At 37.7% G+C, this 72,089-nt stretch overlaps 4 protein-coding genes across 6 annotated transcripts in view; 3 read left to right on the forward strand and 1 right to left on the reverse strand.

The window, feature by feature from the left end:
- spire1a (spire-type actin nucleation factor 1a) overlaps positions 1-8,188 on the forward strand; it is a 47,142-nt gene extending 38,954 nt beyond the window's left edge. For 2 of the 3 annotated variants that reach the window (XM_084130927.1, XM_084130929.1), the window contains 10 exons: positions 643-812; positions 925-1,018; positions 1,130-1,272; positions 2,110-2,127; positions 3,350-3,376; positions 4,598-4,735; positions 4,897-4,967; positions 5,060-5,087; positions 6,144-6,298; positions 6,381-8,188. In XM_084130927.1, the coding sequence (XP_083987053.1) occupies positions 643-812; positions 925-1,018; positions 1,130-1,272; positions 2,110-2,127; positions 3,350-3,376; positions 4,598-4,735; positions 4,897-4,967; positions 5,060-5,087; positions 6,144-6,298; positions 6,381-6,630 (1,094 nt within the window). In that variant the 3' untranslated portion in view covers positions 6,631-8,188. The remainder of the gene's footprint in view (positions 1-642; positions 813-924; positions 1,019-1,129; positions 1,273-2,109; positions 2,128-3,349; positions 3,377-4,597; positions 4,736-4,896; positions 4,968-5,059; positions 5,088-6,143; positions 6,299-6,380) is intronic. The other variant, XM_084130928.1, reaches the window with a different exon arrangement.
- Positions 8,189-11,799: 3,611 nt separating this feature from the next.
- klhl38a (kelch-like family member 38a) lies at positions 11,800-18,121 on the reverse strand. The gene is made up of 4 exons (XM_084130079.1): positions 16,142-18,121; positions 13,978-15,334; positions 13,794-13,899; positions 11,800-12,654 (listed from the first exon to the last, which is right to left on the reverse strand). Exons 2-4 carry the CDS (start codon positions 15,331-15,333, stop codon positions 12,365-12,367), a joined length of 1,752 nt encoding a protein of 583 aa, XP_083986205.1. The 5' UTR covers position 15,334; positions 16,142-18,121; the 3' UTR covers positions 11,800-12,364.
- Positions 18,122-18,148: 27 nt separating this feature from the next.
- fam91a1 (family with sequence similarity 91 member A1) lies at positions 18,149-36,563 on the forward strand. Its single transcript, XM_084130078.1, has 24 exons — positions 18,149-18,436; positions 19,496-19,580; positions 19,770-19,921; positions 21,585-21,642; positions 22,896-22,963; positions 23,185-23,298; positions 23,450-23,540; positions 24,348-24,410; positions 24,628-24,734; positions 24,842-24,880; positions 26,244-26,356; positions 27,458-27,567; positions 27,719-27,828; positions 28,808-28,894; positions 29,197-29,326; positions 30,062-30,210; positions 30,610-30,744; positions 31,028-31,141; positions 31,246-31,318; positions 31,532-31,669; positions 31,982-32,089; positions 32,262-32,385; positions 34,474-34,543; positions 35,071-36,563. The coding sequence occupies exons 1-24, from the start codon at positions 18,365-18,367 to the stop codon at positions 35,254-35,256; spliced, it is 2,496 nt and encodes an 831-aa protein (XP_083986204.1). The 5' UTR covers positions 18,149-18,364; the 3' UTR covers positions 35,257-36,563.
- A 2,639-nt stretch (positions 36,564-39,202) lies between these two features.
- On the forward strand, positions 39,203-40,308 carry lratd2a (LRAT domain containing 2a). The gene has a single exon (XM_084130080.1). The coding sequence runs from the start codon at positions 39,351-39,353 to the stop codon at positions 40,158-40,160; it is 810 nt and encodes a 269-aa protein (XP_083986206.1). The 5' UTR covers positions 39,203-39,350; the 3' UTR covers positions 40,161-40,308.
- The last annotated feature ends 31,781 nt before the right edge of the window (positions 40,309-72,089 follow it).

Genomic DNA, 72,089 nt, shown 5'->3' on the forward strand with positions numbered 1-72,089 from the left:
ACACTATTTTAATTTGCTATGGACATCAACGCTATGCAAATTCATCACTATATTCTACTGTGCATAACCTTTCACCCTGATACCACCTAGGCCATTTGTTGCAGAGTGCAAAAAAATTTTTTTTTAATAATTCAATGTACATTAGATATATGATTAGATTTGAAATCTAATTATTTATTTTTTACCTCTAAATTGTCATATTGGATTTCAAATGTTTGAGACATGTATTACTAGCTGTGTCTGAATGCACTAATTTTCCCTTATAGTGAAATTGTAGTAAAAGAGTGAACAAGTGAGTGAACCGCTTCTTTCACAGTATATCCATGAACGTGTAAATACAGTAACTCATGCGCCTTACACAGCGAGATGCCTTGATGGACAACATTTCCAGTTTTCCTTCCTCACTTTCCACTTACTGTTTGGAAACTTCCCAGTATCTTAGCATCAGGCTAATGCTTAAGACATGGCTACCAGACAGATGCAATTTCAGTGCAAACAATCTGAATGCGAACAATTTCAATGTGAACTGTTAGTGCTCAAGATCAGATAAACTATTTGTAGTTGGATGCAGTGTAAACAAAGTCTACTTTTTCCTGTTCTGATTGGTGCCTGATTATGTCCATAATGTCCATCCACACACAGACATCCCTGACGGACCCCGAAAGTTGGCCGTCAGCACACTGTCCCTGGCCAATGGCACGACGCCGGCTCGGAGCCCTGTAAACGGTGTAGCCGGAGGTCAGCCGCTGTCCCAGAGGAAGAGGTTGCTCAAAGCACCTACGCTGGCCGAGCTCGACAGCTCAGACTCTGACGTGAGTGTGTTTTATATTTTCTATATCGCAATAACCCTGCCAAAATGTTGAACCAGACTTCTAGGTGAAGCCCGTGGGAGTCAATTGCATTAGCCTCTTTTTCTTACTCCAGGAGGACCAAAACACTCGAAAATCCGACAGCAGCTCCAGCATATCCACCTCACTGGTTGAGGACACATCTCCAGAGTCCGTCATGGGCAAAAAGAGTAAGAACCATCATGAAATATACAGAACTTTGTATTTGCAGTCCAACAATGTCATTGACTCTCTGGTTCATCTTCAACTGAATTTTTGCACTCCATTTTGTCTTTTCCCAGTTCCCCCAAAGTTCCTGCCCATATCTTCCACTCCTCAACCCGACAAACGCTTCGCTCCGCAGAGGAGGCACTCCATAGAGAAGGAAGCTCCCACCAGCCTACAGTCTTTCCTGCCTCCATCTCGCCAGAACTCCAAATCTCTGGTAACTGCAACAAAACCTTTCTTTAGCTCCATGTTTTTGACATGTTCCTGCCTGCAAAGTTGTTTTCCTTGTTGAGTGGATCCCAGGACAGTAAATGAGAATAACTTGGTGTAGATCAGTCAGTTGGCTGCAGGCTGTGGTCACACTTAACTGTCCTGAGTCTTGTGAAAGTATAATTAGATTCTCAGGAGTCTGTCCATTGCCGCAGCATTGTGGAGAAGAGAGAGAGTTAAAGGAGAACTTGTGCTTTCATTTTCAATTCAGAAGACCAATTAAAGGCTACTCTATGCCATACAGCTGCTTAGGGGGCTTGGACGTATTGTTAGGGGAACGGTCTGGGACTGCTCTAGTTTCTCGTCTCATTCTCGTTCACACGTTGAAAGCAGCTACGCTGACGATACACATCCCAAAAGGGAAAGATTTTCAGTGAATAATGTCTTGCACTACCATTCAAAAGTTTGGGGTCTTTTTTATTGTATTTTTGATCAGATATCTTCTTTCAAAAAGAAAAGTACCCTAAACATTGAACGTTAGTGCATCATATAATCTATCCGCCTTGATAGATTTACTACATGAAGCTTAATTTATGAAAAATGGACTGGTTCAGATTTAGCCATGCTGACTGTGTTAGGTCCTGCCTAAAGGACCGTAACTGATCAGTGCTGATTGCGAAACCTCTGAGGTCTTTGAACAGTTGTAAATTTGACAATCACAGACCTTTTACATGAAAATGATTATTAAACCATTGTAGATAGTGAGTGATACTGTAGTTTTATTGCAGTACACTAGATAGAGAGCTGTAACTGCTCTACTTTCCTTTCTTGCCTTACATTGAAGCTGTCTTCGGACAACAAGGTAAAGCACACATCTTCCACATTCTCATGCCCACAGATTATGTTGCATTATGTTGGAGGAGTCATTTCATCACTATTTCATCTGCAGTGAGATCGCTTTATAGTCTTTCAGCTGGGTTGTTGCTTCATGTGTGCATGTTGCACAATGTTGCATGGCCAGTAGGGAAAACTGCAAAAGGAAGTGGGCCGACACTAAAATCACTTCAGTTACCCGTCATCAAGATGATTTTATGATCATAATGGAAGACAACATTGCTCAACGATCTTCCTCCTTTTGAATAATGCCTAAGTTATGTGCATCATTCAAAGAGTGTTAGATTTTGATAAGTTCTAAGTAAGGGATAATTTAGAGATAACCAGCCATATTTGCAAAGTAATAATTATTATATTATACTAATAATATAATATAACATATAACATAACATAACATAACATAACATAACAGAATAGAATAGAATAGAATAGAATAGAATACAATAATTATATTTAGTGCTGTCAAATCGATTAATTGCGATTAATCACATCTAACATAAAAGTTTGTTTACATAATATATGTGTGTGTATATATTTTATATTTATATATACGTATATCTCTGTGTGTGCGTGTCTATACTGTATATACACACACATATTTATACATGCATATGAGTGTTTATGTATATATACACAGACACACACACACACACACACACATATATATATATATATATATATATATATATATATATATATATATACACACATACATATACACATACATATACACACATATATTATATAAACAGACTTTTATGTTAGATGCAATATTAATCACAATTAATCGATTTGACAGCACTAATTATATATTATATTATATTATATTATATTATATTATATTATATTATATTATATTATATTATATTATATTATATTATATTATATTATATTATATACCAGTGGATAGATAGGCCTCATTTTCTTTTTTCCCCATAATTTATTATTTAACAACAATTTAACAGTGTGCTTTTAAAATAGGTTTGTCTTTGCTTTCTTTCTTACAGTGGCTTAGTGTTTCTTAGACTTTCTGCCCATTTAAAATATACTTTAATTTACTTTAATTTAACATTTACTTGTTTTATAACATTTAGGGAGTATCAGTGACACTTTGTTTTTGTACATGAAACTATACTCCAGTCAGTTTTCAACAAATATCAAATAATAGCCATGTTGTTTTCTTTGGTCAGGCTCACGCATTAGGCAGCGGTCGTGTGGTACGTCCTATTAAACTACATATTAATGATACTACACTAACACTGGGTGACAAAGGGCATAAAAGCCAATATGAGTCCATTTTGTAGTGATGATTTGTCTTGTCGAGTGGTAGTTAAGGTGATTGAATGTGAGTATTAGAGATGTCTATTGGCTTTTATGTGTGCTTAAAACAGTGTTCCTTATTAAATTGGGTAAGGACTAGTCTTGGGGCGCCGTGCATTATTTATTTTTTTTAGATTCCCACTCATCTTCATATGCAAATTTTGCATACAAGGCTTGACCTATAGAGGTGAATCTTGCATAGCAACATGAACAGAGTGTTTAACATTCCTTTAAAGGGTTAGTTCACCCAAAAATCAAAATTCTGCCAGTAATTACTCTCCCTCATGTTGATCCAACCCCGTAAGACTTTCGTTCATCTTCGGAACACAAATTAAGATATTTTTGATTAAATCTGAGAGCTGTCTCACTACTCCATAGGCTTCTATGTAATTGAAACTTGCCGGGCCAGAAAGTTAGTAAAGACAATGTTTAGAATAGTCCAAGTGACTACAGTGGCTCAACCACTGAGACGAGCAACAAGAATACTTTTTCACACTTTTTCACCAGCATCACACACATGACCAGCGTCGACCAATAGTGAGCTTACGTTCTGACGTACAACCCAGAAGCACTGCGCTGTTACACTACGTGAACTCACTCAGAGGCCCACACAGAAGAAAATTAATAGTTGAATAAAGTCGGTATTTTTGTTTTGTTTTTTGCGCACAAAAAGTATTCTCGACGCTTGATAAACTTATGGTTGAGCCACTGTAGTCACTTGGACTATTCTAAACATTGTCTTTACTAACTTTCTGGGCTGGCAAGTTTCAATTACATAGAAGCCTATGGAGAAGTGATCAGCTCTCAGATTTCATCAAAAATATCTTAATTTGTGTTCCGAAGATGAACGAAAGTCTTACGGGGTTGGAACAACATGAGGGTGAGTAATCACTGACAGAATTCTTTGGGTGAACTAACCCTTTAACATTGCTTAGCCGCCATCTCCATTGTGTTGTTGGTTTTGTTTCGTGTTGTGTTTGGCAGAGGGTGAAACCCTGCAGACTCGTGGTCTAGCATGTAATAGTTTTTCCATCCCTCATTCTTGGGTGTGATAGCATGGCATGTTTAAATAAGCAACGTATCCTTCGGCATGTTTGTGAAAGTGATGTTTGTTTCAGGAGGAGTTCTGCTACCCTGTCGAGTGCCTGACTTTGACCGTCGAGGAAGTGATGCATATCAGACAGGTTCTTGTTAAAGCAGAGCTGGAGAAGTTCCAGCAGTATAAAGAGGTTTATAATGCGCTGAAGAAAGGAAAGGTACATTTTCTCTACTCTTGTACATTCACTGCCCACTGTAAATGTACAGCCCAAGCTTTATTGAAATACTCTTCTATTTTTGGAGCACACCTACTGTATGATACTTAAAATACTGGCAGCTCACTACAGTAAGTGTTTAATTGTGCAATCTATTCCGTTAGCTTTGCTTCTCGTGTCGGACGAAGAAGTTCTCGTTCTTCACCTGGTCCTACACCTGCCAGTTCTGTAAGAGGTGGGTGGAGCTTTTCATTCAGAAATTTAAATGATGAAAACAAAGTAGCGATGTGCAGTGGAATCATATTTCTTCTCCTTTTACTCTCACAGGCCTGTTTGTTCACAGTGTTGTAAGAAGGTAAATGTAACATCTTTAACTCATTGCTACTTTTGCATTAATATATATGTAAAGAGGACCTATTATGGTTTTTGCACATTTTCAACTTTCTTTAGTGTGTAATGTTGCTGTTTGCAATGTCTGCAAAGTTACAATGTCCACTCCAAAGGGAGTTTTTCTCTATATCAGTGCGCTCTGTTTCTGAACTCCCTGAAACGCCTCCATTGTAATCTTGAGTTTTCTCCCAGGAATGATCATCACAATATTCAAAATATTCATGTCCAAGCCATACGCAAACAAAAAAAAACAAAAAAAACATGGGGCAAGACCTGGTTTGGTTGTGCTAGTAGTGTGTCAAAACTCGCAGATAGGATCGTGCCGAAGCGGTTGACCAATCACAACACACTGACCAATCAGAGAACAGTGTGCTTATTGGAAGGAGGAGCTTCATAGAGACAGGAACTAAACAGAGCATTACTGAGAAGAGAGGTGCTGTAACAATGTAAAATATGTGTAAAATAATGTATATTTTGAACAGTCAAGCATGAAAATTCTAGTTGACCCCAAAGACAAAATCAAGCCTTTGTAAAAAGGGCATAATAGGTCATCTTTAATGTTTTTAAAAAAAGTCTCTTTTGTTCAAAAAGGCTGCATTTATTTGATCAAAATACAGTAAAAACAGTAATATTGTTCAGTATTAACTGTTTTCTATATTCATATATTTTAAAATGCAATTTATTCCTGTAATGGCAAAGCTGAATTTTCAGCAGCCATTACTCTAGTTTTCTGTGTCACATGATCCTTTGGAAATAAATCAATCATCAATATGCTAATTTGGTGCTTAAGAAACCTTATTTTTATTATCAGTGTTGAAAACAGTTACTTGAAAACAAAAGAACAGCATTTATTGTTAATATAAATATTTTGTGACATTAATGTTTTACTGTCACTTTTGGTCAATTTGTTGCATCCTTGCTGAATAAAGGTATTAAAGGTATTAATCTGACTGACCTCAAACATTTGAACGGTTGTGTGCATTTTTCAATTTGCTAATGACCTCATATCCTCTCATCTCAGATGAAGTTGCCCTCCAAGCCCCATGCCAGCCTGCCCATCTCCTCTCTGGGCCCCAGCATTCTGCCCAAAAAGGAGTCTGGAGCATCAGCCCCGGCAGAGAAGACCTCCTCCGCATCCAGCCACAAGCGCAACAGCCTTCAGCGATCCTTGTCCAGGTGAGCTTCAGAAATCACGAGTATCATCTGTGCCACAGTAAGAGCTTCCAGTAAGAGTATTTCTTCTCACGATCCCTCTCAGATCATCAAAGCACGGCGAGCGTTCGTCCTCCAAAGACGAGCTGGAGCTTCCCGAGCAGTTCACGGAGGACTGGAGCACCATGGAGGTCTGCGTGGACTGCAAGAAGTTCATCAACGACATCATCAGCAACAGCAGGCGTAACCTGACCACCAAACGTGCCCGTCTGCACCGCAGGACCCATTCAGTCTACATGTCCAGCACCAGTTCTTCCCACTTCAGACCTTCTGAACGGACTATCAAAGAGGTTTAGGATCCCAAGCGCTTGGAACTTTCACGGCGTGGTCCTTCCTATTAAAGCGTTCCTGTTTAAACTGTTCTCGCCTGTTGTGAACGTGCCAGACAGAAACGAGCTTGCTATGTAAAAGGTGTTTTGTTACGTGTGACAGTACGGCCACTTTTATTAGCTTTGTAACGTACCTTCGATACCTCTTCTTTTCCATTTTAAAAAGTGCCAGAGGTGAAGGAATAAAGCCGTCCCTCTTCCAGCATGAGTCCTTAAGCACCAGCCTTCTCAGGAAATGGTTTGATTCTGTGATTGGAGCTTTGGAATGTAGTTTAACACACTTTAAACTTATTTTGACCAGCTTTTCTCAAAAACAGATGAATCTGAATTAACACGGAATGAAATGAAAACGACAGTGTGAAAAAGAAAACGCAAAGGCTGCTTTGATTACTGAAAGAACCAAGGCCTGAATGTACATTTTTCAATATAGTAAAGAAAAGTGGTTCAATTGTATGTAAATAGTAGCTGAATGATCAGCCTAAATGATATAGATGTAAATAGGCATCCAAACGGACTAATTTTCCCCTTTTAGGAAGAACTAGTCGACCAAGAGACTGTTGATGAAACAACAATTCAAGATCAAGTCTTACCAAATGTTTTTCTTATTGTTCGTTAAAATCGCTGCTGTAATAGTGACACGGTCCAAATGAATGGCGTTTTAGATAATTACAGAGAGAACTTACAGATATATATTTTTCCTCTGTCTGATGGCAGTGTTTTTGAGCTTTTAGTCAAAGACGAGGGTAAAGATGTGGGTTTTTTTTTTTAGAGCGGATGCTAAAAGCTGTAGTGTTTCATAAAGGAGTGATCGGCTGTGCCAAACAAATCTCCACAATCTGAGCAATATGTGTCTTGGACCTGATGTACATAGTCAATAACACTTACCGGAGATAGAGACGGCCCGAAGGGGGAAACCAACTCTCTCTTTAAAATAGGAAGTGACTTTTGTAGGATATGATGTTTATGTACATGCTGTATATCTGAATCTCATCTGATCCACTGATCTTTTAAAATAGGCTCTATTGTTATAAAGTTCTATGATTTATATTATTAATAATGATTTTTATTTTTAAGTGTCAAATTTTGCTTTTCTTTTCATGTTCATTTTGAACCTTCTCTCAACTTCTAAATATATTTTGTAATATTTCAACGACGTTTATTTTGATGTCTTAAAACTTTGTAAATTATGTTATATATATGTTATATATATATATTATTAATTACCCATTTTGTGCAATGAAAGACCCTAGGAGTCTAACATCTCGTAATATGAAGGTACTTAAGTCATGTCAGGGTTTTTGGAAAGATTTTTCCTTAATAAAACACGTGCACACTTATAAATACGCATGCACTGCGATGGTATACAGGCCTGTTGACTTGTTCTTCTGTTTTGTGCAAAACTGACTGTACTGCCTTCCTTTAAGCTAAAGAATGATTGGTGTGCATGATGAAATCTATGATTTTGTTTTGTTTTTTTTAGAATAAGAAACAGAATTGCCAATAAATAAAGCATTTGAAATTTCAACATTTGAAATTGCATTTGATATTATAACATTCATCATCAGACTGGATATGTCAAGGAATAATACTGTCTCATATGAGAGATAACATCACTAGGATATATTAAAACCGTAATCTCTATGGAACCCTAATAAAGAAAAATAATATAATCAGTGAGGATGTATTTAATGATGCTGGCAGTTTAAACGAGATCCATTATATGAAATGTACTCGAGCCTCAAGATAATGCTAACTTTTCCACATATGAACCTGAATATTGATTGTCTTTTTAAGCTATTTTTTTTTTAAACTAGTGACAAACTTATGGATAAACTGTAGGGTTTCTAGAGTCATTTAGGATGTTTTCTCCTTATGATTTTGACATTTGACTATCCAAATAGCTGTGGATGCATGACATAAACTAGCAGGGGAGAGACAGAATTGAAATTCTCCACTAGAGGGCAGAAAAACATCACTTTCAACAGCTGAATTCTGGCATATTTCACATTTCTTAAAGGGATAGTTCACCCCAAAATGTAGTCATCACTTACTCATCCTCAAGTTGTTCCAAACCTGTGTGAGTTTCTGTCTTCTGTTGAACACAAAAGTGGATATTTTAAAGAATGTTGGCAATCAAACAGTTGACGGTAGCCATTGACTTCAATAGTAGGAAAAAAAAATACTATGGAAGTCAATGGCTACCATCAACTGTTTGATTACCAACATTCTTCAACATATATTTTCTTTTGTGTTCAACAGAAGAAAGAAACTCATAATGTTACAGGTTAGGAACAACTTGAGGGTGGGTAAATTACAGAATTTTTTATTTTTTTGGGTGAACTATCCCTTTAAGAAGCTTGTGAGCAGATATGCAGAATGAGCAGAAAAATCTGGTGGTTGTTAGGGAAAATGCTAATAAAAAAAAAAAAACTTATTTGAGAAACACATATGTAGGCTATATCTGCCTCAATACGAGTTATTTTCTGTCATTTGAGTAACAGTATGTAAAAAGTAGTGGTCTCAATATTTTATTTTTGGGCTTATTTGTAGCTGTACAGTCAACTTGTTTCATTAGGCCTGAATAGTTAATGCCTACTCATTTACAAACAAACAGATTCCCACTGAGGTTCATCTGAAAGAGAGATGACAGTGAACTGTAACCCTAAACTGAGACGACAGTGGCAAAACAAGCCTAGTGTCCGGCGGTCTGATTGGTTGTTACCAAGACAACAGTTGTCAAGGGCTATGTACGCTTAAGGTGTGTACTTTCTTTGCGCGAGACCAGCTGTGCTTCCGGTTACGCTGACCCTCCCGCGGTCAGACCTCTTTGTTATACTCAGTGTGTAGTCGTGTATATCTTAAATGACAAAGTGCAGTGAAAACTAAGCTGAATCGATCGGTTTGTATCAATGAATAGACTAGAAATCCTTCAACATTTCTTTTATTCACTAGTCCAGTTCAAACAGATATTTCTTACCTTATTTCATCAAAGGTAAGGTCAAAAGACAGCTTCCAGGCAGCATTACATCTTGATTGAATCTCTATCCATTGGTCCTTTGTGTCTTCAAAGATGTCAGGGCTCTTCAAGCCCACATCTTTTATTTAATAATCGAGTTTGTATACAAGAGAACTTTGAGATCAACACAATGCAGCAAACACAAATCATTACTAACAAGCACTTGTTCTTTCAAAAGTCATATTTTCATTTCTTAAAATCAAATCTATTTTGACACAAAGGGGCAATAAACTACATGGCCAAAAGAATGTGTAAACCTGAACACCACACACACACACACACACGTTGTGTTTTTATGTTTAATGGGGACTTTCCCATAATGACACATAATGATTTTTATACTGTACAAACTGTAGCCTATTCTATCCCCTTGTGTATATAACCCTAACCCTCCTGCATCACAGAAAACGTTCTGCATGTTTCATCAATAAGCTGTTTTCTTCATGGGGATAAAAAATGTCCACACAAGGACAAGGATTTCGGATATTACCATCTTTGTAGGGATATTTTGTCCCCATAATGTAGGGTTTACCAGGCCACACACACATATATATAATCTATATATATATATATATAATCTAGTGCTGCGTGAATTATCCCTTCTGCAAATTTTGTACATGCAGAACTTTTTGTCTTCAGAAGGGCCTAAAACGAGAAACCCAATATTTGAAAGTCTTATTTTAATGGATTTATTATTTACATTAAATTAATTTACTATGTTAATTAATGATGCACCTAATTGGATCGCATGGCCTACCGTAATGCCACATCTGCATTTCCACAATAATTGACATATAAATCTTGTTCGTTTTTTTATATTTTCAATTTAAAATAAAAGTTTCTCTAAAGTTGGAAAGTTGTTCAAATGCAGTGGTTACTCGGGGGGCTGGGCAAACTTACAAGTCTTAAAATCATTTATATTTAGTTACATCAACTTAATCTTTATTAAAATGTAAAAAAAATATATATAATAAGATGTACAACATTAAACTGACATATTTTTTAATTTAGTTGATTTATTACAACTGTTAAAGGTACAATATGTATTTTTTTTGCTTTAAAAATAGCAAAAATCACTATATCTATGTTACATATTTTTTTAGTTGTGTACTTACATTATCCCGACTGTTTCCAACAACTTTCAAACCAGGAGAAATTTGTAATTTAATTCGAAGACACGTACCGTTTCTTTATTTCCGTTTTGTCGCCGTCAGTGGCGTCATATCCGCGTTGTCCCTGGTTTCCGCTCGTACTGCCATAGTAACCAGAGCCCTCTGATAGTAACCAAGGCGACAGACGTGGACAACTGTGTAGTTCGTAATGTCTATCTGCACGCTGTTGTTGTTTCTTCAAATACTGTCTTGGATAAAGGGGGGCCTTGGAGTCAAAAAGTTGATTGTTTTGCTGTTGGAGCAAATGTGAATGCAAAATATATACAGTATTTATATTGAAGTTTACCCTATTATTAACTTCCGAGTTACAAACAGAAAGGGGTCCATTGTCCTGCTGGAACAGAAAAGGGTCATTCCGTGTCAACTCAACCAGAGGTTTTGATCTTCATTTTTTTTGTTGTCTGGGGAAAGAAATACATAAATGAAGAAGAAAGTCATAATATTAAATGTAATAAATGTATATTGACTGAGTAATCCACTAGAGGGGTGTCAAATTTACAATTTTCACCTGAGATTTGGAGCCAGATTACAGGATGGTAAAAATGTCTTTAGAAAGATGGCAGCGTCATTATTTTATTTTTACACTGAGGTTGGTAGGTCTTTCAGTAAAATCTGTTGACTTTAGCAATCTTTGATGCATTATATGCCAACGGTGACAGTTCAAAATGGGAAAAAGCACTTGTGTTTTTTGCCTGAATTTTTCATGCATAAAATAGTGGATTACATCATAAATATTCATCCATAACATTTAATATTTTGGCTTTCATCTCTATTTATGTTTGTCTTCCTTCAGAAAAAGCCGGGGAAGTTTCTGAAATTTGGTTGATTTGAAATGCATGACCCTGTTGTATGCTTGATTTTATGCATCTGTTAATGTGTGTAGCAGAAATAGTCAACTCTGTTCATTAGAAGTAGGTGTCATGATTCATCATTTCATGATCCATTAGGTTTGTTTTGAGCCTTTATTAATTACACAGAACCGACCACACACCATAGCTCCGAGGGAATGTTCTCTTCACCTCATCAATTACTCCATCACATACTCATGTCCTTATGCTTTCAGATTTTACACTGGCTGCTAAAAAGATTGTCACATCTCCTGGATTCTAATTCAATTCAGGCTAACAAGGCACTATTGACTAAAAAATTGGCTGCTCGAGCTGTTCTGATGAGAAACATCTGTCTAAAGATTTTTGGTTCGCAGTTCTTCAGGGACAGCTGTGCATTGCGTAAGTCTGCCATTTTGCTCTGAGGTCCTGGGCTCACTCCCTGAGGTCCACTGTGACACTTGCAATTGCCAGCTCAAATCTCTTTTGATTAAGACAGCACAGATGCTGGCGAGCACCAGCAGCATACCATCAAAGCCACAGCTGAGATATACTCAACCCACAAACCAATGCAACCTTCCTCAGATGGTTTCCAGTCTCAGCTGTGGCCCCATATTTTTCATTTCCCTTAATGAGCAGGGGAGCGAACGGGACGCCCAAGCAGAGATGTTGCACCCCCTGAGCAATCATGGTGGGTTGGGGCGGTTGGAGACGCAGATCAGCGATAGCGAACCGTGATCAAACAGTTTGTACGGTAGAGATCCTTTAGAAGTCCACACATCTGTTTTAGGGTCATAGCACTCAAAGCAGTCGGAGTCCTCGATGACATCATGAGCGTTGAGGAAGCGTCCTCCGGTCACGTAGAGTTTGTTATTGATGACTGTGGCCGCATGGTGCATCCTCCTCTCTTTCATGTTTGCACACTTCACAAATTTATTAGCTTTCGTGTCGTAGGCAATCACTCTACTCGTGTATCCTAAAAAGATTGGCAAAACACAGCAGTTTAATTAATGCATCAACTCAACAGATGTTTCATGGTTGGAATATTGTATGATCCTATAGGAAGGGACAAGGATTTTCCTCTTGACTGATTTCATTTCAACATTTATTAAATGTTACTCTATTTATTGAATTATGCTCTGATTAATTATGACATGAGTTTAGTTTTGAGGCTAAATTATACAAATTTGGACATTGTATACTGACCTGTGAATTTATTTAATGTTGCCATTTAGATTTGTACGGTAAAAATGTCTTTATTTTGAAAAAAATGTTTCTATAGTTTTAATACTATTAAGACAATTATAGTGTAATTCAGATGTATCTCTATATGATTCTGTTGTACATTGTTCAATTATTCAACTAAATCAGTGGTTCTAGGGGGCCTCAAGATCATTTAAAATGATTTAAAAGACAAAACAACCAAAATAAAAAAATTAAAATCAAGATATTTCTTCTTTTAATTCACCCCCTCAACATCAGTTTTTCTTCGAAGAACCAGGGTTCCTAGTGGATATAGAAAAATCTGCATATATGAGGTAGCCTAATTTTTAAAAGTGTGTTCTATACCTGGAAATGTCATGTAAATTATTAAAATATTACAACTCCATGGGCTTTTTTCTTTTTCTACTTATGCTCAGCTCTGAAATATTACATTGGGAAGAAATTGTGAGTAAAACATTTTTTATTTATTTATCTCTAATTCTTATTAATCTTATCCCTAATTCTTAACCAGTAAAGCATGAATGGATGGAAGATTAATATAAATAAATAAATTGTTTAAAAAGGATGGGAACACCGAAGAACATCCTTTAAACTTATGGGATTCAGAAATGTAATTAATTTTAAATCTAATTATTTTATTCACATTTTTTATAACTATTTTTAAATAAGTTTTGGAAAACTAAATTATGGATAGGGGGCCTTTAAATATTGTTGTGAGCAATGGGAGGCATAAAAGTAAAAAATGTGTCAACTTAAAACTTAATTATCAATAATTAATGCAAAAATTTCACATAGATTTACAAAAAGTGTTTTACATTATGACTTCTTTTTAAAATAAATAAATTACTTTGGAATGTATGTTGCATATTTTTTCTTACAATATTTACTTACCTCCAACAATAAAAATCTTGTCTTCTATCACTGCAGCAGGTGCGCAGACGTTCTTCACTGTCCTGGTTTCCAGTCTAGACCACAAGTTGCGGGAGATGTGATAAACCTTGGAAAGATGAGAGGTATTTGTGGTATCACACCTTGAGCGAAGCACAGATTATCTTTTCCGAATGACTTTTGTTACCTGTATTAGTCTCACTGGGTTCTGCAAGGCATCCTCGCCTCCAAACACATAAACTCTCTGGTCGTTGGCCGCCACTGCAGGGTGTAGGACAGCTGTGGGCATCGGCGCCATGGCCTCCCATTGATTGAACATGCTGTTGTAGCGCTCTACCGCATTTGAGATCTGCTTATTCGGCCCTATTCCACCAAGAGCGAAGATAAAGTGAAGGTAGGAGACGCATTGGTGGGCGTACCTTGGCACCAGCATGGGTTCGGCAGTCCTCCATTGGTTCGTCTTCAATGAGAGTGTGTACACTGTGGCACTAACCCCACTGTCTCCAGATACCAGACTAAGACTGAGGCCACCCACCACGTACAGAATGCTGTGAATACAGACATAAGCCGCCTTATAGAGTCGCAAAGGTAGTTTAGCAAGCCACTGCCAACGTTGAGTCCTTTCGTCGTAGAGAAGTGCCTCCCGAGATGTCTGTTCATTGTTTTTGCGGCCTCCGACCACCACCAGGGTCTCTCGGCAGGTGTAGCGACGCGGTGTGGTCCAGAGAGGCTTCAGCTCTCGAGTGCATTTGGCGCTTACGGAAAACATCAGACGTCGCACAGACTCGATGATCTCAGTGCACAGTGTAGACGACTGGACGAGCGGATCGTTGGCGATGAACTGGAAGAGGTACGTCGGATGGATGTACCGCAACCGGACCTTCTTGAAGAGGTCGTGAATGGCTCCTCGACGGGAGAAGGGGTCGTGGTGGATCCATGCAAGTAACGTCTCAAAAACCTGCTCCTCCTCCGCGCACAGTCGGTCATCCTCCAGGTAGCACATTAGCTCGGGAAGGGAAAGTTCGCAGAAGTCCTCGGAAGCAGCTACGTCCGAGAAACACCGCACGGCCATCTCTTTGGCTCTCTCCTTGAGGCTTTCACAGTGAAGGATCTCCGAGAGCCGGATCATGCTCAGGCAGTTTTCCGGATTGAGCTGTTCCTGTAGGAAGTTGGAGCAGGCTTCAAAGAGCCTCCCGTATTGCAGCATGGAGGCCGCCTGCATCAATGGCAGCACAAGCTCCATGGTGATGGTGATGGTACCAGTATAGATGTAATCCACGACACCTTCAATGACTTCCGATGCAATCCCTTTCAGGTCCACTCTAGTCTGGTTGCTCTCCCGAAAGTTGCTGCAGAACATGGCTCGGAAGTATGGGCTGCTGGAAACCAAGACGTTCCTGTGGCACGGGATCTCCCTGTCTTCGATGCACAAGATCACATCGGTAAAGATCTGCTCCTGTCTCAGTATGTTCAACTGAAACAGGAGGTGAGCAGGGAGCTCTTGGTCCTTGAACGGAAAGATCTCTGTTGATGTACTAGCCATGCTGCAAAGGGTAAGGATTGAGAGTTTAATGGCAAATAAACATTCCCGTTCAGTCACGATGAGTAAGAAGTTACCATTTGCTTTTGTCATGGCCACTACACAGCCTATCCTCCCTCCCTTTAAGCTCTCTTTCTCTGTTACTTTATCACCCCGGATCTTCTATTCCAGTGTCCCTTAAATCATTTTAATGCATTCACATGTAACCCTTGGCTACATTTCCCAATCAAAGCTAAGTTTATCAACGCCGTTGTATCACTTGCCAGCTGTTTCTGATCCCCTCGGTAGGTTTGCCCTTGACAGCCTAACCATTTAGACCAGGACATTTCATGGGCCTATTATCAACACTAAGTCGTCTAATCACCCCAGAGACAGCTACTGATTTTATTTCACTCCAAGTCACATGGGCCGATCTGACGTCTATTTTGGGATGCTAATTGTTTTTTCTTATTATTAATCACCATTCTGAGACACCACAACAAGGCTGAACGTATTCCCCAGAGAAAAAAGATACCATATCACATTTCAGTGGCACTCATTTAAAAAAAAAGACAGCTTCAAAATAGACATCAAATTATCAGTTGTGAAAATGGCTGAGTAACAATAATTACCGTAAGAGAACCTCAATAAATAAGGATTTTAATATAATTCTCTAGTTCATCAAACATGTAACATAAAATAACTAGATTTGAACTACATATAAACTAGCAGGAAATTACAATTCAGGAAAAGCATATGACCTATATCAGAATTTGCGATTTGTACATTAATTCAATCCTGTTTATATTTTTAAAGTAGCTCTTGAACTCACCTGTTTGTTCTTAAGTTCCAATGTGAATCAGACACAGTTCAGCAGGATAAAAGCAAATACATTTCTCCCGAATTTCTTTCTCAAAGACGACACAGTCAAAAGTGGCATGGAGAAAGACATGAGGTCTCAAGTTTGGAGTCTGCCATGAGGTCGCTGTATACATTCCAGTTACCTAGAATAGTCTGGAGGGCTGCTGTCCTACGGGTCTCACATGTGACCCTCCCCTTGTTTGTTCCCTCAGCGGTAGGCCGTGCACCATTCTTTTAGTGTGTTTACTATGGCAGTGACAAGAGAACTAGGCTTATCCGGAGGACAGAGGAAGGGGTCGAGGGCTTGTGCACACCCCTTGGCAGGCTTGTGTAACCCAGGAAGCTGGTAAATATAGTGCAGTGCTGATGGCTAGGATGAATGTGGTGAACAGCTGAACCGTTAGGCCCGGTTACCTTGGTTTGCCTCTTGTTTGAGAAGAAAAGGAGAAGACTACAACAGGCTGCTGTTTACCTGCCTATTAAGATGGACATTCATATACGCCTTTCAGCATTTTCAACATGTTCTTTAGCTTGTTTTTATGTCATGGTTTATGTTCATGTCTTTTTATTTTGATATGACAATTTTGTGTTTTATTTTTAAGTATCCTGGGGGTTCTTATTATTTAGTCTGGTTTCATCATTGGTTCTTGTTTATTAGTCTTGTTAAATGGTTAAGTTCATCAGTGTATTTAAACCCCTCATGTTTGCTGTATATTTTGTTCTTAAAGTCAAGTTCATGTCAAGTCATGGTTTTTGGTTTCTTGAATATAAAGTTTTACTGTTTGTTACTTCTTATTTGGGTTATCAATTTATCTCTCACAGGCTTTATGTAACAGTCATAGAGACTTAAAAAAACATCAAAATAAAATGTGCAGTAGCCTAAGAATTGCAAATCTCAACCTGTCTTTTTCTGTAAGTTGCATACATCTAACTGGAAGTCATACCGACAGATTAACAAAGAATTACTTTTATAAAATTATTCTAATGTTTACAAACAATATAAAGCAAACAATAAAGATGGCAAAGAAATAAAATGGAAAATAAAACCCATCTCAGATGAACTGAACACTATATACTGGAGCAGTATGTATACATATCATCAGCTGTATGTTGGGAGAAGATGAATTACTGTCATGTTTAGATTGCTGGAGAGGGAAAGAAAAACAAACATGCATCTAGGCAGATTATATGACAGTCCTTGAATGCCATGGAGTCTGGAATGTCAGCAAGGGAGCATCATCTTTAGCAATGCCACCTTTTCCCTGGGATGACAACAGCTGTGTTTGCTTTGCCTACTGCATGCTTTATACCTGCCATTACCAGGCTCATGTGGTTAATTTGTTTATCTAAACACAAACAGTCCCACTAAGGATATTTCTCATTATAGGGAGCATTTTGAAAGCTTTAAATGCGAATAATATGCAATTTGCAGTCCTTACACAACCAATAAAAGACAAAGTTGGAGTCAGTGAAAATAAATCGTAAATATTTCATATAAGATTTAAAATAATGTATTTCATTTGAATGTCGGAGTTTATTTTGGTTACTACATTTGTATGCAATGCGTATTAATGTTTATTCTGCAGCGATGCCTGATTCGTGGCCGAATTGTTCATTTGAGTCGGATCTTTTCCATTAATCAGTTGAACCCACTAAAAAAAACCGTGTCGAACAATTCTTTCACGAATCGGATTAAATCGGTCCGAGCAGTCCGAATTTATAACCTATTTAGGTTCTAAAAGAATACAAACCGAATCAGGATACATGAAATTACAGTAAAACCCTGAGTAATAAAACATAACAGGGACACCCATAAAAAAAACAGCGATATGTGCTCGCCTGTATGTCAGAAAGAAGCAAGAACCGCCAAATCAGTTTTTCGAGCCCGTTCATAGAAATGAACCGTTTGAAAGAGAGATACGCAAAAATGAATCGGACTTCCCATCACTATCCCTGTCATCACGCGCTGAGCGGAAGTGACGTACATAGCCAGAAGCGTGACGAAGGCTCGCTTAGAAATACAACAAGGAAGTAGACGTTCACTGTCAAGGCTAAAATAACATTTGTAAAGGAGACATTTAATAGTCCAACGGTGACGTATAATTGAATAAGTTCCGGGAGGGTATAGTCATCTCGGACTTACCCGAAAGCCCGTAAGTATCTGTTTGAATAACCGTGGAGCTCGAGTCCAGCAATGAACACGGACGTTGAATTTCACATCAGGCAGAATTACCCGTGGAACAAACTGCCAGCAAATGTCAAACAGGTACCGTAACACACAGCACACATGTCTTTATCACACACATACATTTGGCATCACTGCCTGCGTAATAATTCACAGCATCAGCACGATTTACAGATATTCTGTCATTCATGTCATTCATTCATCTGTAAATACACACACACACACACACACACACATCGTCGTCGTCGTGACTGCCATCAGATTCCTCTGCATGACACTAGTCCATGTGTAAGATCAAATGTTCGAAGGCTAATTATAGAAAGTTGAAAGGTTTTTTGTGTTAAAGACAGTTGGAATTGCCATTTTGTTCCAATAATTAATTTTACATTGCCAGTAACTGTATTATTGCATAAGATGTGTGCATGTCAACTTTGTATCATATGTTTCTTTAAAATTCCTTCGGAGACAATAACCCTGTGATGCATGAGTTATTTTGAAACGATGCATGTTAAAGTTCACAATATATTAATAAAATAATGTTTATTAAAAAAAAAAAATATTTATGTATTATGATCCATAATTCTAATTTATATTGTAGTGGACATAATATATATATACATTTTATAATATTTATTAGTTTTATTGTTTGTTTATTTATTAGTATTTATTGAATTATTTATTGAGTAGTTCATTAATTTATCGATTGATTGATTGATTTATCAAAATGATATATTTTGAGAGTCATCCACTGTCCACTGCAATATAAACTAATATAGAATAATTATGGGTATGGAAATTGGAAACCTTGCATCAGAGGGTTAAAAAGGAAACAAAATGAGACATTTGTTGACATACAGTAGGAATATTGGGTTATACAGCAACGTTAAATGTTTATAATATAGAAAATGTGGCTTTTGAAATACTTGGTAAAATGTTGAAATTGATTTTTCATGTGGCAATTGATTTTTCTTTCACATTCAATTCATATTCACACAGTCAAATTCACATTCTCATAAATAGTGTTAAACATTGTGTTTACTGACCATGCACTGTGTTACTGAATCTGTTGGGATGAAATGTTTTCGCACTTTCTCTCATACCTGCTTTGCCTTTTGTATTGCCATCTTGCTTAATTCATAGAGTCTTGGAAACTCTCAGCGTGAATATGACAAGCAGGTTCTTCTGTACAGTATCCGAAACCAGCTACGCTTCCGCAATAACCTAGGTAAGCCTTAGATCAACTATTGCTTTTCTCTTCCATAACTCCTATTTTTCATTCCATTCCAGACCAAAAAGCTCATTGTAGCTTCTGTTAGCAGATGTAATTACATTGAAATAATGACCTGAAGGAGTGACTGAATTATTGCCCTGATTTAGTGTCCCACAACACTGTCAAAAACCTCTTCTTTAACAGTCAGGCATGTGAAGAAGGATGAACGCAAGTATTACGAAGAGCTGTTGAAGTACAGCCGAGAGCATCTGATGCTTTACCCCTACCACCTGTCTGACATCATGGTCAAGGGTCTGCGGGTCACCCCCTTCTCCTACTACATCAGCATTATGGAGGTTTGCTCTTAAACTCTTAAAGTCTTGAACTGTTTTGAAAGCGCTTATTTAAAAAAAAAATGTAATTTTTGTTTTGTAATTGATTGTAAAGAGAGTATAAACAATAATGGGGAAATTATTCTGCACTGCCCCCCTAAGCACCACAGCTCAGTGTGTAGACCACATCTCTAAAGATTAAATTTAATTTTCTAAACAGCCCTTCCAAATTATTTGGTCTACAGTTACCACTGATGCTTTGAAAACTGTTGCAACATATGGTAGGCATGGGCTGTCATCCAAGTGTTGTGTTCTACTGATCTAGTTTGCAATTGTTTTTCTTCCTCTAATGATAGAGAAGTATTAACTGTTTACCATTTTATTGCTGCTCTTGTTAATGATCATTACAGTATAAGTTCTGCATTCTGACAATGCTCCAGAGTCCAGACATGTAATTTGGTTAGACAGGTTGTTTTTTTGTTTGAGCTTATGAAGATTACTGTAGATGACTCATGCAGTGTGTCAGCTTACCATATGTAATTGTATAAAACAACAGTGTCTGCTTTCTATCTCTTGTGACTTAATCAAATTCATTTACCATCAGTAAGTTTTAGTCTTAGTTCGTTTTTAAATATATACTCTGATGTTCTGAGAGCATCAAGAGAAAGTTCACTCTCATTATATACTCACTCTCAGGTCATTTCAAACCTGAATGACATTCTTTCTTCTGAGAAACGCAAAAGGAAAGGTTTTAATGCTGCTCTTTCCCATACAATGAAAGCGTCAGGGTTATGTTTGGTTTGTCTGTGTTTGAGGGGGCCATTTACACGACACCATTTTCAACTAAAAATGTAAAACTTTGTATGCGCTTTGGCCATTTATTTACACGACAACAGCGTTTTGGCGGCCTGAAAACACAAACTTTTGAAAACGATACCGTTATCATCTCCATGTAAACTACAAAAATCACGGTGGCGTCATGTGCATGCATATCATGTGTTCAGTCTATGTTTCTTTACAAAGTGACATCGCCAACTTCTGGCCCAGTATGCATATTACAGCGTTTTTAGTCGTTTTTGTGGATCTGTGTGAACAAGAATCGTTCTGACAATATTGTTGTCTGTACACGAAAAACACAATGTTTTTAGTACATCATTGTCATGGTATTTGCTTGCATGCCTTTCTGATTTCCTTGTTAGTTGCCTTGGTTACTGATTTTAGTTACGCACCTGTTTGTAGTTGAGTTCTACATATTTACTCCTCTGTATCCTCTTGTCATTATAAAGAGGTTGTTCTGTTTGTGTCAAGTGTTTAAAGTTACTTGTAATTTTGTTATTTTTGTATTTTTTCATTAAACACCTTACTGCTGCAGTTAGATCCTTTATTTTTCATTCTCTGCGTCAACCCAGTGTGCCAGAAAGTGGATGGTAACCAGGCTGTATTTTAAATCATCTGAAGCTCTAAGATAGCTTTGTGTGACGAAAATTATCCATAGTCATCATTCATCATTCAAAAGAGCAGCTTGGAAATTCTGCTGTAATCACTTCCTTTTGATTTCCATGGAAGAAAGAAGGTCATATGAGTTTTGAAAGGCATAAGGAAGAGTATGATGACAGAATCATACCTCTTGATTTGAAACTTCATTTCAGTTGAATAATGCAACCTAATCTCTTTCCTCTTCATTCAGGACATCATGAACTGTGAGAAGAGTTATGATTCCCTGCCCAACTTCACTGCTGCTGATTGTAAGTTGTTTTCTCTCTGTCTGAACTGGGAATCATTATTTGTTACTGTTGCTGACTGTTCATGCACAATAACGAGGCCACAAACCACTAGAGACGACTGAACATTGCCCACTCAAAATGAAGTGGCACTTCAAATGAGTTATTCTGACTAAAATGAAAGTACAGTAAATATTTTAATCAATATGTTTTGCTATTGCTTTGAAAGGAATTAATTTAGCAATGCAGTCTTTACGCTACAAAGTTGCTATATATATACTACAAAGGTTACAGGTACGTTTGCTGTTTGCTGAAAACGTCAGATTATAAAAAATTAAATAAAATATAAATAAAATTATGCAGTTGAATCTGTTCAAGCTATAGAGTGGTAAAACTAAAAAATGAGTCCGTAAATTGATTCAGATGGCTATCAATATAATTTCTGAAGTTTTATTATTATTATAAATAGCATATATCACAAAAGACCCATTAAATTGAATGTTAAATGTAGCTTAAAAGCACAGTATGCCTAGTATTCAACAAGCACTGAATTTATAGCACTGAAATCAATAGTTTTGCAGGTTCAAGTGTAAAATACTGTGTAAACAGACATCGACATAAAATGTGACTTTGAGGAAAGACTTTGGACTGGTATTTTCTATAGCTTGAAATACTACATTACTACATCACATACTACATTATTTTGTGGAAAAAGAAGGCATGGAGTATTTTACGAAACTCTTACATTTACCCATATGTCTTCTCATTATTCACATGAAAGACACGTGGTGGCGTATCCTATGGGAATTGAAGTCATCCCTTTTATGTGAATTGCAGGCACAGATTAAAGTGAATTGTGTAGAAGCATTACAGTGTAACCGCTCATACATACTGTACATATGCACTCCAAAGCATCTGGGTACAACATCAATGGCATAATAGCACAACATTAAACCATGTTATGAAACAAATAATTGTATTTGAAACAATAATTGTCCACCGTAGCTGGTTAGGCTGTGCATGCTCAGAGATCTCAGAGAACATGGTCTTTAGGTTGGGTAGACAGAAGGCAGCCAGCAGGCTATCCATGGGTCTCTCGCTCTAATCTCTTAGTCCGAAGTGATGCTGCTCTCCTGCCCTTCACAGCTCACTCCACAGCCTTTGGCATCATGCCTGGCATGTCTCGGTCGGGCCTGGCCTTCTCTAATGATTCACATAAAGTATTTGAAAATTAGCATCCATTAGCATATTAATTGATCTAACTGTTGTCCTTTCAGGTCTGAGGCTACTTGGGATTGGCAGGAACCAGTACATTGACCTAATGAACCAATGCAGGTCTTCCAAAGTAAGTCGTTCTTGATTTTACACTGTAGATCAATTAGGATCTTTTGGTTAACTTCCAAGCTCTTCTGGGATTTCAACATGATGTTCATTAGATGATTCTCAAATCTGGATGGTTTCATGGGTCCCTTTGAAGATGAAAGACATAAATCCATAGAGAGCAGTGCTTTGTACACACAGTGATAACCTCACACTGTTGCCTAAGCAGCATCTGTCTGTGGCTAGAAATTCTTCCGGAGGAAAACGGCTCGGGATCTCCTGCCAGCAAAACCTGTGGAGATCACAGTAGAGCCCTGGTGGGTGGTACAGACCGGATACATCACAGAGGACGACATGAGGGTAAGACGGATTAATTCAACAATGTTTCTTCAGTCTTATTTATTAGGCTATTTAGGATATTAGGCTTTTGGAAGTGGAAAAAAGGAAAGAATATTAAGAAATGGAATGCCTGAGTGAAATACCTGTGGCCTTTTGTGCTGGATGATTCCAGATCTGCTCTGTGGCGGAGAAGTCTGCCATTGATAAGCTGATAGATTCTGGACCACAGCTGGCTGGATCAATGGAGTACAACGTGGTTCTGAGTGAGTGTCACTGAGAGAGTTTCAGTCTTCTAGGAGGCCAACTTAAATGAAAAAACAAGAATATACTGATTAAGCCAGGATATGATCTATGCGTGATTTCAAGTCACTGTACTGATTCATCTGGATGTTTTACCATTAATGGTATAATGCAATCAATGTAGTGATGATGACTTTGATTGTCATCCTTTTTCAGTACTGCAGATGTTGAAACTCGCTGAATAGGTAGCACTGGTGACAAATAATAGTTGTGACCAATAAATGCAATCACCATATATTTTGTCCCATAAAATCACATATTTGGCTGTAAAGCATTGATGAAGTTGGGACACAGATAAAAAGGTAAAAATATGAACAACTCTTAATATATAGTTTTTATATAGGCCTAATTTGTATACACTTCAAACATTTTGACAGTGAATTTATGAAATGAGACTATATAACGGCCAGATATAAAATGAAAAGTAAATTATATTATGACACTCCACTTAAATATTACATAATTATTTGAATAAGATAATAATAAAAATAGTAACAACAACAACATAATATTTAACATTTGAGCCAAATGACCATAGTTAACACAGTAACGTCTGGTCTGTACTGGACTGTGCCGAGGATTGGTTTCCATGCCAGCAGATAGTGGCAGCACACAAACAAAACAAAAAGTGTGGGGCCAGACCTCTAACAAAAATGTAGTCGCACATGCAGAAAAAGTGGTTGCAAAATGCCACAGTTTAGTCACAGCTCTTATAGATGGTGCATTCAGTACAAGAAAATTCCTACCTATTAATTTTCTCATTTTCTCAGGTTTGTACAACCGGGGCTATATTTATCTTGATGTGCCCATATCAGACGACAGCTGTATTTCAGGTATGCACTGCAGTTTATCAAATAGGCTTTATTTATAAGCTCTCTGGTGAGTTTGTATGAAACCCAAAGTCTGTTTGTTTTGTATGACCCTTTTGAAAGTATTTTGCTTATCCATCCCGAGTTTCGCTTAGATTGTACGCAATAGAGGATGGGAGAATCATTGATCAAAAAGGGATGATGGCTCACCCACACAACCTTGGTTCTCATTTTCTTTCAGTGCCTCCGCTTGAGGGGTTTGTCATGAACAGAGTCCAGGGTGATTATTTCGAAACGCTTCTCTACAAAATCTTCGTTTCCATCGACGAGCAGACTAACGTGTCTGAGGTACATTCAGTTTTCACTTTGCAGTGCTCTTGAAATGCTGTCTCGTTTCTTCAGTGATTCTGATTGTCTTTGAGCCCCTCATACCACTTTTCTATTTGTCATTTCAGCTGGCTAATGTACTGGAGATTGACTTGGGCCTGGTGAAGGTACGTGTCTTGCAGGGATGAAAATGGAAGGCCATTGACATGGAGTGTTTGATATGAAATTATGCTTTTATAGCTGACTGAGAGGGCGGTGAATCCAGGATGCACCAGTTTAAAAAAAAAAAATGAAAGGCAATTTTTTAAAATCCTTTGCCCTTTTGATGGGTTATGAAATGAGTCCTTCTTTGAATGTATGATGCAGACTGAGGAGAATGAAGATTGGACCATTGTGTTCACACATTTCCTTTGTAGCTGTTTAGCCCCATTTCAGTATCTGGCAGAGTGGAAAACAAGCTTATTCATAAGATCCGTCATGAAAAACCATCACTCCTTATTAGAAAACCAACACTGACGTGACTCAAAGGACACGATCTTTACCAATGAGTTTATTTTTACGCAGGATAGGTAGTATTCATTTTCATTATCTCGTTGACATTTTGCCAAAGATAAATAGAATGAAACGTTTCCTGCAGTCATCATATTAGAGAAAACCTATTCATTTAGTAAATGATGATGAAATAGAGCATGTTTGAATAGACCCATTGCCGTCAGTGTTTACGTGGCAGACATGGTCCCTTTTGATAGGGATGTGCCTGAAGACAATTACCTAAGTTGGCAAAGCTTGACTATTGGACCTCATTCATGAAACATGAGCAAATTATTTTTTGGTGTAAACCTAAAACCAGTCAATGCAACAATTTATGTAAGAATGATTTAATGGACATTATTAAATAATGATTTACACACAATTTCATTCCTTTCATGATTCATCTAAAATCATCTAAAAATAGAGTGCAATGATATTCAAATTATCATCATAATCTATAGCACTATGAAGGCATATAATATCAGGCTGTATGGAGCCCAAATCCTGACCTACTTTCTCCAGCACCATTCAATCTTTCTCAGAGCCAACAGTGTTATCTTCATATGTGACAGTACCGCAATTTTCTTTTCTGTTCCACTTCACCTGGAACCATTCTGAGTTGTGCTTATAGCCATGTAGAGAATAACCTTTGGAAAAATAAGGGAATATGTATTCATAACCTTAGCTCGGTTGGCCTAGCTGCAAAATGAGTTGGATGCAACAGATTTTTATGTTTCTTGTTGTCAGGTGAAAAGGGCAGATGGAAATTGTGTTTTTGGCAGAATGCTGCTGTGATAATGTTTATTATTATAAAGCTGTTTCCGATATTGCTATGGATTATTCATGAAGATGTGTGGATGCTTTCCAAACATAATTCAGAGACTGGACGACTTGCCCATAAAGTTATGGTGTTAACATGCAAATATAGTTGCCAATAATCATCATTGGTTTGTGTATGAATGCTGAGTGATTATTGGACTTTTCTCTGTTTTCTTCTAGAATGCAGTGTCCATGTATTGCCGCCTGGGGTTTGCTATCAAAAAGGGTCAGGTGATCAGCCCGGACCAGCTGCACCTCTCATGGAAGAGTGCCCCTTCGGTCAATAGACTCAAGTATGAGAAGACATTCCTGACACTGATGAATAGGCTATTAGTGCTGGCTCATGTCTGAGAAAAAAAAAAAAACTGTTGTGGGAACCTCAAGCTCAGCCAGATAGACCATTCAGACATGCAGAGACTCTATCTGAATGGTTGGTGTTAGTGGCCATTGCTGGTGGGCCATTATTATTGGTGGGCTACACAGCTGGCCATTTCTTTTGATAAAAAAGGGCAATAGTGCTGGGTAAATATCCATTTTCTGATTTAGTCCTTCCAATGAATAAAAATGAGTGAAATAAATAGATTCTTAGAATCTATTTATTATAGAATGCGAAGATTGGTCTTTTAAAATATGCATTTTTAGAGTTGATGCATGAACATTTCTGCCAAAAATAATTTGTCTAGATTTCGCTGGGTTGCTGGCTGAAGTTCGTCACTACTTCACACAGACGCATACTCTACCTCTATTCATCATTTTATTGATGTATTTATAATATAATTTATTTATTTATTCATTCGTATATTTTTATTTATTCATAATCAGATTCTATTCATAATGCTATTTATTTTCTAGTGATGTTGATCTAATTTGTTTAATAATAAATACAAATAATATAATATAAATTAAAAAATGTATGAAAATATAATAATTATTATAGTTGATAATGCAATAATATAAAAAAGTATGCAATACTTAACAATAATGCAGATTAATAATACTTTTTTTATTAATTTCCCATGAAGGAAAGAGTTTCTGTGTTATTGATAGTGACATCCAAAAAACAAAACAAAAAAAAACTCCTCCTCTGTACTATTGTGTTGAGCTAGCTTTGTATCACAAAAAATATTTGGACATGTTAAAATAAAGAGAACCTGTAGTGTGACAGTCACAATGCACGTTATGCAATTAAGTAGATTAGTAAATTAGTAAAACACTCCTGACATTGTAATTTAAATATTTCCAATTGAAATCAGAATTGAATTGAGAGCTTGTAATTCAGAGTCAAATCGAATCAGGATTTTTTTTTTTTTGTTGGCTGCAATTGCTGTATGTGTGAACGTCCTGTAAAAGGCTTATTGTGTTGTAACATGAGATTGTTTGTCTGAACTTGACAGGGGCACTATGGACCCTCAGAAGATGCTGCTGTCATGGGAGGGTGGCAGTCCAGTGATGGAGGCAGGTTCCTCAGCCACTGACACAGACACCACCAGCCTAGAGGACCAGGGTGAGAGCACAACTGCATTCATTAAATCGTAAACAGCTTTCCACTCATCCGTTAAACACTAACTCACTCTACTGCAGTTTACTGTTAAACATTAGTCTGGCTCCAATCAGTACATAAATCATAATAATGACTGATTTTCCCAACCCTCTAGACACAGCAAGTGTGAGCAGTCTAAGTATTCCAGCGGCCCCGACTAAGAGGATCGCCTTCCTGTTTGACTCCACCCTCACCGCCTTCCTCATGATGGGCAATCTCTCCCCTGTTAGTGCCTCACTCACAGATTTTTGTATTTCTGTTTTACAGTTGACAGATTTATTGTGTATTTTTAAGGTGCTTGATATCATTTATTGCAGATTGCATGCCTGGTTTCATAATTAAATGCAACTGACAAGGTTTGTACCAATGCTAAAATTATGACCGAATAGTAAGCCAATAATTATATTTAGGTTTTGTACGATAACCGCTAAATGGATGATATCATTTTTTTTAACCATTTTTTGCAAATTCGGAATAAAACAATCAATTGTTTTAAATGATTCAAGTGAATTTAGGCATCACAACATTATAATGCACAGTGTGTAAAATGGATAAAGTTTACATTTAACAGTGTTAATGATTAACTTTAAGTGAACGTTAGGTTACAGCAAAGGTCATCAAAATGTAAAAATATGGGAAAGGAGGCAATATCGACTATCGAATGTCAAATTTAAAAAAAACTCTTATATCGGCTGATATCTGATCTTGTACTGATCATATAATTGTTTTCTATGGTATTTTGACACAGATTCATCTGTCACTTGATAAAAGCAGCCAAATTAGGCAGATGCCAGTATGAATTGTGTCATGCCCTTTATTCTTTAAAAAAACATGAACAAAACTATTCAAGTTAAAGAAAAACAACCAGAATACGTTAAATATGAGTTCACTTGCAACAAGGCCAAAACACGATTTGTGCCCTCCACAATGTGTTTAGTGTGGTGAATTATTGCCTGCCGAGAGCATGAAACCATCGAAATTCAATTTTGCACTAAACAATTTTAGTACTGTTATATTACCACTTGAACTCTTTGTAAAAGCTGGACCCTGAAGCTAAACCAGTTGAGAACCACTGATTTAGTTAACTTAGAGTAGGATTCATACTCAAGGATTTTCCAAAATTGTCTAAGATTGAACTATCATCAAAGATGTTTTGTATATCATCTATAAATACCGGGATGTCTTGTGGTTCTTTTCATCTCAGAACTTGAAGAGCCACGCCGTGACGATGTTTGAGGTGGGGAAATTGTCCGATGAGACCTTGGACAGTTTTCTCATGGAATTGGAGAAGGTAATACCCTTATTATAGGACACAAAATAGGCTGAGGGACACACAGTGGACAGACAATCTCCGTCTCTGTGCTTGTATTGAAATAGAAAGGGGCCACCGCCAGGAGCTGATTATACAACACACAGACTCGCATTTTTCACTTTGGCACCGCTCTCACATCTCTTGCACACACAAAAGCATAAAGGCTATTGCATTTCTCCCTTAATATCTCTTTTCTTGTTTGCACACGTTCTCACACTCACACACATATAATGACTGTCTTTGTGTTGCTGAGGTTGATAAGGATGCTTTCATGTTATAAGGTGGAGAGCACCGCTGAAGGAGAGGCTCAGAGATATTTTGACCATGCGCTGACCCTCAGGAACACAATACTTTTTCTGCGCTACAACAAAGATCTCACGCCTGATCAGGGCCCTGATTTACCAAATATAGGTATGTGTCAGTATCTGAGGGCTTGAATGTGCAAAACCTTGGTGATAAATCCAATATTTATGCATTAAATATTATATCGTCACTTGACAAAAATGAATTCATTTTCACAAATCAGGCCTTCTGAACTGTTCGAGAATTCATTCATCTTTACTGATGCATTTTTAAGAATACAATGAACGATTGAATGAATGAATGAATGAAAAATGAGACAAAATATATATACAGCACAAAAATATTGGCATGTATAAAAATATATTGTTTAATTATTACAGATAAATAAAAATGATTAAATATTATTCTTCCTTTTGTTTATTTAGTTAAAATCAATGTGTGCATTTTGCTCCTTTTTTAAGTTCTCGCATTAACATTTGAATCATTTTTAAGTATTTAAAAGTATTTTCAGGGCAAATGCAAATATATGTATATCAAATATAGTATACATATTGAGTACGCCAAATATAATGTTTAAATTACAAAAATATATGTATATTTCTAAACCTTGGTCTGTACGTTTTTTCAAACATCAGCAAATATTTTATTAAAATTCTAATGAGATATTGGATTAATGGCATGTTGTTTTATTCCCTTTGGTAATCATTATCAATGTCCTTATTTAAACTGTATCACTGTTTGATCTTTATTGAATTAAATCTTCTTTTAATTATGGAGAGGTACAAGTCCATGCGTGTTCACACGTTCTGGTTGGCACTAATATATGTTTGTGTTTCTCACCAGGCCTGCCTCTGGACCTCCTCCGCTGTGAAAGCCTGCTGGGATTGGACCCTGCCACCTGCAGCCGTGTTTTGAACAAGAACTACAAACTGCTAGTTTCCATGGCGCCACTCAGCAATGAGATCCGGCCAATCAGCAGCTGCACGCCTCAGGTAGTCCCGACTCACCCAGGGGACTGTAGTCAGACCCGTAGAGAGGGATGTGCGATCACTGGGACTCACAAGACTTTGTGTGTGCTCAGTGAGCAGACAGATACCTGTCCTCTTGAGAGTATGATTCAAGCTAAATAGGTCTTTCTTTGCCTCTGGGATTCTTTACAAAAGTTGCACATTGTATAAAACTACCCACTGACTACATAATGTTCTTTGCTGTTTAGATGTCTTTCATTTTGAACAGCACAAATAAGGTCAGCATTTGGCCTGGGGATAAGTTTCGGTGTGCGTTTAGAATAACTTCACTTCGCATTACATGTTTTGTCACTAGGTGCTGTTGGTTTTAAGTTAGGCTTGTATGTTAGAGTATCTTTATATTGTCTGGTCCGTTTCTTTCAGCACATCGGTCCAGCCATTCCTGAGGTCAGCTCCATCTGGTTCAAGCTGTATCTGTATTCTGTCACTGGTCAAGGCCCTCCTTCACTGCTGCTGTCCAAGGGCTCCAGGCTCCGGAAGCTGCCAGATATCTTCCAGGTCAGTCTCAACATTCAAATATTTCTTCTAAAGAATATTAAATTCTTTTACTTTATTGTGCATTCCAGTTTAATACAATTCTTATTGCATCAGTATTCCTTTTAAATATTTAAATGCATTTATTTTAATATTTTAATGCTTATTATTTAATGCTTAGGAATTTTTTCGAAGTCTCTTATGCACACCAAGACTGTATTTATTTGATGCATTTAAATGCATAAAAAATCACGTACATCTTTTAAAGTGAAATAACGCTTACATTTTAATTTGGCATGTTACTCAGGGCTACGATCGACTGCTTATTACATCATGGGGTCATGACCCCGGGGTAGTCCCATCATCCAACGTGCTAACAATGCTGAATGACGCACTGACCCACTCTGCTGTGCTCATTCAGGTAATACAGGGAGACCCTAAACAACTAAGAGTTACATATTCATATACCTACTATATAACATATTCTCGTATCCAAGTTATACCAAAATGTATCACTCTGTTCAGGGACATGGAATGCATGGACATGGTGAGACTGTCTATGTCCCCTTCCCATTCGATGAGGAAGACCTTAAAGCAGGTAAAATCTCTGTTATCTATACATACAGTGGCCCGAAATAGTATTTGGACATAAAAATGTCTGAATGTCATTAGTTAAACCTAAAAAAAGTGATTTATATTTTGTGTTTAAATATTTTTTTGGGTCACTAAAAATGTGTTTGTGCCTCATTTTAGCACTCTGAATAGCCGAGCCATTATAACTGGCCGTTCTGATTTGTGTTGCCTCTCCCAGAGTTCTCGTATTCCAATATGTGTGCGCACAAAGCCCTTAAGATCTTGCGGGACAAAGTGGATCTGGAGCACCAGTGTGGCTACATCACCATGCTCAACCACAACAACAGACATCGCAGACGACCCAGTGAAGCCGACGGTGGGGCTAAGAGCTTCTTCTGAATCCACACTGTCCATTTAACCAATCTGTGAAAGGCCTGATAAGGACAGCACCTACGCTGATCATTAGCCACTCCAGGCTGTATCGATAAGTGCTGCAATTAGAGTAGAATGAGAACAACAACCAGTTCAAGCTCTCACCAGTGTGTTTTATTAGAGCAGGTCTCTAATTCAATTAATGTTTTAATTGCAGTCCACATGTTTGATTGCATCACTAATCAGAGTGAAACTTGAACGCTACCTTCAGGGTCTCAAAGAAACATGAGATTCACTCTCTTTACTTTCCTCACAGGAGACCCTGATCTTAGCGGAGTGCTTGAAGCCAACGGGAGCAATGAATCTTTCGAGCTGGTTACAGAGGAGAATAACGGAGATGGCAGCAAGAAACAGGGAACAGAAGGTAGGTGTTCTTTGACTGATAGTCAGAACCGCAGATTTATCAAAAAAAAATTGAGAAAACATGCGGAATGGATTTGAACATGCCAGAATGTGTTAAACTGAGCTGAGAGTACTAGTGGGGAATGCTAATCAATACGAGGCGCTCAGAAAATCATGTTTGCTCACTCTCCCAGGGACGTCCAGTGAGGATGAATGGGTTCCTCTGGAGCTTTGCTTTGGGATGCCTCTTTTTAGCTCTGAGCTAAACCGCAAAGTGTGTCAGAGGATTGTCTCCCACAAACTCTGCAGCAAAGACAGGTGACAACTTGAACAAATGTCGCTTTTTTTTTTTACTTTTTTTTTTTACTGTGCATAAAGGTTTTAAAAAATACTGTGGTTGCATGTCTGCAAATATTTCTGGCTAAGCACATATGAATCCAGCCCATTTACTTTCCCTTTAACCATTTACTTTTGTCTGTACACTATCCATATCAGTAAAAGTAGAACTATACTGTATATATTAACATTAAGCCAATTCAGACTGCACATGAATGCACAACAACACACACATTTATGCCAAAATGCCAGTTTTGCAGAGTATCCTAGCAAGCACAGTTAAATGAAGTCTGAAATGTATGCAAAGAGTTGTGAGAAAATATGATGTGCGTCTGATCAGCTTCATATGCGTCAGGTGACCGCATATGTGACGGCATCCTATTAAACCTGCTGCTGTGCTTGAAATTGAGCTCTGATATATTGAAGGGCAGGTAAATGAGGCATTTATTATAATGGGTTTATGTAAAGATTGTTTTAAGTTCACTTAAATTAAAAGTTGTTACATTTATAGCTTTCAATTATACGGTTGAAAAAAAAAAAAAAAAATCATAGAGACATCCGTAGCGGTATTGGTGGTTGGTGATGCCTTCTTTCATGAAAAGAAGCCATTAAACAAATATTTAAAATATAAGCTACTGTCTACTGTTGTTTCTACCTTAATTTGGAGATTAAATGTGAAATTATTACAATATAAAAATATATTAAAAACTTTAATATTAGGTTGCATTAAGTGCGAATTAATTACAGAAAAACGTATTCCGTAAAATTATCACGGAATTGACAGCACTAAAATATGTTATATTTTGGTACAGTGATATAATTAATCTGTTATAATTAAATAATAATTAAATAATTACCTTCTCATTCATGTCTGTACAAATGAATGTTTGTTGGGCTTGTCTGAAATGTTATAAATAAACTTGGTATTTTGGAATACCAATTCAATGTGTGTATTCCAAAAAAAAAGAAAAAATCACCTTTGCCATGTTTCATTATCACTGCTAGCATTTTTCGATTATCGTCCCAACTACACTGACAGGTAACACTAAAAATAGGTGGTGTGAGAAATCACACCTGTTCTCTGTGACAGCCTGTGACTGACCTGTGCTTTTTAATCAGAAACAGTGTCTGCTTGCATGATGACATATTGAATAAATGCAAAAGATTAAGCATATTTAAGCAGCGTTAAGCATATTTAATCATGTTAGTTTTGACAGCTTTAAAGGGTTAGTTCACCCAAAAATGAAAATTCTGTCAGTAATTACTCACCCTCATGTTGTTCCAACCGCGTAAGACCTTCGTTCATCTTCGGAACACAAATTAAGATATTTTTGATGAAATCTGACAGCTGGATCACTTCTCCATAGGCTGCTAGGTGACCGAAACTTGCTGGCCTAGAAAAGTTATTAAAGAGATCGTTAATATAGTCCAAGTGACTACAGTGGCTTAATCTTAAGTATATCAAGCGACGAAAATACTTTTTGTGCGCAAAAACAAACAAAAATAACGACTTTATTCCACTATTCATTTCCTTCTCTCTGGGCCTCTAGTTGGTTCACGTAGTGTTTTTGCGCTGCGCGTCTGTGTTACACGTCACCACGTAGGCTCACTATTGGCCGACGCTGGTCATGTGTGTGATGCGTGATGACGTGTAACACAGACGCACAGCGCAAAAACACTACGAGGCCCAGAGAGATGGAAATGAATAGTGGAATAAAGTCGTTATTTTTGTTTGTTTTTGCGCACAAAAAGTATTCTTGTCGCTTTATAAACTTAAGATTGAGCCAATGTAGTCACTTGGACTATATTAACGATCTCTTTAATAACTTTTCTGGGCCAGCAAGTTTCGGTCATCTAGCAGCCTATGGAGAAGTGATCAGCTCTCAGATTTCATCAAAAATATCTTAATTTATGTTCCGAAGATGAACGAAGGTCTTACGCGGTTGGAACAACATGAGGGTGAGTAATTACTGACAGAATTTTCATTTTTGGGTGAACTAACCCTTTAATTACAACCGATATGGTCAAATTGAACTAAAGAATAATGAACATGCTCTGTTTCTTTTGCAGTCTTCAAGAGTTACTACATTCCAGTCGAAAACTGGCATTAAAAGTTCTCAGTTTTGTTCATTCATTCCAGGTAAATATTCACTGATTCATTTTATTGTTCCTAATATAATGTGGATGTAGTTCATAGTAGCAGTCCTAATGTCTTATTTCAAAGATTTCATTCAGCTGTATTACACTGTCATGGAAAACCTGGAAGTATCATGGAGTTTAATGAAATCAGGAACTTCAAAAGTCATGGAAATTTCTATGCATGTAATTTTTTCTAGTTACCCTGTGAAAAATCCAGCATGTTTTGTATGCTGGGATCAGCATGCTACACCAGCTCTGTTTTGCTTGTCCACCAGCTAGACCAGCACCATATCAGCTCCAACCGGCATAAACCAGCCTGGACCAATGTGAAATTCATGATGCTTTATGCTGGATTTTTTTTTAAACAGGGTATGCCCTGCTGTAAAATATTTCATCAGCTAGAAATTACTCTTTGGGAGTGCAATCTCTATAAAAATGGGCAAGAAGTGCGAGACTCCAGGTGTTCTTTCACAGTCAGATGTTTTTTGTATGTGTGGTGAGTTTACCATTTTTCACCGTCCCTCACAGGATGGAAAACAGCCTGCGGACCCTGACAGTGGGGTCTCGGGTCCCCTGTGTCAGCCCGCGGCAGAGTCTGGCGTCCCCCTCCCCGCGCTCAACCTGTTCTTCAAGGACGGCGAGCTGAGGGAATGGAGCGGCCGAGCGCCTCCCTCCCTACACCTCTCTGCCCCACAGAGAGATCAGCCCACATAAAATACCACTCTCAAAATAACCCTGTTCACATCCGCACCATACTCCACTCACTTACGTCATGAGTTACCATGTTACCTGTGGCACTCAATCACACACAGCCATCAAGTGTCACATCTGGATGCGAGCGTCCAGAGTAACTCAAAAATCCCAACGGTTTCAATCGAACATCCCATTCACCCAACGTCACACGATTACAAAATAGAAAAGCTATTTACAAATGATCCTATATTGACCTTTTAATGTGTATATAGACTTTGCTTGGAAAACGTAGGACCAATCCTGGGGTTGGATAAAGTCACCCTACTCGTATTGTCATGTTTTGTGACCTGATGCATGATATCACTGCACAAAATCTCAAAAACTACTTGACTGAGGGTTTGAAAACATGAAGTAGAGGTTTACTTTTTGCACAAAGCCTGTGGATGACATTCAGGTATAATCGATTTGTTTTTTTATTTTCTTTGTAAATCAAGACCTTTGTTGGTTCTTGATTAGTCTATTTGGAAAACCTGTCTCTCAATTCTGCTTAGCAGAGGAGCATTTCTGCTTCACTGAGACCAAAGACCAACTTGTTTTATGTTGATTTTTACCATTATTTTACTTTCTTGCTGCCTTATTTGCGTTGTACAGACTGCTTTATCACCAAATTCATTTTTTTTCTTCCACTTGGTTTGAACACGTTCAATTTGTTTTAGTCTAGCTCAGGCACACAAAACTGCAATTAGTGACAACAAGGTTATCGAATATCAAATCAGTACCTAGATGTGTTGAATATCAGTATAGGTTTAGAGTTTGTTGTGCGAATAATATGCAGTAATACAGCATTAAAATCCCCCTCAGTGGCCTGACCTTTTCCCTCATGCCTTTACTTAGGGTGCTGCCAGTGTTTCCCCAAACAAACCTTATAGTGGTGTATGATGAAGACCGATAAGAGATCTTGATGCTGCATGATGAGTGTGTAGAGTCGTTGTGTGTATTGTGCGCCGTTCTCTCCTCATCTCTTTATTTCCCCTGTCCATTCCTTCCTGCATCTATAAGATCCAAAACAACACCGGCCCCGTGCCTGACCCTGTCACAGTGTTAGGGAAAAAAAATAACCAATAGTTTTATAAAGTCCATAAGAAGCATTTTAGGAACTCTCTGTTGTAGTGTACTTGATGGGACTGTGTACATGCTCTTGTAATTAAATGGGTACAGAAGTTACATTTCCCCTCTTACGTCATCCCATTCTCCAAAATATATGTCATAACAAATGAATATGTAAAAAGTATATGAAAGTACTAATAAATATGTTACAAAAACACCAATTACAAGTGTCAGCATGCGGTTTTTCATTTCGAAAGCTGTTTTCTTTAGGTTGTTGATGGCTCAGCTACAGGCAGGTCGGCTCCCCGGTGACTGTAATTACTATAGCAACACAAATTCGGGGTGTCACCAGGGGGCAGTGAGGCCCTGAAATGGGGCATGTCATCATAGGAATAGCACAGAGGGGGGAAAAAGCATCTGATGATGCCTGTCAACAATGTGTGTTGAGCTGTTCTGTATTTTCCAGTGGTTTTACTTTTTGTCATTAATTTTATAATTAATTTTCTTGTAGCTTAATAATTGAAATTGGTTTTATCTGGAGACTTGCTCTTTAAAACTAGGTCAGTAACTGAAGTCAGAAACTTTCAATAAGAAATGTGTGTATGGGAGGAAATTTAACACAGCGGGCGGTTACTCCATTTTTATTGTAGATGTTCTTGCAACCTATTAAACTTTTACACAGAGAAATACAGACTTGTATAAAAGGAATATAACCATCATCTTCAGCCTTTCTTTCTTTCTTTCTTTCTTTCTTTCTTTCTTTCTTTCTTTCTTTCTTTTTCTTTCTTTCTTTCTTTCTTTCTTTCTTTCTTTCTTTCTTTCTTTCTACCCTTTCATATTTCTAAGCAGTGCTTTAAAAAACAAAACTGGCACTTCACATTAATAACTATGTCAATGTGATTTGTCACTTATTTGGAAAGAGATTAAATAGCCTACATTTATTTACAGTTGAAAAGACTTGTGAGGCTTACTATAAAATTCATAGACCTCATTTGTGAACAGGGGTGTTTGTAGACTATCATCAGTAGCAAAAGCCCCATTAGAATGTGTCCCAATATTATACTCTTGTAATAATGTTATGGATATAAAATGCCTATACCTGAGGTACAGTCATTCGCAACCTGTACAAAGAGATGCTAAGGTGCGTTTACACCAAGGACGACAACTATAATATAACTACTATACTGATAACTATAACTACTATAATGATAACTGTTTTCACGTCCAAGTCAATGACGCTCTGTTTATTATAAGCGCTGTTTATGTCGTCTATGTTTTGAATGTGCAAGCTCAATTGGATTCTGACTGGCTGTCAATGGTTTTATTGTTCATCAGCTGGAAAAAAAGCTGCAGTTATGTTGTCTGTTGCTTTGCTGCCCTCACATGTTATCAGAAATGATATTTTTCCCACTTCTGAAGTTGTGATTACAATCTGTTGATGGAAAGAATAGGAATCATAGAGCACAACATGGTTTAGTCTTGCCTATTTCTTGAGGAAATCTTATTAAAGTCAAAATGTTTTGAAGAAATTTTATTTTGAATCACATTATTCTATCAGATTCTTGAATTTCGGTCAAATACATGATATTTTCTATTTTTTTATGAAATTGTGTTGTCTCTAGGACGTTCCAGTTCTGACGTTAAACTGACATTTAGAAAATGTCTTTAAGATGTTTATGATTTAGAATGAATGTAAAACTGACACCTTAAAGAGATTTCTCAGATGTTTGTACACAGCAATATTATTAAAAATGTTATATTAGTTATCATCCTTAGCTATCGTCCTTATTCGCTGACAAAAGATAGTAGACATTTGCTAGTTTTGTTTCTTACAGTAGATTATAGATGCACATTCACCTCATCCTCCAGCACTCTTTTTATTTTCTGTCTTGTTTCCCATTACTTTTTATTTTGGAATGAGAAAGTGGTGAAAAATAATTCAGTGAGTGAGTGATGCGCTAATGAATAAAACTGAATCACAAACAGTTTTGCAGACCATTTTGAAAACCCGCTTGATTGATTAGATCAAGTGATTTATTGGCGAATCGTTCTGATTCTAAAACACAAATGCCATGATTACAGAAATATTTTGGTTTACTGTAAAAAATAGTGAAATATGGCTGAAATATCACTTTGCCAAGGATTTATCAATATAAAGGGTCTAGCGATGCCCCAAAATTGACTTTACATATAATGATTAAGTAGGCTACATTATTTTATATTGCATAAGTTAATATTTTTGCTTATTTATTTGTTTTAGACAGCAGTTAGTTTCAGTGGGTCCTCTGATCTAGCGTTGCAGTAGGCCTACTTATATTTAGTAAAAAGAGCACAAATGCGAGTTGATAAAGCTACTTCCACATATTAATGATGGCGTCTGTCTAAACTGCTTTATATCGTGTTATGCTTTTCCAGTAATGTCTCTTTAAATGAGGGAGCGCGTGTAAGTGTGACTGTGGTTTTATTTCTCAAGCTCTGCGTCTGCCTGTTAGTTTAGTTCGCATATCTGATACACCAGAGCAACACACAGCAGCAGGTGCAGTTCAAAACATCGGGAACATTTTGACATTCGCTGCACGAGAGACAAACAACCCGCTTTACGTTACTGTAAAGACGCGAATAACGTGTTTGCCTTAATCTATTCGGATACCGCAGAAACATTTTTATTCATTTCATCAGTATGAAGCTTTGAAGAACTTGGAAACATCAGGTGTGATAGGACGAAGTAAGTTACTAACTAACAGCGTGGAACAACAACACGAATCACTGGATGTAAGCTACACACTGGATGTAATGCATCTTACTTATCCTAAACAATAACACAACTCTTCTTATATAAAGTAATTGGTTTCGGTCTGTTATTGTGATGCGCGCGGATCTAGCTTTAGTAAGCAACCATATGCGCAGACGGAGCATCGCAGCGAATCTACTTCCAGATGTCCATCTCTCTCTGCTCGTAACAGGTGGAGCTCATTTCACTCCATCTGTCCGCTGCTGAAGTGGCATATATGGGCAACCAGGTTGACAAACTGTCACACCTAAGTTACGCCGAAGTTCCCACGACCGACCCGAACGGACTGGACACGGAGGAAGACGGCCCGCGGATCGGGGTCTCGTACATTTTCGCGACCGACGACGACGAACTGGACGATAATCTTCATCAACATGTCGATGGACCAGAGCAAAAGGAGGAAGAGAAGCAGTATAACGAGCTGGGCTGCGCAGTTTACCACCGAGACGAGTGCATTTATGAGAAGAGTGGCAACACGAGGGAACTGGAGACGTTTAGCCCGGAGAATTTACTGAACAAATGTAAGCCCGGAGACGTTCTGGAGTTCGTGTCCACCGGCCAGTACCCGCACTGGGTTGTGTACGTCGGGGACTTCCAGGTGGTGCACCTGCATCGGGCGGAGGTCAAGAACAGTTTTCTGACCGATGCTAGTCAGGGCAGGAGGGGCAGGATCGTAAACGAGCTGTACAAATTCAAACCCCTGAGTTCTGACATGGTGGTGCAGAACGCTATGGAGCAGGTGGGAGCGAAAGACAGAGAATTAAGTTGGAGAAATTCGGAGTGTTTCGCCGCCTGGTGCAAATTCGGTAAACGGGAGTTCAAGATGGGATTGGAGATACGGATTGGAAAACAGCCGTACAGATTAAAGCTCTTTTTGCCTGACAAACGGTTTCATGTGCTGGAGTTTCAGAGTTTGGAGGATTTGATCATGGAAAAGAGGAGAAATGATCAGATCGGTAAAGCGGCTGTTATACAGGAGTTGGCGCATCATTTAAGCCATAGCGGAAGTGAAGAGAACGTTCATTGACAAGCAACAGGTAGCGGAAAGAAATTGTATCACAACAATATAACATATCCATGATTCTCATGAAACCCGTCCAGAACATTTCCCTGCAAAATCAATATATATATATATATATATAAGAATTATTATTATTTTTACTTTAAGAACTGTTTTAAGGACATAGATGGTTGGCCCCATTACAGCATCAGTGATACAGTAGCTCTTCATCATATCACTGCGCCGCTCCCATAGATGTTCTGTCATATCGGGGACTATATCTTCTAGGGGAAGGATGTCACTTAAAGAATTTGCCAAAAATTGTGTCCTAAATTAAAACAAAAAATTCACAACCGTTTTCATAAAAACAGTATAGGCAATGTTAAGAAAAAAATTTACAATGCAAAACATCGTAATGTTCCTATATGCTTCATTTAGCCTACTTTCAACCAAAAATGTTTTTGTTTTCTAAATTTTGGGGCTTCGTGATATTCATGACATCACATATTATGATGACAAATTATGTTAAAAAATGTCACACTCAGTTATTAACAAATTTCTAGTCAGATGATGGTATTGTTTTTAAAATGGCTCTCATGTTGTAAGCTGTTCTTTATAATGTAGGTCTGTAATCAGGCTCTCTATGAGTTGCAAAATAGCCATAAATCATCATATGTGAACCTTCCTTTCTAAAAGTTTTGGCACAGATGAATTTGCAGCAAGTAAACTGTGACTGAATCCACCTATTTACCCTCTCTCTCAGTTATTCCTGTTTTTCTCATTATACATGAACATAGCTGACCTCACATTTAGCTTTTTAGTGGGGTCAGTATGGTGTATTTCTAAAGGTTCTTAAAGATTTGTTCCTGATTTATTTATTTTATTTTTTTGTTATGCTGGTTAAGTGGTATTTGTATTTTATGTATAGGCCTATAAGTGGTATAAATGTTTGTTTTTGTTTTTTGTATATCGTTGTGGAAGGCGTAGGACCACACGATGTTCGTCCAATCATTGCACTCAAATGCAATGATACAATGTCCTACCTGCCTGTCAAAGTATGTATTTTCATACCTCCGTGCACCCTGCTCGCACAGACATCACACGTCATCAACGCATTTAATGCTATGCAGAGTTAGACAAACGTCAGTCATCAAACACCTTTAAAGGTACGGTCGGCAATTTTCGAAGAGGCTAGCATAGCGAGCTAGCTTTGAAAGCATAAGATCCCACCCTCCCTTCAGTGTCTCCAAAGCCACGCCTCTTCCAAAACATGAATGCACACAGCAGGGAGCAAACAACAGCGTCACGAGAGACGGCGTTAAACTATCTCGTGTCTCAAAGCACATAACATTACAATAATAATAAACATAAACAACTTAAAGAGCACTGACCCGTATTACCTGACATGCTGCAGATTCATTTTGGCGTTGATAGTGTTGCCATTGAAATGCATAAATTCGAGTCACGAACCGCTCCAAATAAAACGTCATGGGTTTCCATCTCTTCCAAATTACAGCAGTTATGGCGTGAACGCAGCATAAGCTTGTTGTTTAGGTTCAGGAGGAACTGTAAAAGGTGGTTGCTGTTTCGTTTGCGGTGCTCGGCGACTGACATCTGTCTAACTCATAGCTTGAAACGCTCTGATGACGTGTGATGTCTGCGTGAGGAGGTATGGAAATACGCTGATAGGCAGGTAGGACATTATAATTGCATTCAAACCAAATTAAATGATTGATGAACATTTTATGGTCCTACGCCTTACACAGAAGATACACATATAAATACATTTAGACTACTTAACTTACTGATTGCTGTCAGGATGTGAAGAGACTTTCAACCAGCATAACAAAAAAGTTTCTGGAACAAATCACCTGTACCCTGCCTTTAAGTAAATTAACAATATTTTGTTTTTCCTTTGATGTTACTATACAGGTCTCATTTTTCCATCTGTTTATATTTTTGGATTTTTTTTATTGCCAGAGGCCACTTAATATGGTTGGGCTGTTAGGCTGCAGGTGTAAACAAGAGCTCTTTTTTTTTATCTGATAGAAATCATTTGATTTAGTGTTTTAATATTCAGCAAATGCTTTAATCCTGAGCCTCTTCAATACCCTGCAAACTCTGCACGACTTTCATTTGCAAGCCTGCCAAAGTTGGCTTACCTTCTAATTGTCCTCCCACTTGTGAAGTTTACAATTTTCTCTGAGTGTGTGCATTGAATTGATGATGTGAGGCTGTAGTAAAAACAGTTTACTAAGACTGGATTAAATAAATGTATCAAAGGCCAAGGCATAAAATGCCACATCTCTGCTTCGACACTCAATAATAAGAGCCCTAACAAATGCCAAAGGCAGTATTTCATAGCAGTGAGCCGTTCAGTCGTGAGATCATGAGATGTTGATCAGGCAATTGCTTCATCCAAACTGGACTTTGACCTCATGAGAAAACATCAGGTGGTCAAACTTGAAATGCATGGACAGTCTGAAGGGTCAAAACACACAGTGTCACAGAAACTCATTATGACTTATCTCTCTACACAGTAGCCGTGCCTTTGAGATACGCCACAGGTGACGCGTTTGTTAGAGGAGGAAAGCGTGTTTTATGATCTGTGCCCAATCGCACTGCCACAGGTCCACACTGAGTAAACACGAGATGCTGGGAAACAGGGAAGTAATTACAACTGCCATACTGTGAGTGAGTAATGGTTGCCCGCAAAGGCAACAAGACAGTCTTTGTGAATCACTGGAAAGCCAACACTATTGCCAGCTTGAGACAACAGCAGCCCCCTAATGAGCACTTAGTCTGTGATGTTTTGAATTGTGATCTGACTCAGTGACATTGCTCTTTGTGCTGTGAGTACAGGTTTCTGCCTAGTCCTTTCAGCTCTTCTGTGAATAGTTAGCCATTTCAGCCATAGAGCTGTTTTCATTTTGTTGTGCTAAATCCCAGAATAGAATTAGCATTAGAAATTCCTTTGGGAACCCATGGCAACATCCCGGGTTGGCCAACATATAGCCATTATGATCAAACAGCTCTTTTGGTTTGGACTATGCAAGTGTAATATTAGGCCATGGATACTGTAGGGCTTTCAGATTTCACTGAGATCTTGAAAACAATTACAAATGAAAGCAATTTTAAGTAACCATTGACATTCATCAAATTCCAGTATCATGCGTCATACAGTATGCATAGATTCTCTTATTTAAAGCTACACTGTGTAGGATTTTCTCCCATCTAGCGGTGAAATTGTTTATGACTACCAACTGAATATTACTTTCTAGCCCCTCCCATTCCGAGGGCGTTTTAACTAATATGGTGGCCGTATTATTTCAAATCTGCCGGCAGTCGCAAGTAATCTCCCCCTCGCATCTGTCACGGTGCCACTGAGTGTCAAAACGCGAAAGGCGAAGCTTGAATTTCCAGGTATGTCCCTCTTTGGCTAATGTATTTTCAAGATGGAGGCGCAACATGGCTGCCGCCATTCGAGCGACTCGCTCGTATGTATTCTAAATGGCAGATTCTACGCTTACGAGAATACTTGATTAGTTGGTATAAGTAATTACACATTAATGAGTACATATCATTTGAAAGTGTTTTTTGCAAATAATCAACTTAAAAAATGACACAGTGTAGCTTTAAAGGAGTCATATGATTTTCCTTTTTCTTTAGTGTGTTATGTAGTTGTTTGTTCATGTATAAGATCCACAGAGTTACAAAGCTCAAAATCTCAAACCCAAAGAGTTATTCTTTGTAAAAGTTAAGTCTTCCTAAAACGCTTCATTCAAACACGCCCCCACAAATCTACGTCAGTGTGTGGGGCAGCGTTTCATAACACTGCCCAAATATATATGCAAAGAAAGAAGGCATAACTTTTATTCTCTCTGTATTATTGTTGCCGCCGGCGCCGCCATGTCGTGGAGACGCTGTGTTTTTCGTTGCGAAAGCCAAACTACTTTGTAACAGTGGTTACGCTTTATTTACAACACTGTTTCAGTACAGTACAACCAAAATATTCGACTGTGTGCTGCGCATTTTTCGGAGGACTGTTTCCAGAACCTGCGAGAGTACAAGGCTTACATAATGTACATACATAAAAATCTAAATATTTAAAAAGAGTAGTCCTGTGCCATTTGTAAAATCCCAGTGTACACATTGTAGCAGCATTGATTCTCTATGTTAAATAAATATAAATATTATGTAAATATTTAAAAAGAGTAGTCCAGTGACACTTATCAAATCCACTGTCCTTATCATAGCCGCATGGTTTTTGGCAGATCTTCACATCACATGACTGTGGTTGAGGTGAACTTCTGAAGCTCTTTTGTCAATGCTTAAATTAGCTTATCAACTTTGTCAAACGTGCTTATTTAACCACAGCAAAACCTTTTCCTTGCTTCTCATTATCTCATTATCACAGACTCTTCACACCTGAGTCATTATGTAAATCTCCTTTATGGTGTAATGTCTGAAGCATTCAATAGACTTTCATAATAATATTTAATTAATATTATAAGTCACAGTTTTCTTGCAAATTTCCATGCAAGTTAAAAGCGTGTCCTTTAATGATATACCTTTGATATCCTCAGGGCTTAACACAATGCTTTTTTTTAAATCGTGTTTAAATTATGCTAATATTGGAGATTAAGCCTGAACCACCTTTTTGAACACTATTTATAACACTATAGCCTCTCCTTCAGTGGCATAACAGTGAATTCAGGTTTAACGGCAAAAACAAGCAGGAAGGAAGTTGCTTGCTGTCAATTTGCTTTTTCACTTGTACTTATGTATCTTCCTGTTGCAAAGAGGTAAACATGAAGCAGCTGCAGTGTGTTGAAATAATTTTTTGGGTGGTGGTGGGTGTGTTTTTTTGTGTTAAAGATTATAAAACAAAAGTAGAAAAAAAAAAACAATATCTAAAGAAAATATTCTTCCCCTTTCTATTTCCAATCTGTACATTTACTCCCTCAACTACACATTTATAGACCAAAACATTTATTTCTCTGAAATGAAAAACACATTTCTCCCTTACAAAAGTACCTTTCCAATTCCAGTTAATTCTTTGTACGTATCTCAAACAGCCGTGAATCTTCTTGGGTCTGTCTGTTTGAGCGTCACACATTTATATTTGGCATTTTTACCCGCTCTTCAATGCAAATTTGTTCTGCTAGATTAGAGGAGAGCGTCGGTGGACAGCAATTGTCGAGTCATAGTACCAAATATTTTCGATTGGATTCAAGCCTGGCTCCAGCCGCAGCAATTCCAGAGCACAAACCTTTTTTCCCCAAGCCATCCTTTTATCCTTTTTGTTGTGTGATTTGTGTCATTGTCCTGATGGGAAATCAATCTTCACCCTAGATGCAGATCTCTGACCAACTGAAACAGGTTCTCATATACTGGTGAAAATCATCCCCACAGCGTGATACTGTTTGGAGCGTTTGGTTTGTGCCATATATAATGCTTCACTCTTCAGAGAGCTCAATTTTAGTCTCATCAGTCCACAAATTTGGCTTCAAAACGTTTTGAGATGTTCTCAAACTCCAGGTATGATTTAAAACTGCTTTCAATTGTCTTCCTTCTAGCCACTCTCATAGAGTTGTGAGCTGTGAAGTGCTGTATGAGTGTTGATATCTGGGCTGTTTCTCTATTTCTGCAAAAAAAAAAAAAAAGAAAAAAAAAAAGACCTGCAGCTCCTCTGGTGTTGTAACCTGCCTCTCTGTCATTTTTCTGAAAGCTGCCCTTGTTCTGAGTTTGATAAGACAGTCTGATTGTTCTATCACAGACTACCTTGACAGTCTTCTCCAACTTCACCTCAAAGTTTCACTGGAATACATCCACTGTTTTAGTTGAGACCTTGCACGGTATGTAAATTTGCAACAGGAGGCAATGCAATGTTTAAAGGAGAAATATAAGTAATATTGGGGGTTCTGAATCATCCCAGTAAGTCAAGCTGAATTTGATCAGCAGGTCCGTTCAGATCCGTTGAGTGACTTTTCCACTCAAACTGCGTCTGAAATTGCATACTCTCTAGGTACTTATTTTGAATTGGTAATTATAACCGCTACGAAGTATGTTCTATCCACCTTATTCACGGGGCCTACACTGTACCTACATTTGCGGTCTTGGCCACTTGAGAGGGCGTGAACGTGACAGGAAGAAAGTGTGCAAGACTGTAACATGTCTTAAAAATGCTAAAATGCAGTGCCCTTAATGCACACTAAAACCACACTATTTCAAATACCGCTTCGGAGCGATATTCGAGGCTAAGCGTATCCCATTATGCATTATGTTCGGGAACTCACGTGCTCTGAAATCACGAGATGTCGAGGAAAATGTTCCACTGTAAGTTAAATTAATTCGATATTACATATATTTTGGTAGTAAAACAAAGTGTTGCACATTTTAATGGTGCAAAGATGAGTAGGCGGGTATGTGTTTTTAGTACAACATTTGCAACTGCTTTTAATCACTTAATTAGAAGCACCACTATTTTAAAATTGTGCCTTCTGTTAGTTACATAGCAACTACTGAACAGACATTTAGAAGTTTATTTTAAAATGCAAAGTATTGAATTTAAAATAAAAAAAAAACTATGTAAACACTTGAATTTTTTGCAAGCCTATAAGTATGTAAGACCGCAAGTGTGGGTATTTGGACTGGACTATAGTAAGGCCCTGTCCCAAATGGCACCCTAAACACTCGGGTCTTCCTACGAGTCCACACTTTCGTGACGTAATGCCGCTTTGACTGTCAGGAAGAAGTCTGCTGCGGAGCTTGCATCAGTGCGGGCTCTGCAAAAATGTGCATCGAGGGCTCAAATCGACTCGCGAGCACCCTTCTGAAACATAAAATGACAAATGGGTCACCCTACGGTCTCATGGACTTACCGGACACGTGCACACGGCAGCCATTGTAATTCCACAAGACCGAAAGTGCATATGAAGTGTGCCATTTGGGACAGGGCCAATGAATGTGTGTAGTATGAATGTAATTCGGCCAATCTACATTCGCCATGTTGTCGTTATAATGTGATCTAGCAGCGTCAGTTCACAAATCCTTTCCCATGGCCTCATGGGATAGTAAAGTTTCTTGCCGGAAGAAGGACAATATGGTTACTTTTTGCCTACTCTTTTATGAGTAGGCCTACTGTGAATTCTGACATACTTATTTTGTCACATACTGTTTTTTGCCTACTATATACTAGGGAAGTATGCGATTTCGGACGGAGCCTTGTTTTATGAGTGAGTCATTTAAATCATTCATTTATCCGATACCTTCAAAAATACTGATTATACTCATTCAGGAAACAAACAAGTAACTGTCTTTATGCAATAATGTCCTATAACCATGCGTTGTGTACGGTTATTAGTCATTTTTACACATTGTGAATCATCACATGACAAACTGAATGAGCAACAACCCCCCTCATGTTCAGTGGAGGGAGTTATTGGAAGTGAATGAAAAGAATTTGTTCACTTAAAAGATTATTCATGAACGAAACACCACTAAACAGAAGATGTATTATCTTTAAAACAATGACACTTTTGCCAAAAAACACTGTAAGTACAGTAACGTTGTATTTTTAAAGGTGCACCGTTTTTTCCTCATTTAAAAGGCTTTAAAAAAGAAAAGAAAAAAGACTTGCATCAGAAAGATGAAACAAGACCTCTTTAATTCTTCCTTGCTATGCCTTAAAAAAGACCTCTGTTGGATCTAAAGGCAAGTTGCCTTTTCTATATGAACTAGTTATTGCAACAAATATAGAGATATTCTGTGAGAACAATCTAAAAATGAATATTAATTATAATAAACTTTTATTTAAAAATGCAAAAACTAGTGGCTGAATATAAACTTATTTAGTTATTTAAGTGCTTGTTTTATCTTGTATTTAATTACTTATTCTTCCACATGAAAGACAAACATGTCATGAAACAATTTTGTCAGCCTATGTTGTAAAATTAACTTTTACCCAGTGTCTGTGTTTTGCTTTGAACATCCTAGAAAGAGGAAAGCTTGTTTGATTATTTATCTTATTTCTCCAGAAGAAAAACCCATTTGATCGACAACATAAAAGCTATCATAGAGGAACATGGAAGCCAGTGCTGGACTCATGAAATATTGTTTTTTCCCAGTCTTAGAGAAACCACATCAATCCATTTTTTATAAAGGTAGATTGAATTCAGGCCTTTTCCTGCATGGTCCATATGAAAGAGTGCCGATATGTTCTTAAAAGCTTTTAAAGGTTTTAGAGTTTGTCCTTCAGAACTGCCGTTTAAACAGCGTAATGACACTGAATTTAAAGGATGAAATGACTTCTAAAGCTGGTGATAATTAATAAAGGGCCTGAAGCGTAATAAGGTGACATAAAAAAATGCCAAACTCACCTATCAATCATCCAGACTCCATGAGACATATTTTCATTCTGGATATGTAATGAACTCACACGGATGTATTTGGATCACTTTTACTTTGAGTACCTGCTGGCTCAATCAAAGCAATGGAAATTCCAGGGCTTCAAGGGGTCTCATTGTGATGCCGGGCACCATCGAAACACTGGGCGCACAATGAAAAGTCACTGCATGTGGTGCTGATAGATGGAGCGCCTTATTCTAATTTGATTAATGTTGATTTTTCTCTTTTTTATGAGACAAACGTGACATGTCTGATAATACAAGACATTAGCATATAAATCATATCAGATGCCTCTGAATGGATGCATTAAATATTTCATGATGATAACGGTTTAGAATTGGGATAATGTCAGAATGTCTCATTCAGATATCTGTTAAATTATTGTTAGCTGTACTTCATTTAATCATTTTTAATGTATTTATAAAGGATCATTAGGACACGAATTAAAATGACTAAAAGCCATAAGGGTCAAATGACTAGCCTAGATTCACACAGTGTCGTTCAAAAGTTTGGGGGCATAAATTATTTATAATATTTATATAAAACATTTATAATATATATATATATATATATATATATATATATATATATATATATATATATAAAGTATCAGTTTCCACAAAAATATTAAGCAGCTCACTTTTTTTTCAACATTGATAATAATAATAAATGTTTCTTGAGCAGCAAATCAGCATATTAGAATGATTTCTGAAGATCGTGTTGCACTGAAGATGGAGTAATGGCTACTGAAAATTCAGCTATTATTTCACAATATTACTTTTTACCACACACACACACACACTATATATATATACATACTGTAGGCCTATATGGATCTGTCTCTTCAGGAAGTGTTAGTAACACACACACACACACACACACACACACTATGGGCCCTATTTTAACGATCTGAAACGCAAGTGTCAAAGCGCAAAGCGCAAGTAACTTTGTGGGCGGGTCTCGGCGCTGTTGCTATTTTCCCGGCGGGATAAATGGCTCTTGCGCCCGGCGCCAATCTAAAAGGGGTTGGTCTGAAGTAGCTTCATTATTCATAGGTGTGGTTTGGGCGTAACGTGAAATAAACCAATCAGAGCGTCATCTCACATTACCTTTAAGAGCAGACGCGCCTTTTCCTTGGCGTATTGCTATTATAACGGCGGATTTGCCAGGCGCGCGCCAGGAGCGGTTCACAGCCGAGGAGAGCAACGCTCTCGTCACGGCCGTAAAAGAGAGAGAAGTAACACTGGGGATGGAGAAACACACCCAAATTAAACAGGCATATAATAATGTGGGTAAATGTGTAAGCTAGATGTATGCTTTTATAATCAATTGTCTATCTATCTATCTATCTATCTATCTATCTATCTATCTATCTATCTATCTATCTATCTATCTATCTATCTATCTATCTATCTATCTATCTATCTATCGTTTGTAATAATATGATTTGCAAAAATGAAAACTGCTGCTTCTGTGTAGATTAGAGAATCAAAGTGTATGCGCGTTGTGCACGCTATACATTATGGTCAAGCATGCGCCCTTAAAATAGCATAATGAACAACGCGCGACGCGCCACTGACTTTAGACTAGGTTTTTTCTGGCCAGTGGCGCAATTGTTTTATGGAACAGTAAAATAGCACCAGGGATTGTTTGCGCCGGGACACGCCTCCTTTTTTGCGCTGAACCGCCCAGGGAGCGCAAGTTCATTCCCTAGTTTAGCGACGTGCTTTTGTGGAGGGAAAAGCGCGCTTTGCGCGGGTGCAAAATAGGAATGAAACATGCGTCGGTGTACAAAGTCAATTGCGCTGGGTGCAAGATAGGGCCCCATATATATATATATATATATATATATACATACTAGGCCTATATGGATCTGTCTCTTCAGGAAGTGTTAGTATAGTTTAGTGTGGTTGATCACCTGGGATTTGGCCTGGAATTATTTTTGAAAAATTAAATTGAAATGACACTGACTGATTATTACTGACTGATGATTATTAACCTCGGATCTTATAGTAGGTCAAGTTTGAAAGGTTTATGCACACTTGTTTTCTATATGGCAAAACTGAATGGAATTTTCCTTCCAGAAAAAAATGACTTTGACCTATTTGTAGTCGTTCAGGAAACCTACTGATGTGTCGGTTGTGAAAATATGTAGTTTTGCTATTACACATATCACTTTCTGAGCTATTGAGTGCTTGTTGTGAACAACAGCCTAATGTATTTGTGAGAGCACTTTAATGTGTTGGGAAAAATCAACGCTTCTTTCTGTGTGTTGAGACAGGAATTGGTTATGCATTAATACATTTAAGAGAAGAGGGCGTCTTGAGGTCTGCCTCATGCAGATAAGTGCTGTGGAGGACTGACCTTATCTTTCATTAGAGCACTTTCACTTCTCCTGTCTGACTCATAAAAGCCCCTCCAACCCAAACCTCCATCATTCATAATAGTACACCTTTACTGCTAAGAAGACCCAATGGTGGCTGAGTTAAAAGATTTATGACGGAGAAGTAAATGACTTCGAGGAAGGTAATTGATAGAGAATGTGTTCTGCTCAACTTCAGAGCCCCTGCTGTGCACGGAGGACTGTGAGGAGCGCGGGGCACCTAACACATTTTGCTTTTGGCTCAAGTATTAAGTTAGATTAATCTTTTTTTTTTTTTACACAAGCAACATCTCTGCTACAAATGAACACTTAAAGTCTTTTTCTAGGACCTACCATTTTCGTACAGTTGCACTGAAAGTGACGAAGTGCAAATGTTACAACTTACCCCATGTGGGGTTAATTGTAACAGACAGAGGGGTTAGTTGTAACACTTGTGTGTAACACACATAATTCAGTACTATTTTATCTTTATAGTTTGATATTGTTTGTGCATCTGTATAGATAGATATACATCCATCCCTCATCCAATCTTCATTCTTTTATGGATCAATATCATGGTTAGAGATATAGGAGAGGGCTGCACAGTTTTGCAATAAATAAATAAATAAATAAAATCATCATTGATCATCAACAGCAATTGAATTTTCTTGTGTGTGGCAGCTGCATGCAAAATTATTATTATTAATAATAATAATAGTAATAATAAAAAAATTAGCTCAAAATCACATTTTAAAGGGTTTATTGCATGAAAAACAGGCTATATTTTTAATAAATAAACAAGTGATCAATGCATAGTAAACAAATGTGATTTAACAAATTTAAATTCCCACAGTGTAACAGTGGCTGTTTATTGAAAAGACTTAAAAACTGTTCATTTCAGACAAAGGGTCGAAAAAAATATTTCCACATCATTTGTGTTTGTGTTTGCAACAAACTTTATTAACATAATAAGAAGTGAACTTCATGATAAAACAATAATTTAAAAAAATCATGTCATGACCCCTTTAATATTATTAATATTTTAGTTTTTTATCTGTTACAGACATTGTTGAGCAAAACGAGACAATGGTCAAATATAATAATGCACTTTTTTCAAAAATCAAATGTGATCATCTACATCAATTTACTGTCATGTTTTCCCAAAATACTATATTTTGAAAAATGTTCTTACATTGACAATCTCCAAAAACAAACAAATATCATATTTAATTTTTTCATAGTCATTTTTCATTGAAAATCTTAAAAATTATGGCAACTGTCATATCTCTTAAATCAATACATATTCAATCTTGGCAAATTAGTAATGATAACAGAATGTTCATGTTTGGAGAACTATCCCTTTAACTTAAAGTTAAAGCTTTAAGTGTTTTAATTGTTTTTGGATGTTTACACACACCCCTGACATTACTGATGCTTAGCAACCATAACAAATTTTGACATGCTAATGCCTACGAGTAAGGATGCTGGGAAATGAGGCCCATTTTGTGTTTAAGGGGAGATTAAATGGTTGCCAAGATACAAAAACCTGTCTGACACCAAACATCTGAGAATGTAAGTGAAAAAGCTTTATTTTGGCAATGGATTAATGCCAATAGTCACATACTCCAGGATCTAATCAAGCCTTCCCTGATGTATGAATTCACTGGGTAATCTGCTTTGCATTTAATTACATGGTTCCAGTAAATTGGAACATATTCTCCCTCCACAGCTTGTTTCTTAGTCACTTGTTTCACACTTGCCTCAATAATAGAATGAATGGAGGAGACGCATAAATGTTGATGCCTGCATGTTTGAGCACTGTTAAAATAAATTATTGGATCAAACGGCAAGCTATCAGCGATTGAGTTTGCTTTTTCCAGTCCAGTGTAATTTCAAATTTAGTTGTTCAATTAAGCCTAAGCAAGATCACAGAATGCTGCTTGTCTGAATATCAGCCCAGCTCTGGAGGTAATCACAACCCTGATCCTTCAAACCAATAACACAGTGTGATATTGCTTTTATACAACAGCCTACAACAGTTGATTGATTCAATCACTCATTCATAAAATCAATCACTTGAAAAATGGCACAAAAACAAGCAGAGTTATGCAAACTGTAAAAAATAACACCTATACACTTTTCAAATGTTTTCAAAATTCTAATTTTAAAATGATCTGTTTGGTTATTTTTCAGTGTTAAAAGCATAGACTGTAAGGTTAAAAATGGATTCTGTCCGTAATTAATCTAATGAACTACACCTGTGTTTACTTTCCTGGGACACTTGGCAACTGAAACTTGGAAACTGACTTGGTTGAAGGTAATTAGAATTTAAATTAGTTTGGTTCTGCCACTTGGTAAATCAAATGCAAATGAAATGAGTGTCTAAATACATTCCAGGATTGTTTTATTTCCCTTAGCGAACAAGATGTTTAATATCAGGTCTAATACCAAGCTACTTTCACAGTGTTTATCCTGTCTGACTGTGTTTTGACAGCTGTCATGTTACTTTCTGGTACTGCAGACTGCCGGAGTCACTATGATGAACGCCAAATGCTGAATCATACATTTCTCAGGTTATAGCAAATGCAAAATCTCTGTCAATTTAAAGATTTTTTTCGTCGCTGGTTCTGCAGGTAAGGCCTGAATGATCGGATCACTGCTCCTGTTCACTTTCCCATGGGCAGCCTGAATGATTCATTCACAGGGCCTTACTGGTGCCCAGCGGTGATTGCCTCAGATGCATTTTAAGTACATCAATATTTGGAGCACTGAATACAGCAAGCTCAGGGTCAGAACTATCAGAGCGGAACGTTAATTTCACATCACAGCCTCCTCCATGTGCCCAATCATGTCAAGAGAAACTCGTGGGGGAGACCATAAAGCTTCATATCTAATATCAAGTCTAATATCAACTAGCAAAACACTCTGGTCCAAAGAAACAGAATGATACCGGGGGGGTTTAAAAAGCCATTTAGCTTTGTTGAAAGAACAGACTGTTTCATATTATTGTCAGGAGTGATACTGAAGCTATCTTTTCAAGATGGTTTTCAGTATCTGTGTGGACATGTAGTGGTCCCAGACACAAATATATAAAGGTTTTTCTTCTCTTCAGTAACTGGTTTATTGCTATTAACATTAACAGATTTCAATATTTTTCTTTTTGATCGCATTAAAACTAATTTGGAAACGTTTGCAGGCCATATTTCTTCTACTTTTCAAATGCCCTTTAGATTTAGATTTTTATTGTGTGCCATTTCCAATCAAGCTGTAATTTTGTCAAATTATGAAAAAATTGTGAAAATATCATTTATGTGTATTTAGGATACATAAAATGTTACCTATGAAATTAGCTTTAGCAAGACCAATTTATCGGCCTTTTCCTCAAATTGTTTGGTTTCTACAACCAATATATTCACCACAAACACAATACATAATTTCAGATAAATGTATTGTCCACTGTTGACAAAATTAGTCCAACTAACCAGAACAACTAATTAATAAACTCGACTAACTAATATAAATGTCAAACATTATTAAAGAAAAGTAAACAGTCAGTATTTACTATAAGAACAAATAAGCAAATTAGCAATAGCACAAATAAATACAACTGAACAAAGTTCAGAAATTGGAATCAAATAGTTTTCTTTTTATAAATAAAATATAGATTAATCCTTAAAAAGTTATTTAATAAAGATCTCAGTGAGTGATTTTCTTTTGCTCTTTGACACAGATGGCAGCGGGTTTATTAGGCTGCTGTCACTTAAAGACCGAATGCATGGATCCAATATACTGTTACACATGTGTTTTCTTTCTCAACTGTTCACATTTACTCAAGACACAACCGACTGTGTTTATGAGGATATTTTTGCATAATGTTGTGTGTATTTTTCCTCTCAAGTGCATCAAGACGCAAAAGAGAACTCAATTCAGCATTTGTGCACTAAATGAGAGGCGGCTTTCTGTGCGCGCTCTGGATGTGTCCAGCACATAAAACTGTGTGAGTGCCGAACTGAGTTCTCCTTCACGTCTTCTTACATTTGAATGGTTTAAAACCACAATAAAATGCGCTCACAGGAATCGATAAGCGGAATCGAAATTTTTATTTTACAACAAGTATCCGATTCCTGAATGTGAATCTTTTTTCAATTCCCAACCCATGATGTGATGTTATTCTGCCTGAATAGAAGTCAAATCAAGTCATATTCAGTGGTGGCTAACTACTTTAAAATGGCTTTTTTAGTCACTTATATACCTGAATATTTATAGAAAACGACACAGACATCAATACAATATAAATATAAGTTCACTCACCTAGTCCTAGCCTATCACTTGAAGCAAAAAAATCCATCCTTCTGTCCTTTTAACTGTCTGTGTTAAAAGAGCACGTTCGGTCGTTTAGTGAAGTTGATTGCTGTAGCCTATATCCAACTTGCATGGGGTCTTCCTTTATTTTTAATTTGTAGCTGTTGTTTCAATGGTAGTTTAGTTAATTTGTTTGTGATCCAATATTCAATATCTCTACTCTCCAGTTACATCAGCGGTAGCAGTTCAAACTAACATGTAATTTACGTCTTGTCAATGATTGGTTGATATACCAAGGGAAGCTAGCCTTCCCTGCCATGTTACTTTTCTCAACACACCTAATCGCTGAAAGTGAAATACTCGATGGTGATTGGCTAAATATATATATATATATTTTTTTTTTTTTTTTTCCAACGGAGGCACAAGTCTCCGGTTATGGATTTGCCTCCCCCTCCCTTTCTCAATCCCCTCAGACTCGCGTTTCGGCACATTCTGGGAAGAAGCGCGCGGTGGTTACACTTAAAGAGGTGAAATTACAAACAAGAAATTCACATTATGTGACATAACATTTTGGGTAGGCTGTGCCTCCCTTGCCTCCCCTGACGAGCAGCCACATCAAATGAGAACCTCTTAGTGAATAGCTTTTGTTCATAGTCATACTATATTTCTAAGTCAAAACCTGTATTTAAAGTCCATAATGATCGTTGCCCTGAGAGCACATCTCTCTTAGTAGATGGGGAGCGTGAAGCACCTCTCAGTTTGATGCCAACTTGGAGACAGAGATGAGAGTAATTCACTCAAAGCTCTGCAGCAGCTGTTTGAAGCCTCCTGTCCACCCAATGGGTGAAGGACCTTCAGTCGACACAGGTGAAGGGAATTGTGGGATACGGAGCTTTGGACACTGTTGGAGATCTATGAACACCTGCTGTGTGCTGTGGTCCAGTTGAAAGGTATTGTGGCACATAAGAGGGTAATCTAGATGAGCAAGGTTTGGCACAAGCATTGCAACAGATCATAATTTATAGATATATATATATAACAAATAACTACAGAAATTCTCATGTTCCATAAGCTTGGTTGATTTTGGATATTTCTTTACTACACTGAGAAAAATGAAAAAGATTTATTTATGTCACAGCTTCATGGCAATACCTTTGCTTGTGTTTTTATAGCTGCTTCTGACAGAATGGATGATTCACATTAAGAAGTTCTCACTCTCCCATCCTCTGAACAGCTCCTTTAATCTTGGCCTCAATGATGCCAATCCACTTTTGACCAACTTTCCATAGTTCACTCAAATAAAAAGATTCTGTCATTATTTACTTTCAAGATGTTTAAACCCATGGCCTATATGTGTGACAGAAAGTCTAAGTTGTTCTTTTCCCCTTAGGCTTTTGCACCGGATAGTTATAGGAACTCAGTTATAGGAACTAACCACCAGGGCGGTCCCCTGAGAACTAAATGTTCCCCTAGAACCATTTTCCTGGTTGCATTCGCACCGCCAGTAGGAACTCTGAAGTGACGTAAGCCGGCCGACAGCGACGTCGTTTAAGCGCGGCATTCAATAACATCAACAACTGGAGGAATGGAGGACTCCATGATCAGAGCTGTGTTTTTGTTGTGGGTCATGGGTTTCATGACAATGGATATGGAATGTAGACGTAAAAGTTATGCGATTGAAAGAGCAAAAAGAAGGGCTAAGAGACAAAATCTCCTATGACAACTTGCAGTATACATTTCATTCAGGCTGAGAAAAGAACACAACGCCTCAGACAAAGGCAACAGGCAAATACTATCTATCGCTGTTTAACATGTTCTTGGAATTACTTCCTGGAGTAGAAAACTGTGTGTTTGTATGGCTTTTTAAAAATGGCAGGTGCTGGTGTGTCATATGGCATGCGTTCGGCCAATCAACGTACACTTACGTCACTGGTAGTTCCTATAGAGTGCTAGAGTGCCCGCCCACTATTTTGGTGCCATTGGTTCCTTAAGTATTTTTTCCATTCATTTCTCCCAGGGATTTTAAAAAAAACAAAGTGTAGTAGATTTTTTGTCTCTTTTTCGCACCTGACTTTACCTGGGCCGTCTCCCAATCGACGTCCCTGAACATCTCCTGATCGACGTTCAATAATATTTATACTCGAGCACATTTCCTAATCGACGTCGGCTAAATCAGTCAAGGTCTTGACCCATAAGAACACTAAAATAAGATCTCTAGTGCTCCACTAACTTGCTGCGCAGTAATAACCAGACAGACTTCAGCAAATGCCCTTTAAATGCTTTAATAATGGCCGGGGTAGTTCTCTGGCATTTCTCAAAAAATCTCTCCCAAAAAGTAGAATACATCAGGTTTTTATAGGATAGAGACATATACAACAGTAAGATTAACGTGATTTATTGCTCATGGTCATTTTCCTTCAATATGATTGGTTCAATCTGTGCAAAACAAGCCCCCACTTTGCCCTCTGTTACTGGCAGAGCAAATTTAGATCTCAAAATCATTAAAAAAATGGAAGAGGTTAGAAGTTAATTTGATTACTCAATATGTCATGAGACTGTTATAGACTTTTATATTTTTTATATTGTCTAGCTAGCATCTCAAAGTTTTCACTGGTTTCCCCACACCAACAATCTTCAGAGTACATTTTGTTCAAGTGTTAGAATGTTAGGCCTGTATGAGAAGTAAGGTTAGATGTTAGAATTATGATTATTTTAAAATACAGTTTATTTTATTTAAAAAATCCATCACATACTGTAAGCCACGAACCAAGCCACAGTTACAAGGTGAATCATAACATTACAAACTTTGATTTATAACAAAAAAGTATTAGAATATTGGAACAGCATAATCGAGTTTAAAACAATAGAGAAATATAAAACTAAGCATTTGAAAATGTTGACTATAAGTTTATAGCAAAAAATGCATACATTTTGAAATATTTAATTATTTTGAGAGTGCAGAAAGATCGACTCGATTACGTCATTCACAGTGCTTCATGGGAGTGGGCGGGGCTAAAGAGATATTTTAATGCGTTTTGCTTTTTTTGACTGTCTGGTGGAATTGTCTTTACAGCATCTTGGGTAATTTAGTTTTTCACCACAAATTCCTCTGTTAAACATGATTATGTTAAAACTAAGTTGAAAGAATGTGGGCTGATGGCTTCAACAGAAGCAAATACTATCAACCTCGTTGCTCACAGTAAGGCTGTCTTTAAAGGTTTATAAGGTATTGTTAAAAATCTATTTCCCTTCTGGAACTTGACTGTTGCAATCTATTGTGTTGGGTTAGAGCCTACTGTGAAGTAGCTAATTTAGTCCCCAAAAGGCGTTCCTATAACCAAAATCATTCCCGGTTCCTGCGGTGCACATCAAATGTGTGAGCCAGTAGTTATGGGAACTATGAAAACGTTCCGGTGCAAAAGCCCCTACGCAATAAGGGGACCAGGGCCTGTCAAGCACCAACACTTAAAACCAAAACCCTGCAAAAGTGGTCCATACAACTCATGTGCTATATTTCAAGTATTCTGAAGTCATACGAGAGGTTTGAATGTTTGGAAGTCCCCATTCACTAAATATCTTAACATAACAACCCAAGTAAGCCATACATACAAAGAAACAAACAAAAATAAGTTCAGAAATTAAGTTATGTGTAATAATGTGAAATGACACAGGGAAAAAGTATTGAACACATGAAGAAAGGGAGATTTCTGATAGAGGAGTGAAAAGAATAATCAGAAGAGTTGTCCAAGAGCCAATAATGTGGTAATGTGCACTGCCATTTCTCCTCCAAATATGGTGTGTATTATGGCATCCAAACAGTTCAATTTTGCTCTCATGTGACCACACTATATTCTCCCAGTATTTCACTGGCTTTTCCAAATGTTGTGCAGCAAACTTTAAATGAGCTTCAACATGCTTTTTTTTCAGTAATGGAGTCTTGCGTGGTGAGCGTGCATACAGGCCATGGCGGTGGAGTGCATTACTTACTGTTTTCTTTGAGACAACAGTACCTGCTATCTGCAGGTCTTTTTGAAGCTCTCCACAAGTGATCCTTGGCTCTTGGACAACTCTTCTGATTATTCTTTTCACTCCTCTATCAGAAATCTTGCGAGGAGCACTGGTCGAGGCAAATTTATGGTGAAATTATTGTCTTTCCACTTCCGTATTATGGCCCCAAAAGTGCTCACTGGACCATTCAGAAGCTTAGAATGGCGCCTATAACCAATGCCATCATTATGTTTTGCAACAATTAGGTTGCGAAGGTCTTGAGACAGCTCTTTGCTTTTACCCATCATGAGATGTGTCTTGTGTGACACCTTGGCAATGAGACCTTTTTGTAGGCCATCATTTGGGACTGAACCAGCTGTTATTAATTTCCACTGACAGGGGGCTGGATTCCTTTTTAATTACTGTAAGTTTTCAGCAGTTGTCTTGGCTTTCCATGCCTTTTTGCGCCTCCCTTTCTTCATGTGTTCAATACTTTTTCCCTGTGTCATTTCACATTATTACACATAACTTAATTTCTGAACTTATTTTTGTTTGTTTCTTTGTATGTATGGCTTACTTGGGTTGTTACCAACATCTGGTGAAAATTTCATGTCAATAGCACCTTTGGAAATATATTTACTGAGAAAAATGATGACGTGTTCGATACTTATTTCCCCCGCTGTATATATATATATATTTTTTCAGAACTTGACAGCCACTGGTCAGCATTCACTTCCATTGTAAAAGAGCTGTGTGAACATTCTGCATAACGTTTTCTTTTGTGTTCCACAAGAATCTTACAGTTTGGGAATGACATGAAGGTGAGTAAATGATGACAGACTTGAACTTTAATACATTTCACAATTTCAGTATGAATATTTCTTCATGCAGACTTCACACTGGGATTTTACAGTGAAGTTAATAAGCAATCTGCTTTTGCACCATGACATTTAACATTCATTCTGTGCAACTGAAATTAATTTTAAGGCTGAGGGCCAATTCAGGTTAATGTAAAATAAAAATAAAACACATGTTGAAATAAGAAATACATGTTTACCTTCTTTATCTTCCGTTGGTGCTGTTCAATCCAAGTTTTTTTCTTCTCCCTATGCTAGCATATTCTCCAGAACTGCTCTGTGAAAGGCATTGACTTGTAAAAGCTATCTGAGCTTCTTATAATTACAGCCTGACAGCACACAGAGCCTCCACAAAGGTCTAATAATCAGAAGGAGATGATCAGACCATGGTCTATGCCTCTGAAAAGCAGCACTGCTGAAATATAATTAAAGTAGCACAGCTTCTCCTGCAGGAGGTAATGCATGCCACTCTCCTTCAGTTGACGTGAATCTCACGCTGTTACACATAATATAAGGATTTTGCTTCTAAAGGTTTTGTTAATCTTTAAACATTCTATATGGTCTCTGATTATGTGATGTCCTTCATTGCGAAAAAGGCAAATGGCCTTCCATCGTACTCTTGTTCACATAGAAAAATCCACTACACTACCGGAATGACTGTTGATGGTTTCTGTGATGAGTGGAGGGAGGTTGTGCATAAACACCTTACACCCTTCAATCGACCACAAGAAAGGGTAGCTAACGTTAAAAATGTGCAATCACTTTCCTAAATGACTTATAGGGACAGGCTTGTGCACTTTGCAAGGAGTTTAGAACATAAGTGCATGACATATCAAACAAAAAGTTGAAACAAAGGTTTAGCAAGTCTTTCGTGTTCCTTTGAGAGGTTTTATAAGATCCTGTAATTTGAAAGAGAAACAACAAATAGGCAATGCAAGGTTTTTATGTGTGGGTGTAGAAGTTAATCTAAGGTTTTGCATTCTCCCTGACATAATAATGGAACAAAACCTTTTTTCACATCATTAAAACAATGCAGCGAGTCCCTCCTGCAGTCTTTGTAAATGGCTTTGGTAGGAAAGCATCTGCCAAATGCATGAATGTAAATATAAACACTGCATACAGGTATAGTTGACATTAAATCATTTTCGAAGGTTGACATATCCTGCGGTGTTAAATGCTATACTCAATCTGAAGCTATTCCAAACACAATTTTGCTGCTTATTTTATCATTATTATGCACGCAGCTTTTATGACCTCATGTTAACTGGGAAACAACAAGGAACCTTTGCATATTTATAAATCTTGGGAGGTGTTCAAAGCATTCAAAGATTTAAGGCATTCTTGAAAGTATGTATCCAAAAAGTGTATATAGTATTATATGTTTAAATTGTGACAGTCCACTTTAGACATACTAGTACTAACTATAACTTTGCAACTACATGTCAACTACCAGTCATTGGTATTAGTAGACTATCTGCTTACCTGCTACACTTTATGTTGATGCTCCCCAACAAACATTCTAAGTAACTTTGGAAGTACATGTCAACTTATTCTATTAACCCATAAACCTAACTGTAACCTAAAAGTCTACTAATACTCTAACAAGAGTTAGTTGATGTATAGTTGCAAATTAATGAGAGTTAGTTGACATGTAGTTTCAAAGTTACTTATAGTTAGTAGAATGTCTAAATGTGTAACCATTTGAACCCGTTTGTGGTCATTAATGACACAAGTTTGATTATGAGCAGTATATGCTAAATAAAAATGCTCGAACAGAAGATACATTTTCCTTAGCATGTAACCATATCAACATTTTAATGCGCTTTTTGTTAAAACATAACTATTATTTATCACTTTATTATGATTTGGGGAAAATGTCATATTGCGATAATTGAGGTCAATATTGCGATATGCGATATAATAAACAAATGGTTTCATGAGTCAACTTGCTTGGTTCTCAAGGAAAATAAATGCACACACAGATTAGTGATAATCTGCCTAAAGAAAAAAGTTCTTTAGTCAAGAGCAGTGAGTGTTTTTCTCTGTTCCCTTTGTTCTTTGATTAACTTTAGCGACAGATATAATTAGTGGCTTATACTGTGTACTGTCCCTTTAAGACCAGCCGCTGCTGTCAGAGACGCGGATCTCAAACGCGCCTCATTCTCTCACGAGTCACAACTCTTCACGTTCATCATAAGACTATACTGACAGAAAACGTCGACCCACCCGAAAGTCATTGAATAAAAATAATTTAAAATTAACTAGTGAAGGCAAAATAAGTCCAAGACTTAAATTTTTAAGTACAATCAACTTGGATGTTTAAGTCATTCAACTTGAATTACATTAAACTGACTTAAAAAAAATAGTAGAATCTTGTATAACATAAAACAGATAAAGCAATGTAAAAACATATGTTGCCACAATTTATTGATGTATACTTTTTACAGTGCATACAGCAATATTACTATTGATCAAATATATTGATAGCTATTGAATTTACCTTCACATAGGGAATTGTTAGGGAATATATTCAATCCAACTTTCTCACATTTGATTCATATCTCTATAGTTTCTATATAGTTACTTTTTTTTAGTCACAGTTCATGTATATTCTTGTTAACACATCACATCCCCGTTGTCGTATGGGGAGAACAACCACCAAGGCTGCCAATGAGATAGCTGATCTGTGGGATTTGAAGCGAACACAATAGGTGTTATGTGCAGGGAATCTAATCTTGTTGCTCAAGCCAGGATTTTCTCTTCTGTGGCTTTACAGAAGGCTGGGCTAACTAATTTTTACACCAAAAAAATGCACAGCTTCCTTACCAAAGCAGCATGTGCGCTTGGATATAATGGTCAATTTTTGGAAATTGCAGCTAAGCCTCTTACAATGTGGTGTAAGACTGATTAGAATTAATCTTTCTCATTTTTTTTCCAAAAATGCTGATTAGGTATTTTCTGATGGAGCCTGAATCTAAAATAAGCTACTTAGGCCTCTTGCTCCACTGTGTCACATTCAATACATCCAACATGTCCAATTTACTCTCGATAAACAGCACGCAATTTGAATAAAACAGCAATATTTTCTGAAGTTATTACTGCCTGCAAAAGGAACAAATTGTGTTTTATATATTTATGCTATGGTCTGTTTCAGCTTTAGTGCTCCTTGTCCACCCCTTTAAATATGAAAAAGTATTGTCTCTTTTTTAATTTTGTTTGGTGGTACAAGTTTTCTTACCACCAAACAAACCACATACTGTTTTCTTGCTTATAAAACTGTATAATTTCACCCTTTTAAGTGCTAGTGACATGTAACTAGCAGTTTACCACCATTTATTAAAAAAGTGCTTTTAAAATCTTGTGCATTGGTTACACATAAAGCAATTAAGTTACATCAACAATTTCAGCAACAAAAGTAATTTTTTTCAGTGTTGCATTATATGCTCCCTCAGTCCCATTACAAACATCCAGACTCCTTCATCAACACCAAACCTGAAATATGTGTCTTTTAACTCATATTATACCTCATATTAATATTATTAAACTTGCTTTTATTATGATTCACTTATAATCTAAAACCAGTCGATATAACAAGTAGATTCTCTGTTCAGTTTTACCATCCCAATGGTGTAAAAATTGCAGGATTTCCAGAGCAGACTTCAAGCAAGTCTATTAACAGATGTGATGGCTGATGAATGAGTGAGCAGAAATGAACATGACATTTAGAGAGAGCGGTAATAAAATGATGAGTGTGACTCAAACGTAATGAGTGTTGCTCCTCTGAAAGTTTCATTTCCATCAGGAGGGGTAATGATATAACCCAGCTCTGACAAACCCGTGATCTCTTGAGGGAGAACAAGCGTACTGCAGCTTGCGTTCTGAGAACCATAGTAAGATTATTAAAAGATTAGCTCTCTCTCAGATTTATTGCAACATTCCCCATGTTATTTGTCACTTGCAGGATACAAAAAGCCTTTTGAAATGTTAAGGAAGCTGGTTCAAACCTTAATCACATTCTGTATGGAGCAGAAATGGATAAAAAAACACTACAAGGACATAAAAATAGATTTTTCATGAGCTTGCCTCTCTAAAACTTGATGCCATTTTGTTGGAGTTTGCCTGACAACTTACCCAGACTTTGAAAATTGATAGCTAATGCATTCTGATTGGTTTTATGGTGTTCTTCAGGGTGTAAGACATCACTAGGGCTCCGTTAAAAGCTGGTATTAAGATGCATTTTGGTCTATCCGATCCCATCAATGTTATATTGGGGTGTAAACGGTGGCCGAAATGTTTTGAGCTTCTCCACTTTCAGTCACATTCGGGAAACACGAGACCACATTGCATTCTTAGTGTAACGCTTGTGGTCAATGCGTTCGGAATTGTCAATCAACACTGAACTAAACAACCGTTTTCAACTTTGGCGGTTTCCTGATGCCTTAAAGTCGGATTTAAGACTTTAGACTTTTCTTCCATGTTGTGATGAGTGAAACGGCTTCTCAGGGTACGTTCACACAATGATGTGCTTAAAAACTGAAAAGTTTTTCCTTTGTGTTTTTCGCGTACAGACGACAACATTGTCAAAATGATCCCCGTTCACACGAATCCACGAAAATGATTATAACGCTGTATTATGTATGCAAGGCCAGTAGTTGGCGATGTCACTTTGTAGAGAAACACTACTCGTCAATAAACTGAACATGCGATTCGCGTGCAGACGTCACCGTTTTCACAAATTCTCATTTTTGTTGTTTACAAGGAGTTAAAGGAGTTCTCATGTAAGTGACAGGTTGCCCCGCCCTCATGCCAATAAACGCATCATCACGGTACATTCACACAGGGCGTCTACGTTAATATGGAAGGCCAAAAAGGCCAAAACTTGTGAAATAGTTATGCATTAAGACAGTTTGGCCTTCCATAGCGTTAACACTTTTCATTTACTTTGAATGGGTGACATCATGCATTGCCAAACTGAATTGTGGGTTCTGTTGCGTCGCGTCACTGGCGTTGCTTGTGGCAGAAGTTGAAGGACGCATGAATTAAAAAAATTATGATATAACAGATAAATTATTACTAGGGATGTCCCGATCCGATCACGTGATCGGAAATCGGGCCTGATCACGTGTTTTCAGACTCGATCGGAATTGGACGTTACCTCCCGATCAGGACTCGGATATATATGTATATATATTCTCATTATTTTTTAACCCATCTATAGTTATGCGGTGGCACAGAGTTACGCCGGTTTCACACTGCACGCGTTAGCAGAGCGTAAAGCAGCGCAGGAGCAGTGCGTATGGTGAGCAGGAGCAGGACACGCGCGTTTTGCTTTCACACTGGCAGCGTTTGTCACGCGCGGCTGAACCGCTGGTTGTGTACAGACAGAGTACTCTATAATGGATAAGTTGGCATTGCTTTATTTCGTTTTCAAATACATTTAAGAGAAAAGACTTGTCAAGAAGCTTATTTTATTAATAATTTCATTTATATAACTATTGGTTCATCTTTGTTTTATTGTTCTGGCAACAAGTTTGTTTTTGGACATTTGTTTTCTTTTTAAATTGCTGTTGGTCATTTGATTGACTGTTTAAAACACAATAGATATCATCAATGCACTTTTTGGATAAAACTGCGGTGTTTTTTGGCCATGATCAATGCATTGTCACTTTAATTCAGCGTAAGCGGCACAGCAAAAATAGACTCGGCGCCGAAACGATCGCGGCACTGCTCTGCTCTGCTACGCACTGCCGCGCCACTTCTGCGTGCGGTGTGAATGCTCTAATCTAAACATGGTAGAAAACTCTGCTAACGCGTGCTGTGTGAAACCGGCGTAAGAGTTAGGAGTGCAGTTCCTAAAAGCACATTACTGGCTTTGCAAACACTGTGGCACTTTTATTTTTTATTTGTTTACATGCCTGCCGGGTATTTTAAGTTGAGGTGCTATTTGTTTATATATTAGACTTTTTTTTATATTTACTGTTGCACTAAAGTCCAAAAGTGAAGAATTTATGTTATTTATTACTTGATTGTTCAAGCTACCTCACAGAAGTGCTCTGTTTGTTAACAGAGTTGTTGAATGTTAAAATAAGGTGAATTAAATAAAAAATAAGTAACATCCTGGATCTGTTTTTTCGCTCTTCTTTATTCTTTTTTTATGTATTATAGAAGTATCGGATCGGGACTCGGTATCGGTAGATACTCAAAATCAAATGACTCGGACTCGGACTCGAGGGCAAAAAAACCTGATCGGGACATCCCTAATTATTACAGATGCACAGATACATTATTTATAATAAACTGCAATGTTCCATAAAAAATTTGAATTGTCAATTGTGATTTCATGGTGACTTTAAGCATCTGATTAAAATATTTTAGAAACACGTACATATACTGGCACAAAACGTCAAGGAATCACTTCAGTATGTCTGGTATGAGCATGAACATGAAACACATATGTGAAGTTCAGTTAAACGTACAGTATGGCATTTTTCGCCACTAGGGGTCGCTAACCTATTTACAATAACAAAGGCGTAGATTGATGACGCAACATTTGCTAAGAACTATGGATCTTGTTGTCAACGTCAAGCCGACCGATCTAATAATGTTTATGGATGACTGAATACCAGTGTTGTGTACTCGAGACTCGGTCTCGAGACCATATTTTAATGGTCTCGGTCTTGTCATGGACTCGTGTGCATTTTGACTCGGAATTGACTCGTACTCGAACATATTAGGACTCAGACTTATTCCCGAGTCCACTCGAGTCCAATTCAAAATATTTCATGATTGTTACTGTATGTTAGGGCTGTAGTCAAGACCACCTTTGTCGAGTCCAAGACAAGTCCAAGACCAGGACTAGTCGAGTCCAAGTCAAGACCGAGTCCAAAGAGGTTCGAGTCCGAGTCAAGACCGAGTCCAAAAAGGTTCGAGTCCGAGTCAAGACCGAGTCCAGGACAGGAAAAAAAAAGTCTGCTAAAAAATATAGGCTAGCCTATAGAAATTAAATCATTATGTAATAATGAAATAATGAATAATTTTAGGCCTAGGCCTAACACATTCGTTTCGACTGTCTGATCAGCCTTACATTCTGTTCCTGTCAATCATACACGCGATGTCAACCAATTAAACTGCATGAGGGAAGACCGAGACAACTCACAGACACACACACACACACACACAAGAGATGCGGATAAACCGCGGATCGGGCGGCTGACGTGACGAAAAATAATATTTTAATTAAATTCGGGCGGGTGGCGGCTGAAGCAATCAAATGAAAAAAGTTTGCCACTAAGCAAACCTGCAAGTTATGAGCTGGGTTATTTTGTTTCGATATTAGCTATATTTTAAAACAGCCAGTCATTGCGCCTACCACTCATGGAATAGGCATGATGGAATACCACTCATGGAATAGAAAGAAAGGTAAGAAAAAAAGTCGGAAAACTTTGCCCATTAATTAGATGTGCAAGGCAAGCAGGCTAGTTTTCGGGGTGTTATGGACAATTAAAAATGTGAATATTAACGTTGCACTAGCGGTGGACTTTCAGCGAGTTTATTTAAACATTTATTTTTTAAAGAGCCGTTTGTGAGTCAAAAGAGCCGGCTCTTTCAGTGAGCTTAGTGAAACGAGCCGGCTCACGAAAAAGAGCCGAAATACTTATTAGGTGGCCAGTGTTTCACTTTCCCTCCAATAATATATTGTTTTAATATCGCGGCGACGTATGTGTGATGGGAACATAATAAAGAAACCTGGACTCGGTCGAGACCAAAAGCCATATTTGGCAAGACCAGTGGCCGAGACCGAGACAAGTCCGAGTCCGAATACCAGACCGTACTCGAGTACTACAGCCCTACTGTATGTTAATATTTCTTTAAATTGTTGTTTGATTGAAACGTCCAATGATTGCTGACTTTCTTGTGCGCAACTGCGCATGACTTGAGACTAACGTTCGCACCACGCAAATGCAGCAGGAGCCTGGTCAGATGTGATGTGGAGCCTCTAGCTCAACTGGTATAAACGTTATGTGGTCTTACTGTATAGAGTGGTACAACAATGTTTTGTGGACAAGAGCACATAAGCTTAAAGGCTAAAAGTTTTGTTACAGTTGAACATACAGGTATAGTGGTACAGTAATGTTATTTGTACTAGAAAATGTTATGTGGTCTTATTGTATAGAGTGATACAACAATGTTATGTGGACAAGAGCACTTACTGATTGTAATAATTGTAAGTAATAATTGTAATAAAATTACCTTTACACCACCTACTATGTGGCCTTTTTTACCATTACAGTGTACATGATTCCATGGTATATTTGATTTACTGTTTGAGTATGGTGCCAATTTTATTCTTACCACCAAATATTTTACATATTCTTGAAGATATCTTTAGGTCTGGTTTTTAGACCCAACCTTAGGTTATCCAACCTCTCTGGTCTCGACTCGACTCTCTCTGGTCTCGGTCTCGACTCGGACTCGACTCTCTCTGGTCTCGGTCTCGACTCGGACTCGACTCTCTTTGGTCTCGGTCTCGCCTCGGACTCGACACTCTCTGGTCTCGGTCTCGACTCGGACTCGACTCTCTTTGGTCTCGGTCTCGCCTCGGACTCGACCCTCTCTGGTCTCGGTCTCGACTCGGACTCGACTCTCTTTGGTCTCGGTCTCGACTCTCTCTGGTCTCGGTCTCGACTCGGACTCGACTCTCTTTGGTCTCGGTCTCGCCTCGGACTCGACCCTCTCTGGTCTCGGTCTCGACTCTCTTTGGTCTCGGTCTCGCCCCTCTCTGGTCTCGGTCTCGACTTGGACTCGAGTGAGCTGGTCTCGACTACAACACTGCTGAATACATCGATGCTTTTATCATGACTGTGATATGAAGCAGGTCGGGATTGCTAAGAGATGGCTATCAGCTCCACATGCGACGCGAGTCCCGCGGATATAAAAGGAATATGGACATTTCATTCTACCGAACTACACACAAGTACAGAATTACTACTCACAGGTCAGTTTATTAGACAAATTAAACTTGTGAGGTAACGCAGCGCTGTTTCACTTGGTCTAACATTACACTAGCACACTAAACTGCATTTAAATGTATGTGTTAGTTTGTCTGTATGAGACTAGCAGCAGTAACGTGCGGTGAAATCTTGTCATGGGTAGGCTGTGACCTATCAATGTGGCATATGTTCATATTCATTCAGTTAATGAAGCAACCCAAGTTCATATCAGGCATCATCACATCGCTGCCTGCATACAGCAAAGTCATATGTGAGGCTAATGCACAATCAAATCTAATAATCAAATTAATGGACACATCTATCTTATGATAGATATATATTATACAACAAACAAATGTTTTGTGCGGGACACAGTAAGAGAGGGAGGCGGCGCTGTGTCAGCGAACCGACAAGCAGCCTAGTCACTATTGTGTAGTTTGTATTAATGCCATGGTTCAAAAAATAATGTAAAGGTTAAATAATAATTCACTTAGACTTTATAAGAAGCAATTGCAACTTTATTTCACACAATTCTGACTTTATATCTTGCAATTCTGACTTTATAACATGCAATTGCGACTTTATTTCACGCAATTCTGACTTTATATCTCGCAATTCTGACTTTATAACACGCAATTGCGACTTTATTTCACGCAATTCTGAGAAATAATGACAGAGATGTAAACTCGCAATTGTGAGATAAAAAGTCGCAATTATCTTTTAAAATGTTTTATTCTGTGGAAACAAGCTTCCATTCCATAACAAGCTTCCATACCTCCTGGCCTCTTCCTCCCATCCATCCTCCCTGACGCATAGCTACCGGGCCGGCCCAGCTATCGGTAGGCGCCGGCGGTGCCGCGGTAGTTACCTGAGAAAACGTTTTGGAAAAGACGGGCTATGGACCCAACCAACTCTATAGGAGGGGAGGGGAGAACTCCCTCACATGGTACAACCTATGCAGAGGCTGCGCGCTGCGGTGTCAGAATGCGGAACGTGTGTAGCCTAATGTAACTAACGTGACAAATGTGAAAAAACAAAAATCCTCGACCGGCCCAAAAGTGAAGCGGCCCACCGGGAATTCTCCCGATTACCCACCCCGGGCCTGTTGACAGCCAACGCTAGGCGCCGCTAGATCGGGAAGTGCGGATTGAGTGAGAGCGAGTGGATCACGTGACATGAAGCAAGCTCGGTCTCTGCCTCAATGTTGATAATTCAAGACAGCATGAGAACTGACTGCGCATGCGCAAACCTACGTAAACTACGTTCTATGGACCAAAGAGGCACTGCTAACCTCTGCCTCAATGGTCATGGCCTTGAATTTCCTGCATGAAACAATGGTTTTAGGAGCAAACAATGGCAAAATGAGTATATTATATGTGTATTCCTGAAAATTTTTGTTACAAAAATTAATATTTGGAATAAAATAAATGCAATTAATAATGTGGTGAATTAATAAAGTTCTTGGAATTAATAAATGTAATGTCAACATTTCCTTTGGTGAGGCACTGCCTACCCTGCCTACCCTGACCGCACGTCCCTGACTAGCAGTAAGCTAGATCAACATTAGAATAACATACAGATCATATTCTGACATTTTATCATTGTTGAACTATTTAACATTGATTAGTTTTATGTAAATGTGCTCACCTGTTTAATAAAGTACATGTAGGAGCGGTCGAAGTCTCGGACGTGGAGCTCTCGTTTATATACTGTCTATGGGAGCTCTCGGCATCTCGAAAACACCGCGCTGATATTGATTCTCGTTTTGGTTCTCCTTTTTTATCAAAAATCTGCTTGCCATGGTCCATAATGTTTGAACGAAACAACAAAGTTGTCCGCGTCAGTTGCTTTGGTTACTATCAGACGGCTCTGGTTCATAGCTCTGGTTGCCATGGCAGCACAAGCGGAAACCAGGGACAACGCGGATATGACGGCATTGGCGGCGACAAAACGGAAATAAAGAAACGGGACGTTTATCAAATTAAATTACAAATTTCTCCTGGTTTGAAAGTTGTTGGAAACAGTCGGGATAATGTAAGTACACAACTAAAAAAATATATAACATAGATATAGTGATTTTTGCTATTTTTAAAGCAAAAAAGTTACATATTGTGATAAATTATTTACATAAAGTTACATATACACATCCGTTAGATGCCAGTTTACAAGGTAAAGCATCTCTATTTTGTGTGGCTGAATGGCAAAATGATTTGGGCTCGGATGTACTTGAAACAGACCGTGAAACAGATGCTTGCACTTGGCTTGGAGAACTACAAAACCATCTGTTCAACAGGTTTGACAACAACTTTTCCCACTTTTGCTGAAATACTGGCCTCTGGTGGTTTACTGTTGCCATGTACACTATGAAGAACAGGATTTTTGCACAAATTTTTGCACATTTAAAAAAATGTGTATCTGAAACCTGCTTGGATTAGTCTATGAATTCGAGTGATTTTTTTCTTCCTTTATCCAATTTAATTCTGTTTGTTTCCCAGGAATAAATTATTGTTTTATTGCAGTACCTAACATCTCCACATGGGTGTGACATAACACTGATAATTAAATATGAATGGTAAAAATGAATTATAGAACTCTAATGTACATTGTTAAATCTTCTGCTTTACTTTTGCTTTGTTATATAAGATGTGTGCATAAACCATGGTCGAGAGTGATGTTATTGTTAACTAAAACTATTAAAATCATTTTGGTTAATTGAATAAGCTGAAATAAAATATGAATATTATGGAAAACTTTAAAAATGAAATGTTTAAAAAACAAAAATAAAAATGACAAAAGCCCAGAGTGACTAAAATTAAAATGGAAACTGAAAATGTAAACATAAAAGCTTGTTCAGAAATGTTTTGTATTATTTGTATAATATAGCATTTCTTATTATATTAATATATTCTGAATCAGAATATAGGCTATTCATATAATAAGAAATGCTATTTTATACAAATAATACTAAAATAACACTTGCAAATAAATTATGGTAACCATGCAACAGTGATAACTTTTTACATTACCTCTGACTGATATTGTGAACATT

This window comes from Abramis brama, assembly GCF_963993115.1.
Source record: "Abramis brama genome assembly, chromosome: 12".
Classification (NCBI taxonomy): Eukaryota; Metazoa; Chordata; class Actinopteri; order Cypriniformes; family Leuciscidae; genus Abramis; species Abramis brama.

What these genes read in the sequence shown, in the direction of transcription:
- klhl38a (XM_084130079.1), bottom strand. Translation starts at nt 15,333, where the DNA reads ATGGCTAGTACATCAACAGAGATCTTTCCGTTCAAGGACCAAGAGCTC. An exon ending in ACCCAGTGAGACTAATACAG is followed by an intron (nt 13,900 to 13,977) that starts GTAACAAAAGTC and finishes CATCTTTCCAAG; the next exon opens with GTTTATCACATCTCCCGCAA. An exon ending in CAAGATTTTTATTGTTGGAG is followed by an intron (nt 12,655 to 13,793) that starts GTAAGTAAATAT and finishes CAATCTTTTTAG; the next exon opens with GATACACGAGTAGAGTGATT.
- fam91a1 (XM_084130078.1), top strand. Translation starts at nt 18,365, where the DNA reads ATGAACACGGACGTTGAATTTCACATCAGGCAGAATTACCCGTGGAAC. An exon ending in AGCAGACTAACGTGTCTGAG is followed by an intron (nt 24,735 to 24,841) that starts GTACATTCAGTT and finishes TTGTCATTTCAG; the next exon opens with CTGGCTAATGTACTGGAGAT. An exon ending in CAAGAAACAGGGAACAGAAG is followed by an intron (nt 32,090 to 32,261) that starts GTAGGTGTTCTT and finishes TCACTCTCCCAG; the next exon opens with GGACGTCCAGTGAGGATGAA.
- lratd2a (XM_084130080.1), top strand. Translation starts at nt 39,351, where the DNA reads ATGGGCAACCAGGTTGACAAACTGTCACACCTAAGTTACGCCGAAGTT.